General features: G+C 36.5%; 2 protein-coding genes across 2 annotated transcripts; both read right to left on the bottom strand.

Moving 5' to 3' along the window:
• Window positions 1-33,722: 33,722 nt before the first annotated feature.
• On the bottom strand, window positions 33,723-36,978 carry LOC132562207 (BTB/POZ domain-containing protein 6-like). Its single transcript, XM_060226938.1, has 4 exons — window positions 36,974-36,978; window positions 36,001-36,267; window positions 34,552-35,052; window positions 33,723-33,747 (listed from the first exon to the last, which is right to left on the bottom strand). Exons 2-4 carry the CDS (start codon window positions 36,258-36,260, stop codon window positions 33,723-33,725), a joined length of 786 nt encoding a protein of 261 aa, XP_060082921.1. The 5' UTR covers window positions 36,261-36,267; window positions 36,974-36,978.
• A 2,943-nt stretch (window positions 36,979-39,921) lies between these two features.
• Window positions 39,922-40,834, bottom strand: LOC132562206 (perlucin-like). The gene is made up of 2 exons (XM_060226936.1): window positions 40,759-40,834; window positions 39,922-40,160 (listed from the first exon to the last, which is right to left on the bottom strand). The coding sequence occupies exons 1-2, from the start codon at window positions 40,832-40,834 to the stop codon at window positions 39,922-39,924; spliced, it is 315 nt and encodes a 104-aa protein (XP_060082919.1).
• Between the last annotated feature and the right edge of the window lie 31,255 nt (window positions 40,835-72,089).

The following is a 72,089-nucleotide window of genomic DNA, read 5'->3' as shown; positions in this document are numbered from 1 at the left end:
GTATTTATCCGTATCGAAAAAACGGTATTCTGATAGCCACTCTCATACACCGGCGAGCGACCACAACGTATTTATCCGTATCGAAAAAACGGTATTCTGATAGCCACTATCATATACCGGCGAGCGACCACAACGTATTAATCCGTATCGAAAAAACGGTATTCTGATAGCCACTCTCATACACCGGCGAGCGACCACAACGTATTTATCCGTATCGAAAAAACGGTATTCTGATAGCCACTCTCATACACCGGCGAGCGACCACAACGTATTAATCCGTATCGAAAAAACGGTATTCTGATAGCCACTCTCATACACCGGCGAGCGACCACAACGTATTTATCCGTATCGAAAAAACGGTATTCTGATAGCCACTCTCATACACCGGCGAGCGACCACAACGTATTTATCCGTATCGAAAAAACGGTATTCTGATAGCCACTCTCATACACCGGCGAGCGACCACAACGTATTAATCCGTATCGAAAAAACGGTATTCTGATAGCCACTCTCATACACCGGCGAGCGACCACAACGTATTTATCCGTATCGAAAAAACGGTATTCTGATAGCCACTATCATATACCGGCGAGCGACCACAACGTATTAATCCGTATCGAAAAAACGGTATTCTGTAAGTTATAATGGCCGCCATAGAGGGTGACGCGGAACATCGCCTCCGAAAAGGAACTCGTAATGTGTGTACCAGTAGCCAGAGTTTCTATGGTGATCTGAGAACAGCTATGATGCAAGATGATGTTAGTGACTTTCAGCATGATTTTGAAGGAAATAGTGAAGAAACATTCGTAAAAGAGCCTGTAAGTGTTCAAAATGTCACGGGTGACTGTGATCCTATGTATCCCCCCACCTATGATGTCCCTGTCGATTTGGTTCATTGTGTTCCACAGGCCCATTCCCCTGTATTACCCCAGTCATCAAACCATAATCGGTCACATAATCAAGAGTTAATCGATTATATAGACAGTAAAGTTATCAATCTCGCAAGAGATGAATATGTGAAGAAAATTACCGAGATATGTGAGCAATCAGAGGGGACTGTGATCTGGTATAGAAACATTTTACTTGGCCGAGCGATGAACATTTCAGAATGTCCAAAAGGAAAGCCTGTCGTCAGGAAAACTACGTCTGCAAGCCCGAGTTATATAAAATATGGTAAAGACTGCTATGTTATTCAAGCCTTTATTTCTGGTGATAATTCCGAGATAGACTCTGTATTTAGTAAAGGTAGAGCTACTGGTGTGGGGACTCTCGATGGGACAATTCCGGGTAGTCAATTCTCTGGTTCACATCTTCGTGAAAGTACTCAGTCTGAGCTCTCACAGGGGATGTTACGTCACCATATCCAAGATGTTGGTACTGCAATTGAAAACAATAGTATAGTTCATTCCATCTGTGAACGACTGAAAGCAGTAGAAAACGCACTGAAAGACAGTCAAGTAAGAGAGTGTCGAATGCTCAAATTAATGGAGGAAATGAAAACGGACAATAAACATCTTGCTGATACTGTCATAGAATTACGAAATGCACTTTCATGTCTTACAATTAAAACTGGAACAATCCCGAAGTCATATTCGGACGTTTTGCGGGGCGACAGTGGAGGTATAACTCCTGCACGGAGCCCCACCGTACCACTGGCTCAAATTCCTAACGGGACCGTCTCACCTGGCGAAGGTGTGAGCGATACTACCTTACCTGTCACCAGTCAACAAGGACACGTGAGTGACCCTACGGAAGCCAATGAAGACCATGTCGATAAGGAAGTGTCTACGCCCTCCGAACCGACAACACCACCGTCGAGGATTAAACTTACGCCAGTTGGTAACGATGGGCCACTTATAAGCGCTAATCAACCAGGTACGACAAGGTCAACAAAAACAAATAGAAACAATGCATCGACAGTGAAATTAAATCACGACGCCAAAGAGGACAATGACGTGTTTATTGGTGTTCATCGTAAACAAACAGCGCGTTACTATTTAAGTGGAATCGGATCTGAAAGTACCAAAAACGGTATTCTCAATTCATTCGAAACAAAGGAGTAAAAGTTACTGACTTACGAATGTTCGAACAGCGTAACGGTTCCTTTACAGCAAAGGTCAATGTTTCCGCAGCCCATGCGTACTTGGTAGAGATTCCAGATTTCTGGCCCAACAGTGTAACTTGCAGACCTTGGCTCAGCAGCAAAGAATGTTCGAGGAGCGTTCTCATCAGTAAAAGGTTTGTCTACGCTATTAAAGCAATCGAACTGTGACATCGCCGTTATAACCGAACATAAACTGAGTCATAAATCACTACCTTTCTTGGACACGATAAACTCTGATTATTACGCAATTAACGCCAATACTGTCGAATGTTCTAGTAATGGTACTGGTGTTTCGCTTTTGGTGAAAAAGTCTCTACGACATTGCATTTCTTCCTTAGAAGAAGTTACTAATAATCGTATTGCTGCTATAAAAATGACAACAGTTTCCGAGCAATCCGTTTACTTTTTTGGAGTATATATGCAAAGTGATAATGACATTAAAGAGTATAGAGACACTCTGCAGTATCTATATGTCATACTTACCTTCTACTCATTAAGAGGAAAAGCTGTAATAGCTGGTGACTTTAATGCGCGTATTTTAGGTAATCCCCAGTATTACGCGGCGAAACAGAAAGTCAGTGCATTGAACGACCTTATAAACGATTTGAACTTGTGTGTCGTAAATACACTGCCGATTTGCAAAGGGCCAAAGTATACGTTTAGACCTTGCAAAACTACTTTAGATTATATTCCTGTTGATGATAGTACACTTAGCAATATATCCCATAGTAATATCACAGACAGTGCCGATATTGAGATCGCTTCGGATCACCTTCCAATCGTTTGTGTGTTTGATTTCAGCGCTCCAAATCACAAAATACAACCGAAAGATAACGTGGACCATATTGCGTGGAGCAAAGCTACCGTTGATCATCTGATTTCATATCAACTAACCTTGGCATATAAGCTACGTAATATTCATGAATATGACATGTCGACACAGTTTGGTATCGATGCATTATATGAACAGTTAGCCTTATGCATGGCAATATCAGCTGATGAAACTATCCCTAAACGACGTTTTAGGGAGTATCTTAAACCGTATTGGACAGGAGAGCTTGAAAGTGCTCACAATGCAGCACTGAGGTACCGTCAGGTATGGATTAATGAAAACAGACCTCGTGGGCTACAATATGATTCATACAGGAACTATAAAAACGCAAAGAACGTCTTTCGGAACCTACATAGAGAAACACACGATAAATATTTAGATAAAGTTAATAGCGAGCTAGACGAGACAGCGGATGTGGATGCTAGATTATTCTGGAGAATTGTGCGGAAGCGTAAAAACAAAACACTCGATGCTTGCACGGAACTAGTCTACGAGGGAACACTTGCCCGTGACCCCCAAAGCATAGTCGAAACGTTTGCGGACTTTTACGAAAAATTATATGCAGATAACACGATCATCGATGACTGTAATTTGCAATTCGCAGTAAAGGACGATCTTGATAGCAAATTCACTTTTGAAGAAATCGTATCAGCTGTCAGGCAGATGAAACTTGGAAAAGCTCCTGGAGCAGATATGATATCAAACGAACACGTTCGCTTTGGAGGAAAAGCCCTCATCGAAGTTATCCAAAAACTAATGAACTCCATCCGAACCACAGGATATATTCCAAAAACGTGGAAACGAGGAATCCTTGTTCCTATTCATAAAGGAGGCTTTAAGAAAAAGAATGACCCTAACAACTATAGACCGATTTCCTTGCTACCGGTACTCTACAAACTTAGGGAAAGAGTGATTTGCAAACGAGTATCACGCTGGCTTCATGATTCACACGTTGGATTTCCTTCTGCTCAACAACAGGGTTTTCAGAAAGGTTTAAGCTGTATAACTACAGCATTTAGTCTGCGTGAGTGTATATATGAGAATTTAGAACAGAACAGCAAAGTCTATGTAGCATTCTTAGATACATATAAAGCTTTTGACACGGTGCAACACAACAGTATATTTAGTAAACTTTACAAGATTGGAGTCACCCGATCTCGTTGGTTCAAGGTCCAAAGATCAGTCAGACAAGGTGGAATCATCTCGACATTTCTATACTTGCTGCATATTAATGATATGCTAATTGAATTGGAGACTACTAACGTTGGCACGAAAGTACAATCCATTGAATGTGGCAATCCATGTTTAGCTGATGACGTTGCCCTTGTTACTACTAGCCCTAGGGCCTTACAAACTCTGCTAGATGTCACACAAAGGTATGCTGAAAAATGGAAATTTCAGTTTAATGCATCAAAATGCAACATAGTAGCTTTTCGAAGTACATGCAGAAATCTGAATTGGATGATTAATAGCTACCCACTTCGTATAGTCGATAAGGAGGTACACATAGGAGTACTTCTGTCCTCCAACCTGAAAAACGCCGACGCCGTTGACAACGCTAGTAAGAAAGGCCGTAACATGTTACACTCAATCACACGCATGGGAACTGACTGTACTTATAGGAAACCGCTTACTCTTATTAGCATCTACGGGAAAGTTATACTTCCGTCGATGTTATATGGATGCGAATTATGGAATAATCTAACTAAATGCGATATCCGAAAGCTCGAAACTTTCCAACACTATGCAGTAAAGCATATACTTAATCTACGGACATCCACTCGATCGGATATGTGCGAAAGTATAGTCGGACTACACAGGATCCAGTGTGAAATTGAGAAAAGAAAAATGTACTTCTTACGTTGTATTGTTGATTGTTCACCAAACAGCATTCCAAAAAGTATTTTTATTCGTAGAGTTCTTAAATATATAGATGGACCGAAATCAAAGCAAATGGGGTTTATCCCTGATATCCTAGCAATCTTAACCAACTATGAATTATTAGAATGGATACAGCATTATATCCTATGCGCAGAATTCCCGTCCAAGGCTCAATGGAAACTTTTAGTTAGAGGAGCTATTCAAATACGCGAAGATCGCTTATTGATCGAGAGAATTAACAGTGATTACGAATTCGTTCGATTTCGATCTGTCCACTCTACCTATAATAAGCCGTATGTCATGCTCAAAACACCGGACATCGACAAAAGGACAGTCCTTTATATTTGTAAAATGCTAACGTGTGTTCCTGTAGAACAGTACAATACATGTAGGTTGTGTAACAATCCGTTTTACGACACAATAAAACATTTTGTCACAGAATGTACAAGTACATTTATTTTGAGAGACACATTCATGACAAAAGTCGTGGATTATTACGGTGTACAACCATATTTGATCATGTCCAGCCTTGCAGAAGAACTCCTGCTCCAGACAATATTTAGAGGGAACATTTTGGGATTTGAATTTGAAAGTAATTCTATAACAGAGGAATTTATAAAGGACTGTGCCTATCTACTGCATAAAACAGCGGAAATCTATTTCCATGCTGGTGAACTGTGAAATATAAATGTATTTTGAGCTCAGAAAATTGGTCAAAAGTGATCCTTGATCGCAATGCGCTTTTAGCACTTATTTTCTTCATGTAAATTTATCCATTTCGCTTTAAACTTTCTTTTTCTGTATTCTCAGCTTTGAGGAATAAAGAATGATGATGATGATGATACACCGGCGAGCGACCACAACGTATTAATCCGTATCAAAAAACGGTATTCTGATAGCCACTCTCATACACCGGCGAGCGACCACAACGTATTTATCCGTATCGAAAAAACGGTATTCTGATAGCCACTCTCATATACCGGCGAGCGACCACAACGTATTCATCAATCCGTAAACAAAATGGCCGTTTTTCACTAAATTCAAGTAAATACTTCAAATTAAGGTGTACTCACTATTAATGTATTAAAACTGTTACCGCAGTTTTGTCAGATAACTGTTAACACACAAAACTTCATCCTAAATGAAACGTTTACTATAAGCATCGAAGAATAAAAACTGTATATGCGGCAGTTCAAGTACACAAAATAGTTCAATTCCTGTTCTACGACACGTGTTACGAACCAATGTTTACGAAATCCAAATGAATTACTTTGATGATGAATATGCAAAATCCAATTTTTGATGTGTATTATCCAGTAGTAATGTTATGCATATTGAAGTATATCAACACATTAAAGTTATCAAAACTTTTAAGCTTTCCTTATGATCTTGTTTTGATCTATATTATTCCATACGTGAATTATTACGACTGGCTCTTCCACACACTTTTGTACTCTATTTTTAGACATAGTCTTAATCAACTAAATGTTTGTACCGGAAGATAATTTGTAGTAAGTATGGAAGAATCTTTTTCCACTGATCATCTAGTCTGTTTTTAAATAAATCAACATTCCCAACAGATACAACATTTCTGTTCATTCCAAATATTTACTGTTCTGTTTGAATAATGGTTTTATCTAAGCATAGTTGTGGATCATTTAGGACATTGTTTATGAATGACCTCTGTTACTATGGCGATCCGAGGCATCTCTCCGTAATGTAATAGCATTAAAACATTCATTATCATAAATTTGACTTGTCATTTTATACAGTTCTTCATATCTCCCCTTATTCTCTTGAATGCCAGTGTTGGAAGCTTTAGTTTCTACAACCTCTCACTGTAGGTCAGGTCCTTCATTCTCGGAAGACACTTGGTTTCTCTTCTCTGGGCTCCCTCAATCTTGTCAATTAGTTTTTGAAGATTTGGGGTCCAAACTGAAGTGGCATAGTCCAGCTGTGACCTCACTATGCATTTATATAACGGAATAAATTACGTAATGTCCTAGACCTGGAAAGTCCTGCAGAGAAGTCCACACATGGAGTTTGCTCTTTGACTTTTTCTGAGATGTGTTCATGATAGATGATAGATCAGAATCTAAAATAAATCCTTTTCTTGTTTTGATCTCTGTAGATGTTTAACACGAAGATGGTAAGTTGGGTCTATATCATTTGGACCTCTATCTCTGGCCTTGCCTATTCTGGATGCATGTTAAATAGCCATGTTTTACTCCACTCGCACATAGTGTCAAGGTCCCTTTGAAGCTTCTTACTATCCTGTTTATTTTTAATCATTTTAAATATATTTGTGTCGTCTGCGAATAGGTACATATCTGACTGGACCGTTCCTGGTAGATCATTTACCAATATTACAAACATCAATGACCCTAGCACGGAGCCTTGAGGGATTTTTTTTATGTAACTTCAGCCCAATCTGACTCCGCAGCATTTCCAGATACTGGTTGCTGTCGACCAATAAAAAAAATCCAAGAGATCATTTGATTTGAGAAATTATAAGCTCTTAACTTACTTAGGAGTCTGGTGTGAGGGACTGTATCAAAAGCTTTCTGGTAGTCCATGCAGAAACAATCTATTACCTGTCCTTTATCCAGGGCTTCTGTCCAATTATCTACGACTTCTAACTGCAAACTTGTCGATCATCCTGATGTGACACTCCTGGCATGGATTGCGACATTCTGCAGCTCTGAATTCTTTTAATCAGCTTTTATTTCACGAAGACTTAACTTTCATGTTCAAATTTAAGTCGTAGTCCAGAAACCAAGTTTAATTGGCCTCCTTAGATGTTAAAAGAGTTTTAATGTCATGTAACGGCATATTGAAGGTTACTTATCTCTGCAGCTATTTCATGTCTGTCCGTGTGATATTGTCTGCAAGTAAATTGAATTAATTATTCTACTGGCAACTTGTACAAATAGTCATTGTCTCTGTAACCTGGACGAGCGCGACTTGCAAAGAATGGCTAAAACAACCAAAATACAATATTAACAAGTTTATTACACTTTATACACATAACAAGATATATCTCCTAACACAATTAAGCACACCTTACCATGTCTCTGGTAAAGACTCTGAAAACGTCTCTGGATGACCTGCTCATACAGCGTTACAGCAGTCAGCAAATGTCCTCCCTGTTAACAGATTCAATGATGACACCAAGTACTGTCCACACAGGACATCTCAATAATTGTCCACACAGGACATCTCAGGACTGCCCACACAGGACATCTTCATAATTGTCCACACAGGACAGCATATACAGTAGATAGGTCTGTCTACCTCCAGACTGTATACAGCAACAGTCCACACCAGACATCATATGATTACAGGACTGCCCACACAGGACATGGTATCAAGCTACACTGCCTTGCCCACACAGTACGCTAACAACAGCTATCTTGGCCCACATAGGACACAAACATGTACCATCTCTGTACCAGTAGTATCATCATCGTCCTAACCAACATAATGGGGTAGAACTGCAATTACATAATATAACCATGTCTAACCAAATATCCCATTCCGATTACTAAGCTATACATAAATTCATTTAGTATCTCATAATATAAACAAATATTCTATTATTACAACCATATAATACTGTCTGTAGCTAATTAACTGATATAATTCCATTAGCAAATTCTAGTCTTAATTTCAAGTTTCTGATAAATAAACTGACTATTTCTGCTTATAATAACTAAATATATAATCCAAATCACAAATACTAGTTATTCTATACCCATAACATATGTATCTTGAAATGTACTCATCGGTCGTTATAAGCATATACATGTATCTCTTAACATTCGCCCTAAATACCGAACACAACAGATTCCGGGTAAACATTGGAATATAAGGGTGTTATAAAGGTTTACAAACTTACCACAAACTGTATTTTGTGCAGACTAACCCCATACAAGCAATTATCGACCTGCCGAAATCTACACCACTGCTCTCGCTTACATGTACATTTCCTATATCGCAAGACTAAATTCAAATATTAAGAACTCGGATCCGGAAAATCCGTAATTAAATCTTTTACATGGAATTCTTCAGAAAAATAGATAGACAGTATCTAATTTAGATTTTATCGAAATTATTTCATTAAATACATGTACGAAATGTTTAGAATAACTGGGATATCATTTCATACATATAAACAGATAAAATGTACAAAATTATGGTTGGGACTGTGACAGTCTCTCAAAGCTGGAAATAGGAAAACAACTATTGAGTTAGTGATGACATGACCAATGTTTCTAAATGTAGTTTAAATCAATTATTTTTTAGTGCATATATGGATACATCAAGTAATTTCTATACCTTTTAGTTAAAAGCTAGAAGCAGTTTTCACACATCTAAAGCATTATCTGAAAAGATGTGTCAGATGGTTAAGATAATTGAAATGAAATGTCAATAAAATAAGAAAAGTCTTCAGTTTTTGTGTAACACTCCACACCTTGTTAAAGTTTTGTCTTTTGCTCCACATCGAGGTCAATTTCTCATCAAATACAAAAAGCAATCATAACAAAACATAGGATATCTGTATATGACCGTCCAAACAGATTTTCACATACAGTTTAAAGTTAACCTGAATTTAGTGATTAATTGTAGCATGCTAAAATTCTGGTTAGCATGGAACTTTATAAGTTGTCATCATAAACCAACCTTGCAATGTTTCTATATCTCTGTAGGGCCATTCAAACAAACATTTTAAATTATTATTTTCACCTGCAATTTACTACTGTTTACTGACTTTAAATGATAATTCATGCCATGTTTACAGTTAAGTGTTTAGCTTAATTTCTAACCAAGTATATAATTTGTCTTAAGGAAACATAGAATCTACTTAACCATCACACATTTCAAGATAATGATATCATAAACAAAATCTTAATTCGCTTTCATTTCATTAAAGATTTATAGAATACATCATAAATCGTTTATTTGATCTCATCAGATATACAAAATGGCAGTCAGAGAGCTATCTTATTCTTTCTCGATTTCCTATGTTTTGATTCAGTAAGTCATTTAAAATTGGCTCTTAGGCCTGGCTCAACCCCTTGAGACAGTTTCTGGGTTATATGTTTGAAACAGTTGAGATCCTAAGATCCCGATTCCATAACTATAGATAACGTGTTGTACATGAAGAGATGAAAACAATCCTGATGTATGGATTGACCCTGGGGTCTGGTCTGTCTGGCCTCACTCCTAGGAACTTGCTTTCTTGGTAATATCTTTGAAGCAGTTGATATCCCTGCCTCTTAACCATGTGCAGGGCATTAAGAGATAAACACATTAATGATGAAGAACTGGCCCCTGTGAACTTTATCTTCAGGTTATATCTTTAAAACGGTGAAAATCCCCCATCATAACATTATATATATATATATTTGTTATGTAAGAATGGACTCTGGATTATGGCACACCATTAGGGATATTATTTCTGGGTCATATTTTTGACATAGTTGAGATACCAAACCAATAACCATATAAACTCTTACTTGGCATCAAAAGAGAAAGACAGAAATGTTATAAGAATTTACTCATTGGTCTTTCAACATGAAAGGGGTTAAGTGACTGAGTTTTGATTTAGAGATATTTGAAATACCCAACCTCTAGGCATGTGTACCATTACTGGGCTTTAAGATCCATATGAGTGATACAGGCCGTACGAGCCTCTTGTTTATTTATATATATAGGTGTGTGTGTATTCTCAAGTCAAGATCAATAAGTAATGTCCGTTTTAATCTTTAATGTTGGTGATGATCCACTTGTCTCTTTCTCAGGTAGACAATGGACAACACATGATCCTGTAATCAATTTACTCTATTTCGATCCCATAAGCATGGTCTTCAGTACACCAGTTATACAAAGGGACAGCTGTTTGGATCCAGCTTAAATAACTTCCAGTCTTCAGTATGATTTGCGTAGCACATAGTTGAAATATGAAAGTATGTTACTTGTAGGAAATATTATCAAGTCCCTGCAGACACTGTGTTGTCATATTTTATGAACTTGTCTTGATGATGTTCCGTAGGCTTCAGGTGTGGACCTTTAGATATTCCTAGTTCATCATTAGATGAGGAGCTGTTCAAATTGCCCTTCATCTCAAGTTTGTTCATCCATAAACAATCCTTGCTATAATTTTTCGAAGTAATGCAGGGATATTTCTCTTACTTATAATATCTAGTTTCCTTTTGGTCCATAGTTCGGCCGTTTGAATTTTGTAATGATCAAAAAAGCAAAATGGTTGGAAAGTGATGACCTTGAATTTGACAACTAATCAATAGGCAGCCTGAGACAAAGGCTCAAGGTGACCTATTGCTATCACCTTTGCAGAAACCTTTCCTGGCCTAAGAAAAACCAGAACTGTGAATTCTATAGTCCCCACCCTACAGGGCCCTGAGGGGTGGTGTCAAATTGACTCAGATTTCAAAAGTCTTCTTCTCAATACCCAGGTATTGTATAAACACTCTTTATAGCTGTAAGCATCCTAAGGTGCTTTACCAAAGTTGTGAATTTCATGACTCCAGAGTCATCTTCAGAATACATGAATCAAATAGAGCTTAATTTATAATCATATTTATCCAACGTCCGATTCACACTAGCATGACATGATTGATGTGCTGATGATATATTAGAATGCACAGATTGTGCATTTGAACAAATGCAGTATAACTAATGATTTCACAGATTATCAAAATAAAAGAATCCATGTTCAAACAACTAATTTATTACATCTAAATGTGTACTGTTTTCTCCAACATTTAAGGTGTCCTGTGTATTATACTGATGTCTAAACAAAACAGTGATAGATAATTATGCTTTTGGTAGACTTTCCCGATGCTTCACACTGTTTATGTATATTTCATATCAATGTATATTGTGATGGCCCTCTGGTTTTCCTTTTAACAAGTTTCGGAAAGGAAAGACAATTCTGTTTCAAAGCTTAATGTGTTGGGTTTTTAGGATGCCAATTTCGTTTCGAGTCTGATCAATGAAACATTTCATGCATGTGCACCATGTTGTTTTTATCAAGGGTGCAGTAACAGAATCATCATTTGTCTCCAAGTCTTGAAAGCCAAATTCTTTGTGGTTATGAAATTGTCTTATATCTCAGTTTTTCCCAGTGAACATTTCTTTCTTCCCAGATCAAATTTTTCAGTACCAAAAGACGAAAGGGTGCGACACAAGTAATATGAATATTATTAACGCCCTTTCCTTATAACATGCAATGTAGAATGTACACATCATAGAGTGTCTAAACTAATTTGAATATAATAAACATACCATTGTATTGAGATAGAGTTACGTCCGTATTATCATATATATGACACAGAAACATAAAACACACACTTTCAGGGTACCCATGTAGAATTTCTAATAGATTTAGCCATACGGATGGTACCAGCCAGCTCACTTGTAACAGTAATATAACACGTTTGTTTCCATTGTGAATTTTTTTTTAATTACAAAAGAATAAGAATGGTCATCCATGGCTATTCCATGCAGTATGATCACAATGGATAACGACCTGCTAAAGTAGATAAATATCAACTTATTAGAAAATTGCGGGGATATTTTTCTACATCTTGAATCCAGTGTTGTATAGTCTTACGTAGAATACCTTTCATTTTCAGTGCTGTCAAACAGCAAATCTATGGCTAGAGTTATGTCACAGAGTCCATGGCTGAGATTTTGTTTTTGTGAGATGATGTAATATTGCTGAAGCTTAGTCTGAAGGGTTTGGCTATGCTAGTCTACATTTATGCTCCCCAAAGGGAGAGTATGTAGTCGCCACTTTGTCTGTCGGTCATAATTTTGTCGGATCATAACACAAAATCTATAAGACGTATCAACATAAAGCTTCATAGGTAGATAGCCGACAGCAGGGAGAAGTGTATGGTACTAAAACCATCACTCTGTTTTGCATAGGAGTAATTGCCCATTAACAATTTGTTCATACTTAAATATTGTCCTGATCATTACACTAAACCTATAAGAGATATTAACATGAAACATGCTACGTAGATAGGATTCGGTAAGTAGCAGGGCAGTGGACAAGAATCATAACACTCCTATCGCCCTTTGCTATTTTTCATACTTCTATTTGCCCCAATCGGGGAACATAACCTGTCTCAGATGGCCCTTTTCTGTCTGAATCACTACCAAACTCAGATAGATATCGGAACACATCAGACCATGAACTGTTCAGACAATTTATTGTGCTTCCACACTTGACACGAAGACCCTACAGGACATCCCATCCAGTCACATATCATATGCTTTGCTAATTGTTGCTTGACGTCCTATTAACAGTCAGTGTCATTTAAGGACGTGCCAGGTTTGGATGGTGGAGGGAAGTCATTGTTCCCGAAGTTACCACTGACCTGCGGCCAGTACCAGGTAGCGATTTTTGCCCAATGTAAGCTCCAAACCTGTGACCCGGGGTCTTCATGGGGACATCACCAGCAAACTGACCATTATGCAGGTATTAGAAATCGCCTTTTTATGGAATCTGGTGTCTCTAGAATCAGTAACAGAACTTGCTACTAGGAATCCAAAGCATTCCTTCACAGCAGCAATTACTTTTATTAAAATTGCATATGCTGAAATTAGTCTTGTTTTGCAGGGAATGGGGACAAAAGGGGCATTCTTTGTGAAAAAAAAGAGCAAGTTATATCAGAATATTTCTGATATTTCTTGCTTGTAACAGAAAATGTATGTGTGTTTTTCATACATATGTCTCTAAATTTCATTGAGTAAAATCTAGAATTTGTTTTTTCGGAAAATATACAAAATTTACATGTACATTATGATACACTTCCTTTAGTAGCATGTGGGAAGAGAGTTGCACCTTTAGCCGCAAATTCAATATAGACCTATTTATGTTCATGTTTGATGTTTATCCCGTTGCTAATATGACTCGGATATTGGAAATTCTTGAAAACGTTCATTCGTGCCTGTAGCGAATGTGGTCCTGAAGCATATCGCTTTGACATTATTTCTGTTCGTTTTAAAATTATAATGAGCAGGCAAAACCAACAAACTCCTACTCCTGAAGGAATAAATGGATATTACCAAAAGTTGGTCTGAAGAATTCTTGGGAGAGGCACCAAGTTTGTGTAAGTATCAGTTCTCAGTCCCCTGGGGCTTGATATCGGTTTTTTTTTGTTTCCAAAATTTTACTGCTCCTGTAGGAATGATCGAATTTTGCCGAAACTTGGTCTGAAGGATTCTTCGGTGAACGAGAATCAGTTCTGTATAAATGATGGATTCCGGCCCCCAGGGACGGTAGGGGTGACGCCCAATTGAGGAAAGGTACGTTCTTAAACATCCTCCTTCTGTATATGGATATTGTCCATGTTTTTTCTAAAGCATTTTTATGAATAGTGAATTTAATTCTCTGTATGACACGATACCAGGACCCAAACGGGGATATTATTTCAGAAATTTGTTGCATGACTGAAAGCTAATATAGCCAGGAGAGCAATGAAGGCCCCTTGGGCCTCTTGTTGGTATACCTAACACTTACACTTATTTAAGTTGCTGACAAAAGACCAAAATAAATTTTGCCACATATGTGTATGAGGAAGGGGCCAACTGCTTTTAAATATGGAAGTTAGTGTACACTGTTCCAATATCGGCAATATTTCTTTTTATTACTTCTCTCCCTGTGAAATATGATATTTTACAAAGAAAATACTAATATTTTAGCGAACAAAAACAAAATATGATTTTAACTGTCATTTTTTATCTATCAGAACAATGTATTTGCAGTGAAATATCAGTTCTCCCAGAATACATTGCGGACTTTAGGAATGACAACTCTGGTAGAGATAGCCTGATGAAATGTAAGAAAAGCTGTTTTACTTAGAAAACTCTCACTTTACTAATATAATCAATGGAGTGTTTCATGCTTGTATAAACACTTTTTGAATAATTGAGGATATAAATTGTATAATATCCGTCAGAGTAATGATAGTAGAACACTTACATCAAATATATACAGAGCAGCAAATCCAAACTGGCATCAGTGAAAAGTGATACAAAAATGAAGTAAATAGAATATTAATTGTTTCTTGATGGGGAAACAATAATAAAATTCATCTTGTGGGTTGGAAATTTTGATATATAGCACTCATGCATCACACCCGTAATAAAGATTGAACTTTATACCCCCTAGAGGAAATCAAACTTATTCGTCAGGAACTGAAAACATCCTTTATGTTTTTTTGAAGTCTAATGCACCTAAAATAAAACAAGAACATTCTGCTATTTGAAACATTTCATTAACAACCAATACTTCTTTAAACAGTTTTTGTTGGTCTCGTGAAAACAGGGCTGCAGTGCTATTGTCATCTGAGGTGTAGTTCTGTCTGGAGTAGTAGGAATATGGAATGCATGCTCACACTGCCAATATCTGTGGATGTGTAGCTGTAGTACAACTGCTATTGTTCCACTTCATAAAGTAAGTATATAGTAATTAATCTGTTTAAAAGATTCAAAACTATATTTTGATCTTTAACATAATGTTTACAAATGTATATTGCTTAAGTTGATTCCTGTTGTACTACATTAACATCATTAATTTATGATACATTTATAATGAGTTAAAATGGACACCTTAAATTTAAACAAAACAAAATGATTTGTAATGAGTAGCCATAAGTTCCAATTATAACACCATAAAGGATGTTTGTGGACACAGGCAGTCTGTATTAATATCTCCATAAGATCATTTCTATCTGACTCTTGTAAACATAATCTTAATTAAGCAGTACATTTTAAGTGTACAATGGATATATTGCATACTACAGTTGAAGTCAATTTTCCCATGTGTACATAGACAAACTGCAGATAATACAACAGGATAAAATTTTGAAAGTTGAAAGCATTATGATTTCTTTTATCAGCCAATATGCAGATGCTTCCTTTAATTCAAATGATGTGAGGGCAATTTTTAATTAAGTAAGCAAACATCATTTACGAGTTCCAAATTTGCAATCATTTTTCAGTCCTACGAATCAAAGTCCTTGTCCTGATATGAATTGTTGCAGTCCATTGAAGGAGATTGTGTTAAAGAGCCAGAAAAGGAATGCTGTGGGAAAAAGGAATTAGTACTTGATGTATTTATGCTAACAATAATATATAAGTACATGTGGAATGATTCCTGAAGTAGATTTAATGGAAGCATTTTGCAGTAAAACATGCTTATAACAAATTCCACAGGACCAGAGGAAAACATTTGTTATACCTGAAATTTGTTGTAGGATTTACGTATTTTTAAAGAGTATAATAATGTATGTATTTTAACTTAATGATTTTAAACAACCCACATCTTGTGTAAAAGATGCAACTCTCGGAAAGCAGTTGGTAATCTTTGCTTACTTTTTAGATAGGATTTAATTATGCATGTATCTCAACTTTGAAGAGTAGTGGACTGTCCCAAAATAGTAATGAACAATTCTTACTATACTGAGTACATAGACTTGCCTGTTAATTCATTCAAGCTTATACTTTTAATCAGATTTCAGATTTTCAGATTTTATTAATACACTCTGACACACGAAAATGTGTAACATGAGGGCATAGAGGTATTAACAATCAAATACATTACAAGATGGATAGTAAGGTACATGTATACATAAAACTCTACGTACCAAAGATATTTTATATAGAAGAAGTGTAGGGATTACAATCAAATTAAAGGTAACATTTTCTTCAAAAGTAATGCTGAATTTTCAATTTCGACATTTCCTATAATAAAAGGTCGCTCATATTTTTACACACTCGGATTTGGGATAAAATAATTGGCCAAGTGTTTTGATTTTTTTATTACTAATTTCTTCGTTTCTGCACATTAATATGTAATGAAATTCATCCCAGATATATTGTTTACATAAACTACACAGCCTTTCGTCCCTTGGTATATTGTTCCAACGTCCAGATTCTATTGGGGATTCAATATTAGATGTGCGTAATTTAGTTATTAAAACTCCGTTTTGGTAAGATAACTTTGTTAAGTAACTTTCAAAATAAAATTATCTTTTAATGTTCAAATAGTATTAACCTTTTGAAGAAGACTCCATATCTGAGAATCATTTTTGTAAAAATAAATCCTGAAGACGTCTAATTTCAGTCTTATAAAAATTCGAACTCATTTGGAATTCATTATCAAACACATACGTGCATCCAATATCATTTAAGATCTGTTTGATGTGATCAAGCCATTTAAATGTCATTTGTCCATTACAGTGTAATTTTGACAGTAATATTGCTTAATTTATTTTCATTTATAAGCAATTGATTCCAGAAATTCAGCATTCTTAATTTAACTTTATATTTAACGGATTCCGTCCTAGCTCCCTGTAAACCATATAGTTTCGAGTTGTAGACCTAACATTAAGATTTCTTTTACAAAATTTCAGATATGTTTGTTCAAGACGTTTTAAATCTTCATATCCCCATATTTCTAAACCGTATTATAAGATAGGTTCGACCAGTGAAGCAAAGAGCTTCAGCTGTAGATCAGCAGGTATTGCTTGATGCCGTATTTTTCTAAAAAATAAGAAGTTTGAAATATTGAAATAGAGTTTCAATGGGAATTTCACCTGTTATTTTATTGCAACGAGAATCTTTATTAAGTGTGTTTGGTTATTTTTGAAAGCTCAAGGAGTTCATGTGCACACTTTTCGTTCAAATTCAACTTTATGCGCCTATATGAGTTTTTGGCTCTATTAAATTCCAGTCATGCTCTTTTACACTCATTATTAAACCATTGTTTATGCTTGTTGTTGCTTTTATATTTAAGAGCAGTTTGTCTGCTACAAAATGTATCCTTTGCTGTGTTTAATAACATTTAACAAAAGTATTAACAATGCATTTATCTTATCAGCAGTAACAGATTCAGCACTAGCTAATTAAAGTCTATTAAGATCGTTTTTGATATCTCAAATTTGATTATGATTATTTTCAATGAGGGCATTACAGCAGATATTTACCTTATCTTAATCCCATTTAATAACATCAATATCAGTGTCACTAACCTTCAGCGGAATGACATTATCCTTACATTGTGACAGCAAATTACAAGTGAAATGTATTGACATAAGAAAACATTGGATTAAACTCACAAATTTCAAAGTCCTTAACAAGTTCAAGTGATTCAGGAGACATCAATAATTTGTCTACTACGCTTACATCTTTACAAGTAGTCTTACCAACTCCTTCATACGACCGTTAGCAATAAATATTGAACACCTTTTACAATATGCTATTAAGTTTTTGCCATATTAGTTAGGACATCCTTTGTCCTCACTATATCTCAATAGACAGACATTTTGTCTTTGAAGATTTTTCATATATGTACTAATTTCCAGAAATTATCGTGACCCTAAATATTTAATATATTAAGTTAATTATCTTCGGATATTATGTAATCAGATTAATCAGCGGTACTGGCATTAAAATCATCTACCAAACTAACAATCTATACCTTTGTAATCTCTGCATTCCCCTGGACACCAGGAGGTTTCCTAATATGAAATATCATTTCACCAATAACAATTAACTGGCAGTTGTCAAATCTTGCCCCTGCCATAAAATGTATGCTGCCCATGTTCATCCTGCCCCTTCCTGACTCAATGTAAGCACCTAACAACTTAATTCATTGACATATTTTGCCTTGGTTGTGGGGGCATTTATATCTTACATTTTCCAGTTGCTTTATAACATTTAGCAGAATTACATACAACAATGAAGACTCGTAAATTTTGTTAATGAGATATGAATTATAAAGAAAATGGCGCAATTGGTTTGCTTATAATAGATTCTTAGTTTCCTCTACAGAGCCGGGAGAGTTTTTAGACAAGTGATAAATTATATTGGTCACATTATTAGTGTTGCAATTAACCCTTTTGTGGCCTGTGGCGTTCCATCCCATACTTTAGAATCAGTGGCCGTATCCTCTCAACAGATTCGAGTCAGTGTACCACATTGTAACATAACACAGTTGTTTAAGGGTCAAAAGTCATATTTCACAACTTGAAATTAATCAAATGTATGCATGAGGAACGGGTTTACCATGTGCTATAATTTTTTATGGGTTTTTTTTTCTGGATTCTGTATTGTTGTAAATAGACCTTTGAGCGTGCATTGTATTAACACAATGAGATTTAACATGCAACTGAAGGTAATTATCTGTATCACAATATTGAATGATTGCAAGAAAAAACAGGAGATTCATACATACCACTGTAACTTGAAAATCAATTTCAGATTGTTAGACATTACCTGTATTCCCGACAAAAGACAGAGCAGCATGTTAGAAAAAGACCTTTGGTTTGACAAGATGGGTTACAGCATCATTTTTAGATATATTTTGTTATTAGAACATTATCAAAATCTGCTGAAAGACTGCTTGATTTAACATCCTTCAGCAACAATGATAGTTTGTAGTTACAGACTCCATCCAAACAGACAATACATTTTACTGAACAACACATAGCAGTATTCAACCAATGAGGCAGAACAAACAATTTGGTAAGCTCGGAAAAAGTGGATTTTTGAGGACTGGTTATTTTGATGAGGCCAGGCTTTAGTATATCATGTATATACATCAATGTCTGCTGTATTCCCTGTAAATGTTTTATAATATATATGATGCTTCTCTAGCCTGTGGTGAATATTTGTGAATGTTGTGAAGATATAGGGTAATTTCTAAAACAATATATGTAATATGTGAGTGTTAGAATATTGTAAGATCTGGCTGTAAATAATTCTTTTGGAAGTTGCATGATATATACATGTATGAGAATCACAAACCTATTGGTTATGTATTCATAGCACAAAGGAAATTACAAGATATCTCATGAACTGATGAAAAAGATTTTGTCAATATTCACCTAATAGTATTCCATCAATTCATACACCTGATAAGATTTTGATGGTTATTGGTTTTAGTGTCAAAGTTCTGTCTTGACTAGTTTTGAATGAAAATGCTAATGTGGACGGTACTTCATGAACTCCTGAACAGATTTAGCTAAATGTTCATTAAACCCAGACTCCTTCTGTTAGCGTTCTGGTGGCCTTCATTCTTTGAGAGATTCTCATCAAACTTCACAACCTTATAAAGTATGAAATTATTTTGAAGTTTGAGTTTCAGTGTTGATGGGTTGCAGTCAAGGTCACCATTACAATTTTTAGAAAAGTACCATTTTAGTGGCTTTATTCCTGAGAGGATTTTGATTAAACTACTTTTAAATGACAATAACACATTATTGCACATTGGTGATATATTATGCAATTGCCATTCCATTGTTCCTTTTAAAAATCAGTAGCAAAGTAAGTGTATACTTAACACCAATTTTATTTAAATAATTATAAAGTAATAGCTTGTGGGGGACGGTAAGAGACATGTATTGCTTTAGCAATACTCTCTATCCTTGTCGCAATAGTATTCCCTCAGGTAGTTGGTAGGCTTAGTTTCAAAGTTTTAAATGCTATACTTCAGCCATATATTTTCATCTATATATGAGGTTTTTTTTATTGATTTTGTTCGTCAGTTTGCTCTAAAAATTCTTTTATATCCTAAAGTGAGGAATCATTTGAGTGCCAATTTTAAGGTAAACATGCTGGTCTTGAAGTGATTGACTTTTAAGAAGTTAATGAAAAATTAATTGAAGAACGCACTTGCTTGGGATTATTCATCTAATTTTATATCAAAGGTCAAGGTCACTGTTAAAATGAATAACAGTTTGAATATATTGTCAAAATCATTTATGAATGTATTACTGTTATACATTCTTGCATGACATCATGAAGCAAAATTGACGGAAATCAAATGAGAGGCCATCTGACCACACGTCAAGGTCGTCAGGACAGTGTTCCGTCGGAAGATTTTAACTGGTAAATATTTGTTTTAAAGTAGGCAAAGTTCACTAGGATCAAGCGGGAAAGCACCTGATCAAAGATCAAGATCAGCAGGTTTAATGTCAGGGTCACATTCCCTACCTTTTAAATGATAAATATTTTCTGATTGATAAAAGGGGTGTTACATACACTTAAAATGTTTCAGAATGTTGGAAGACTTCATCACATTTACCTGCACACCAAATATGATGGGAAAAGGTCTTTTGGAATAAGAAGGGATTCTTGAAAGTTTTTATCATACCTGACCCTATGATCATTAAATAGGTAAAAGTCATTTACATGAGGAAACAACAACAGCGTTTTTTCAAGAGTTCTTATAGAATACAATTAAGCTGGAATTCCCATAACTGACGAAAATTCTTCAAATTTGACCCTTGTAACTTAATGGGTCAAGGTCGTTTATATAGAAACATTTACACTGGAACTCGATGTCAGTTACTTTTACCTACTGCCTAAATTAAATCAAGATATTGCTAAATCCTTCACCATACAACATAATTTAATATTTCATTTTGATATATCAAACTTGGAAAGTATAGACACTTGGTCTAGTGAAAGATACCCATATCCGTGGTCAACACTAGCACCAGACAAGCGATTTTAGACGTCGCATAAACGAATGTCAACGGGTCATAGTTCATTGATACACTAATGATCACGTCTTGATGATATAAGAAACGGACACCATTATGGGATGACGTGTTGGTATTCCAGTGAATACGTATTATAATAATCAGAAACGTGAGTTATCACGAGAACATGTGTTGATATTCAAGTGAAGACATATTGTAAACAGACATTTGAAAGGCGTTATTAGGCTTTTATTCGCGTAATAACGCGATTTTTAATTTTTTTAACCTTCGAAATTTGACCTTTCTAGGTTTTCGTACCAGACATATTCAGATTAAAGTGAGAAGTAAATATAAAAGCTTATGGCGTTCAATTTAACCGCGAAAAAGGACATGCCAGTAGGGCAAATAACACAACGTACCAAGTAACAACATTGATGATATCTTTGCTGGTTTGTCAACTTAACAGCAGAAGGATGTATTACGCGTTCCCCACCTGACGTTTGCGTTTATATTTGTGATACGATGACATTGTATATGATTATTGTATAACTAAGCAATATATATATAAATTAGTCATTTGTTGCCTGTGGGACATATTGTTATTAACCTTGTTCGCATCTCTGAGTACTTGATGACAGGTGTTAATGAAGCAGAAAAATCTTATCCTTCAGGAACACCTGTTCCTGTACTTTTACTTAAATAAATACTTTTGGTTGACAATTTGCTTTCGTTTTAGTTTCTATCTTTCATTTTCTGAGTAAGAAATCCAGTAAAAATGACGCTATTTTGATGTTTTGGTCAGACGTCATCAGTAACATACACCAGGAACTTTAGATATCTTTTTCCAAAACACAAATTGGTAATTTTCTACATCACGTGTATGCTTATACTCTGCTTATCACATCACAGGACGAAGTATACAGGGAAATAGTTGAGGGTAATTACATCGTTGAAACAAATATAATTTATGTTACGATTTTTTCAAAAGAAGGAAAAAATAACTTTTCATCTACATTGCAGTCGATGTCCTAAGATAAGCAATGTTCTCAATTAACAACATATTTTAAATTTTAAATTCGACTCATATTACGATGATAACCGCTGTATAAGGACAGCATGTATATAACATAGTTCTGCCATCCAAATAAGGGAATGTCTTCTCCGAGTTCTCCGATTATCTCATCTTTATATGAATAATAAAACACTGTACATTTCATCACCTCCCGGTTTCTATGATATAAACGTACCTGTATATGTTACTGTTAGGTATTGTCTTGATGTCTTATGACAGTCTAAACAGTTCAGTGAGTAATACATTTTAAATGTATATATCCATCCGTTTTCGAAGTGAACATGTCATTATTTTTCCTTGTCTTTCGCTTTTCCTTCATTTCTTATATTGCATCTTCGGTTGACCAAAATAAGATGATCAAAAACGACATTAGAAAACATCAAGATTAGTGTTGTTCCGATTAATCGATTTAATCGAGTATCACTTGTTTGAGATGTTTGATCAATTAATCGATTGAGAAATCTGTAATCGATCATCGTGATGTATGAAAATAGATTATTTCAACATTGAAATTTTTTTCAACATTAATAAAATTATTTTAAAAAAACGACATTTATTATATTAAAAAGTATTCTGTGCAATAAACGAATAACAAGCACACAAAATGATGGTGTAGGTACAACAGTTTTAGTTATTACGTGAATTGCTGTTAAAACATAACACAAAATACGTATTTAGACTTGAATAATATCCAAAAAACAGACAATTAAGAATTAATCGATTTTAATCGATCATCGATCGGTTACACAAAGTTGATGATCGATCAGGAAATCTCAACCGATTCCCAACACTAATAAAGATATCTTTAGTAAAACAGATCATTATTAGGAAAAGAAAATTTCAAAGTATCTATCATGCACGCTTTTATTGTTATGTATGTAAAACATTTCAGTACAAATGTACATAAATACTCCTTATCAATGGTATCAGCATGCATGGAGATCGGCCGGTACAAGTAATGTATATAAACACTGTTGCTTTTTTTAACATTTGAAATTCTTTTTGAAAATCTTGAATGTTTTACAGAATTGGGCTAATGAGCCCCCTTTTCATTCTCATGTTGACGTGAAATTTAAACCCCTATCATAACAACAATGTAACAAAGACATCCAGTCACCTACTGTGTAATAAAATTCAAATGTTGCTTCAGTTAATCGTAATTACATATATGATAATGCATGTTGTGTTATTGTACACTGCAGCATTGGGTAGGAATGTCCTAGATTTGACATATTTTTCTATCTAACGTTCGTGTATATTGAATACAAGTAACTCACAATATTTTAACATCATCGTGAATATTCAGTTAATTAGATGTTATTTCGACATCGCGAAGCGAACATTAGAAACAAGAATTAATCAGGATCTATACCTCCCTGGTCTGTCCTTACTTACAGTAGGTAAAATCATCAGTTTGTATATTGTTTTCAGGAGGCTCTGTGTAAACTTTTCTTTCTTATTTTGTCCTAGTTTTATTGAATTTGAGTTTGAGATATGCTGATGGTAACATTTTGGTATCTCATTGTTTTATTCCCGACATTATTTACTGACATAAAGATAAAATCCTCATCATACATAATTTGATTGGAGATGCCAAAGCAAGTTATTATCTCCAAAGCAAGTTATTGGTAAAACCTAAAATATATATCAGAGAACAACGAATGCATCATTGAGGCATGCCATGTTTAATTGTTTGTACATCTGACACAGTAAAATAGAAACACTGGGTCCTATTGCCTAATATGATTTAAGCCATAACAGAGTAGCTTACTCCGTATGATTAAACATAATTACATTAAAACTTGATGACTCAGCAAATCTAAGGTATCTTAAAATCTAACTATACACGTCCTGTATTAACAACGACATCTATGTTCTGTGGCCAGGAGTTGCAAATATCCAAATACAGCTTCACATGATTCTGAAGAAATACAGGTGTGAAGATGATGACTTATAAGATTATTAAAGCGAGCTGAGAACATGTCACTAAGCCATCTTTGAATACATGCATTGGTATAAAATTGTTAAAACATATAAACATCAGGAGTGTTACCATTTGTTTAAAAACGTGTCATTCTTGTCATCCTCCACAACCTAGTTGTTAAGTGGATACGATACTGAGGGTTATGATATATGCAGGCGAATGTGCTACTTCGACATAGAAAATAATCAAAGATTAGCACTTACATTATCTATTCCGGTATCTTTTAAAATCTTTTTCGAAATGAAAAAAAAAGTTGGAAAACATATAATATTCTCAAGTTAAGATATTTGCTCATCAACAGACTTAAAGAAATGTCATTGTAATGGTCTGATATTTCTTGGTTTTATACACTTTTGTATATAACGCCAGTTTGATATCAGTAAAACTGGATTCGAAATTTCTCCCACCTCTGCCCATGTAGGATAGACATGTCCCATGTGGAACACCCATGGAGGATAAATCTATCCCACATGACTGCACTCGGTGACCTCGCTCGAGGGACTATTTTTCTTTTTGTACAAAGGGGGACAACTCCCGCGATCGTCTGTTCAAAAATCAAAATGGCTGAGACTGAGAGATTTCAAAACACTAACCTCTTCGCAAAAGAATAATAATTCCCAAACACTCGGGGTGATTTTCTTGTAGTCTAACCCTCGGCTGACAACAAAAAAATCACCCCTCGGGTTGGAGATTTCTCTATTACACCCTCAGGGTAGGGGAAGATTCTATTTCCGAGTAAAACGATCTGTGTACTTATCACTTTTTCTGTTCATTCAGAAGCACACTCAGACATATCAGCTGTGTTCCCTTCATGTTGACATTTCGAAGTAAAGTTTTTTCATGCAATGTGGTATCATTATATAGAGGTGAATTAGCAATTACCAATACCGATATGCGAGTTGCGTTGTATGATCCTAGTCAGGTCCCATGTTATTCACCATATTGTCAACACAGCAACATATACACAGTCAATTAAATGTCGTTTACACCTCACAAAACGTTTAATGCCTACTTAGAATGAAACCAGCAGTCCTGAAATCTGAACTTGAGATGAGTTATTTGGGGAAAAGGGACTGACCATAAACTGGATATGTCCGTTACTACATTCTACACGTGAACATCCCCGTTTCCCATGCATACTTTTCAGTTCTCTATCGTGTAAGACAATCGTGTAAGTCATCCCTACTGTTACTCGGATTATGTGGTCGAATTCTATCAAACACACTTTGGAATTTTTCACAATGTGTGTTTTCCTGTACAGAGTGTCATTGCCCAAATACACTTCTATATCAGAACAGCGGTACTTTGGGAACAAGTCGTTAAGCTTCAGTCCATGCAGAAACATGTTAGCAGACAAAACACATGGATTTGTTATCACCATGTTCAATAGAATTCAAATTACTTTTCATTGTTTTCGGAAACCTTTCAACACATTCATATTTGCCTTTTACTGGTATACTTGTTTGTCGTTGTTTATCATTAAAGTCCGTACAGACATATGTTTTGCTGTCCTGTTGATGCCTTATGATGTTCACTAACTGTTCTGGTGTTAGGACATTCCTCATTAAGACCTGTTGTGTCAAATACTTAGAATCAAGTGTTATGTTTATAGTTACTGGTCAGGTAGAGGCGGATTAAATTATAACATTCTGGATATTATAAATCCGTGTATCATTTTGTTGTATTAGTATGTACCCGTTCCGTCGTTTACGGCAGCCGGGTTGAATTTTGGTTAGCAGTAGAGATTTTCCGGAAGAGAGAAAAATAAAAAAATAAAACCCGTGTTGAAGAAATCTATCTTTGTAATCCATATGGACCACAGCCAAGCGAGCCGGTAACATGGTGGAGAATCTGAAGGACAGAAGCAGAGTTTCTGGTTTGTTTCCTCACATAATTTTGTCATAAAATATTGCATTTTTGTGTTCGAAGCGGGGAATGTGATTTTGACACTGTAAACACGTGTTCACCATGTGAGTTATTATTAACATGAACGTGCTACTTTTAGCGGACTCTCGTTTTGTCAATGTTGTCGTTCCTCGTGTCAGTGTTATCCATCGCATAGTCCCGGGTTCTCGAATTTCGGATCATACACGATATATACAACGTGATGTGCCTACTTGCTCATATTCGTTGATTGTTATTTGCGTAGGAATAAACGATATACCTGATGATATTCCTAATCATTGTGTGAGTCATTTGTATGCCGACATAACTGATCGTTTTACTAACCTTGTGCGGGAAATTGGTCGTAAATACCCAGAGGCCAGTATTGTTATTGGTAAAATTCCCCCCAAACATTTGAAAAACAGTATAAGAAAATACCCCGCACATTCGTCTCTGCTGTATACAGAGGTGACACCTGAACACCAAACTCGCCATGAACAGTTTATCATGAAACTGAACAGTAAATATATTCATGATTTCAACAATCAACATACTGGAATCCATTTAGCCCTTCATATCCAACTCCGAATTCATAGAAGTCAAGGGAGGTTATCAAGATTTAATTATTTCCCACTATACGATGGACTGCATCCATCACCATCATTAAAATCAAAGTGGGCTGACAAAATTGTGGAGGTCATAGCCAGGATTCAGTCGCACAGTACAGAGAACATTTAATGTGGTGTGTGTTGAAAGCGCCCGGCCAACACTGCCAATGTATGGTTGTTTGCATGTCGAAAGCCCCCCGGCCGACTGCTAAATACAATATTTGTTCCATTTAATAAGTTTGTCGAAAACTTCCTGGCCAAAAATGTTCACTATTTACTGCAGTGAGTGATGACATTGTATGGTGTGATGAATGCCCCCGGCCATCATACATATATATATGATTGACATTAAACTTGTACAATGCTACGATCTTATTAACTAACTAAGTAACAATTAACAGATAATATGCTTCGAAGTCAATACTTGTCTAAACACGACAATGAACATATCTCTTCGACACCTGTTAACCCATTGAAGGGACATTTTGACAATACATCACCTCCTCCTCTTACACATTTTGATCTCTCAGAACTTCCAGATATCGAGGGAAATTTGTTTTCTACAGATCCTACTTCTGACACTTCTACTTATAAGGATGTTGATCATGATCCTGTGTTTAATCACACTGATCTAGATCATTTGGAGAATTTATTTCAGCTCCCAGATTCTAAACCACATCAGAAACCTTCCTTAGTGATTGTCATTGACCAGTGTTCTCCACAGACATTAAGTATGGCAAAATCCATCACATGCCAGAAATTCTCTGGTTACCCACACGAAAATGGTCGGCAGTTCCTCAGTGAATTTGATTCATATTCAACTTTGTCCAACTTAGGTGAAAATTCTGCTAAGAAAATTGCTGCTCTGCATTTACACCTCCAAGGGCCTTCCTTAACTTGGTTCAATACTTTGGATACATCACTGAAACAGGATTGGGAATGTCTGGTTCAGGAATTTCAAAAGCGATTCATCAAACTTGATGGACCAAATATGATGATGGCAAGTGAGGCTTTTCAGTCACTCTATTTACTCCCTGGACAACCTATTGAGGATTACTATTGTCAGGTTTTAGAGAAAGGAACATTGATGGGGAAACCGGAATTTGAGGTCATCTCGAAATTCATCAGTGGGCTACCATCAGAACTCTCATTTTTTGTCCGTGCCGGAAGCCCGAAAACATTGGAAATGGCTATGAGCTCAGCAAAAATGGGTGAAACGTGTGGGTATCGCAAACATGCAAGTGGGGATTCACCCAAACTATGCAGTGTATCGCAACCTCAGACATCTTCCAAGACAAGCTCTGACCCAGAACTGAAAGATTTGAAGGACCAGGTCCATAAACTAACAAATATGATGGAAACAATGCTACATACACAGCACACTCAGAAGTCAACGCCTCAAAATAATCCTCCATCTTTCCCAGCTCCACCACCATTTCCAACTCCTACACAACAACGTCGTGATCAGATGCAACCCATCATGCCCAGATATAATACACCAGAATGTTATTCTTGCCATGCAATGAGACATATCAGCAGAAACTGTAATTGGACAGGGGTTGGCGAGTCTGCACCAGGGCGTCAGTGCCAGCTTTGCATCCAATATGGACATGCAGTTCAAGATTGTCGAATGTATAATGGACATTATCAAACACACAGACAATCAGGAAACCATCAAAATTCCAGGCAGCCAAGAAACCAACAATATCACCCACAGACAAGCAATCAGCAGGGAAACTACCGAAACCTGAGGAGCAATGTGCCCCCCTCTTCAGCGGGGCCGACATCAACGTTAGATTCGATACAATCACAACCGGATATTTTGGAAAACAGTACCATGAAACCAAAATTTATGTTTCTACCTCTTGAACTTCATGGCTTCAAAATTGCTGCTTTGATTGATACAGGAAGTTCTCTGAACATTATTAGTGAAAAACTATATTCTAGCATCAGTCATTTCTGTCATTCATCATTTCTACCTTCGGATAAGGAAGCCGTTACCCTTGCTAATGACCAAACCATTTCCATAGTTGGAACTTCCATTATCAACATTCGTATGGGAGGTGTTGTTCACAAAATGCTGGTTCATATTCTGCCACATACGTCACAACCACTCATACTTGGCACTCCGTTTCTACAAGCTAACAAAGTGGTCCTTAACTTTACAGATCATTCTTACAAATTTGGATCTGCAACTGTAACTGTGCCCGAGAAGAACTGTTATACCTCCAAACTGTGAACTTGTAATTTGGGGTACACTTCCAAAAAATGTGTTGTATGGTTCCCAGGGTGTTTGCTCAACCAGCAGATACAGTTTGAATCAACATCTTCTAGTCGCCAAAACACTTGTGACGGTTTCACGTGACAACACTGTCCCTATAAAGATCATGAATCCAACGTCCACTGCTAAAACCATTCTCTGTGGAAAACCCCTGGCGAGCTTCGATCACATTTCAGAAGATTATGAGACAACTGATGTTTCAGATAATTTTATACAGAGTGTCAAAGGAAGTTCTATTGCAGATGAAGATCATTCTACGTTTGATACACATTTCAATATTCCAGATCATTTGTCTGAACAAGAACAGTGTGCCCTCAAGTCTTTGTTACGTAAACAAAAGTCACTTTTTGTCACTCCAGGGAATCCTGATTTGGGTTACACCGATGTCGTGACTCATAAAATATTGTTAAAGCCAGATGCCAAACCGAAACATCAAAGGCCATATCGACTACCGCCAGACAAACGGGAAGTCCTTAGACACCAACTGGATGAACTTCTTCGCCAGGGTATCATTGCACCAGTGAGCGAATCAGAGGAAATCCTCATAACGAGCCCGGTTGTCCTGTTACGAAAAGGTGTAAGCCGACTGAACCTACCAAGCCGATTACCAGGGAATCCAGTCTTTCCCAATTCCGTTTTTGCGTTGACATTCGGTATCTTAATTCGCAAACTCAAACATTCCAGTATGAAATCCCGAATCTGCAAGAACTTACGGAATCATTTTCTGACCGGACACCTCAGTATTTCACATCCATCGACCTTTCCTCTGGGTTTTTTCAAATGCCGATAGATTCCAATGGTGCTCGGCTTACAGCTTCCAACACCTGCTATGGTACATTTAAGTTCCAGCGATTACCAATGGGGTTAAGCTCGGCACCCAGTACTTTCCAACTCCTTATGGAGTTCTGAGAGGCCTCACGTTCAAGTCATGTCTGTGCTATTTGGATGATGTCCTCATAACGTCATCTACATTTCAAGAACACTTGAAGGACATTGAGGAAATCTTTGATAGGTTGACATTATCCGGATTGAAGCTTGGTCCGAAGAATTGTGCGTTTGCCCAAAAATCCTGCATTTTCCTGGGTCACCACATCTCAAAGGATGGAATCTCGCCCCCACCAGACAGGATTGAAGCAGTTAAATCAATTAGTCCTCCACGTGACATTAAAGAACTGCGTCGTTTCTTAGGGCCTTTTAATTGGTTTCGGAAATTCATTCCAAATTACAGTGCCGAAGCCCAGCCACTCGTCCATCTCACTCAGAAAAGTGTTCGTTTCAAATGGACAGAGATACAGCAGGCTGCTTTAGACAAACTGAAACATCTTCTGGAAAATTGTGGTGTCCTCGCCTTTCCTAATTTTGACAAAATGTTCTACTTGGGCGTTGATACCTCCTGCAAAGGCATTGGATATATACTGTACCAAAAGAGTGATGGTTCTGCAACAGAGGATTTCCGTGTTATCCGCTTTGGATCCAAAGTTCTCAGTCGATGGCAGAAATCGTATAGACCAACTAAATTGGAGCTGTTGGGAGTCGTCACTGCAATGCTCGACTGTGCTACATATCTCCGTGGAAAAAAATTCATTGTCGAATGTGATCATCAGGCGTTGCGACCTGTCTTCCAGAACCAAATGAAAGGTGCCATCTACGAACGATGGGTAGCAATTATGCAACAATTCAATTTTGAAGTAAAATACAAACCAGCTGTACAAATGCAGGTAGCAGATACCCTGTCTCGATCCCCTCAACAGACTAAAGAATGTCATAGTCCAGACGAGGACGATCCATATTTCCCATATGTACCAGAAACCGGGGGAGATATTGTCGTGCCAGAGGACCATTTCTTGAGGCATCTGTTAAATGGTGAATCGGAGCATCACTCTACCAGTGCTGAAATTTGTTCCCAAGCCAATGGCGCCACAGAGTCAACTAAAGAAGTCAATAACATTGATGTTTTTGTCCCTTCAACGATTCTGCCATTTGCATTACCAAACAAGGCAATCGACTCTCAGGACAAACAAGATGAAATGTATGATGCTGATTCTGAAGAAGCAGAGCATGAGACCTGCCTCAAAATTAAACGTCACAAAATCAGACGAGCAAACTTAAGATCTCCAGTGCCACCTCCATACTTAAAGAACCGTTGTTCTGCTGTTGGTAAAGATTCAGATGGTAATTGTGCTTCAGATGTTGTGATTGTGCGGACACAATCAAACCCAGTCGCGGTCACTGACAAATCTACAGACACACATAAGGCACTAGATTCCTCTGGAGCGATGGATGTTTCTGATGGATTTTCCACTGAAAATGATAGTTTCGCCATCCCAGCCGCGGAAAAAACTTGTTTTGGATCAGTCCAACGACTGGGGCACTATGCAACCATCCGCCACTGACTCACTAGCAGACGATATTAATGGATTTCAAGTTGAGAACGAACAAATTTCTTGTTCTAAGGAGACTAGCAATGATGATGACATACTGACTCGGGTCAAATCAATGGACATCTTCTCTAAAGGAACATTTGACCTAGAAACTGTCAGAACGTTGCAACGACAGGATCCAAAATTGCACGCGTTTATTGATAACCTCTTAGATGAAAAATTACCGTCCTCACAAAAAGAGTCTCGGCGTGTTTTGCTGGAAAGTGGGGGTTACCTTCTACTCGATGGGGTCCTTTTTCACTCAGGTGTCGCAAAATCCAGCAGGAACAGGACACTGCAACACTATCAACTGGTACTTCCTGCAGTCATGATAAGAACAATCATAGAACTGTATCATGTTTCCCCTCTTGGCGGACATGGTGGTATACAACACATGGTGGATAGTGTTAAGGACTCCTACTACTTCCCTCGTCTCGCGACCATTATTGCGGATTATGTTCGGTCCTGTCCTAGATGTCAGGTCAGGAAAACTACCAGAGCGCATACCAAATCCACAATCGTAGCGTTTCCAACACCCGTGCGACCCTTTGATGTTTGGGAAATGGACTTGTATGGCCCTTTGCCTGTTTCTCCCAGTGGAAATTTGTATGTCTTCACAGCAGTTGACCAATTTAGCAAATATATATATGCTGTTCCCATACGTAACAAAGACGCAATTACTATGTCAGGTGCTTTGTACACACGTATTACTACTTTTGGTGTATGTAGTACACTGATATCAGACCAGGGTAGCGAGTTCCTTTCAAAGTGTACACAAGAGGTTTGCCGACTTCTGGATGTAAAGCAACAATTTACACCAAGTTTTACCCACCATTGTCTGGGGTCGGTCGAAAGAACTCATCGCACTCTTGCTGAGCGCCTCACACCATTCCTCCAAAGTGGCAGGACATGGGACAATGTTTTACCGTCGATCATTTTTTCCATGAATAATACGGTCAATGCTACTTTAGGATATAGTCCATTCGAGATCGTCTTTGGATACCGTCCTCGTTTTCCTTTGTCGACTCACATTCTTCCCACAGTCTTCGAAACTATTCCCAAGAACTATCATGTTTATGTCCAGATGATTGCAGACCGCTTGGCCGTCATACGCGACGACGTAGAGAAACATGCTGGTATTGCCAGGGATGCTTTTCTCAAAAGAGAAAATTCGAGGACAAACACATTGCGCATAGATGTTGGTGATTATGTATACCTATTAAAGGATCCATCTGGGAAAGGTCAGAAGCTTTACAATAAGTATGCGGGTCCCTATGTCATACATGAAGTAAATTCCCCTCATTTAGTAACGCTGCGGGATAGAAAATCGGACAAACTCCTTCCGCGACCAATCCATATGAACCGCCTCAAATTGGCATATGTACGTGTCCCGGAACCTACAGGATATTTCATGCCTGCAGTTGCCCGAACAGATGTAGATCACGTTCTTTCTGATGGAATGTTTGGCCACCACAGAGGTTGACACGCAAACAACTTCGGATCATGCATCCTACGAGATTGACTTCCAATCGCATGAATCGCAACAGAGTGCAAGTGTTGAGTCTGATGTTGAGCCCCCCGGCCACATCTCTGACAATGTTGACAAAATGTCTGTTACACAACCTCTTCCTGCTGATCATGTGAGTGGTGACGTCCATCATCGTGTAGCAGAGATTCCAGCAATCCTATCTAATCTGTTCCCACCTGTGTCGCAACATCGTCGAACAGCGGCAAAATCTATCACATGTGCATCGGAGGAGGAACCACTAGTTCCGGTTGATGGTGCTGTTTATGATGCAGTTCCCATACCAAATTCTAATGACACTCGCCCAAAGCGAGTACGATGCAAACCTGTTCGTTTCCGGGATACGAACCATGTTGATCCGGCTGTTTTAACCTCATCGAGCAGTGGATCAGGTCCATGTCATACGAAGCGTGTACTTGCTCGTAAGAAGACAAAGAGCAATGATGAATATTTGGTACACCGACGAGGAGAACCAGCTAAATATACGACATGGGTGCCCATAGAACAATTAGATGATCATACGAAAGCCAGCATCCGAAAACGCCCACCTCCTCTAGTGTGATGTTTCAGAACTGCGATTAATAGTTGTTTTATTTTCTTTGTCTATTCTATGTTGCATTGATCACTATGGTACTGAAATGTAGTTCATTGTTTGCTACTCAAGTTAAATTTGTGATTTTCATTCATTACCTTAACAAGTTTATGCAGATAGCATATCTACTTGAATATTTTGTTTGCACAGAGTTTCTGTTTGATGATTTTGTCCAGGACGATTGAGTTAAATACCGGTATATTCATTGCTAAGGAATAATGTTATTCCTAGCTGATTATTGACATGACAAATATTATCTGATAGTACCCCAACGAATAATCGCTGAGAGTGCACAATATTAGATTTACTACCATGTCGTATGTCCAATTCAGCTTAAGGTTTATATATATATAATTCTAATGTGGATTTCTATTTTTGTAGTGTATGGAATTGAGGATTATGATGTTTTGTGCGAGGCTTGTTTATATTATATGCAATTAGTTGACTGGTTTGTTCACTAAATATATTCGGGCATGCCTTTACATCATTCAGCCAAAATTCATGGAAACTACGCATTTGGAATTGGTTTATCATTTCTGATAATATTGTCAATGTATGAGTTTTCTGCTAGTTAGATACCTTTGTTTAGGTGTAAAATGTTATCTGCATCTTCCTGACCAGTTTTTTTAAAATTGATTCTCAATTTTTCTGTTGGGGGCGGGGATGTTATGTTTATAGTTACTGGTCAGGTAGAGGCGGATTAAATTATAACATTCTGGATATTATAAATCCGTGTATCATTTTGTTGTATTAGTATGTACCCGTTCCGTCGTTTACGGCGGCCGGGTTGAATTTTGGTTAGCAGTAGAGATTTTCCGGAAGAGAGAAAAATAAAAAAATAAAACCCGTGTTGAAGAAATCTATCTTTGTAATTCATATGGACCACAGCCAAGCGAGCCGGTAACACAAGAACCGGAAACCTGATGGTGTAGAAGACGTCCCCGAGTACCTTCCGGACGTTGCTGTCTGTCAACTCCAGTCCCTGACGTTCACACTCTGCCTCCCCCCACCGAATCACCGCCTCGTACACCATCCTTTCATCCACATTCAGGTTGTCCGACTCTGTAATACGTTTCACGCAGGCACCGCACAAGTCAAGGAAACTTTTGGATTTCAGCACTACTTCCGGTGTTTTGTTGATCATACGCAGACATTCTTCCATCATACTTTCCTCTGTATGTAGGTGGGATTGTTCCAACCAGAAGCATACATTTTCCGGAGTTATGGATTTCTTAATGAAGGTTTGACACTTCGTAACAAGATGATCCACCATGTATTTCCTCGCAACAGATAAGACAGGCATTGCTACAGTGTCGCTGAATTCTATTGTGTCCGTATAAAGGTACCTACAATTTGAACAAACAACTGGATTCAAATAAACTAATTTTAGTGTCGATGTTCTACTACATACCTATTCATTCAATCGTCCATTCATATTTAGTTGGCATTATTCAAATAGATTACGAACCAGATTTTACAACTAACGACATACTGTATAACCAATAACTCGTGGTGACAAAACTTTACCTCGTCAAAAATATCAAAATGGAAGACAACACACCGTCAGAAGAAACTACAAACAGCAAGAGGAAATCAAAGACAAAGTAGTGAAACACGTGAGGATTTTAGTCCCCAAAGTTCCAGTAATTGTTTAAAATCATTTCTAACATTTCGGGAAGTACTTTATATATATAGCATAACCAAGACGAGAGTTAGAAGCTAGAAATCTGCAATTGATTTAGGGACAAGATCAATACCAAATTTTACAACAGCAACTAAACAGATTCAGCTTTTAAAAAAATTATCAGAGGGCCAAAATAGTTATGGAATATATAATTATCACCACACAACAAGAAGTATCGGAATGACATATCACTCTTTGGAAACAACAGTTGTGTTATTCGAATTAGACCGACAGAATTAAATAGCTTTCAAAATACTAAGTGAAACAAATTAATCTAGAACTGACATTTCTTGAGGAAAATAGCCTTAGAGCATGAACACTTTTTGTATGTAATTTCTAAATGCATGACTAGTTTCAAGGTATAGCAGAATAAACAAACAGTCAGATAAAGTCTACGATATAAACACAGAACCCATGTATCTTATATAAAACATACATCTCTTATGTACTACCATTGTTTATAACTGACAGTGACACCAGCGCTCTGTTAAATCGGTTACATCTATGTAAAATAACATCAATGTATGATCAACGAATAGGATGTTTTTATAACCAGAGAGGTTTTCGGAAATAAAAAAAACCTGGTATATGACATTAAAATCAATATCACCTTAGAAACAATGTAAATATCTCCCGCGTCACATCCGGAATGACAATTTCTCCTTTTTCGGCGAGATCTCCCTCGAACATAGCATAAAATACGGGGCTCCTGTTGATGAGAATAGTTTTGTGGGCGGAAATCTTAGATTTTCCTTCTTCAACCAGGAAAGTGACGTCACAAGCTATACCGGAAGTGAAGAGATGGCCCAAACATTCAGCCAATGATTTATCACTCTGCCAAATCTGTTCTTGAGTCTGTGCAGTTGCCATGTTTAATCTGAAAGTGTACAGGAAGTTTCATCAGAATAATGTTTGTAATAAAATCGTAATTTAAAACCGTTCTTTGAAGAAAACACAAAAATAAAAAAGCACGCATCAACAACAGAACGCAAAACGGTCCGATAAAAGAAAGCTTGAAAACGGAATACAAATTAATATCACATCGCTGATTTTATTTCGTGTCTCGTTATATGACGGACCTGTACCGTGATGTGAAATGAACGATCTAATTAGATTTCTAAATCTTAGACTAATCTTTACTTCCTCTTTTATCATCATCTGTGTTAAACTTTGCTAATTTTCATAGCTGACTTTCGAGGTAGCCATTTCCGAAGTCGGTAATTAGTTTCAACGTTCGTAAATTTTGTCAGCCCTACCTACTTCCGGTCTATGATAACGCGTGTTTGATCCATGAAAAGTGCTTGATTCAAGGTTATCAAAGTATTTTCACATCTCAAATATGGTTTTAGCTTATCCTGTCTAGTGATTTGAGATCAACTCCTTTCAATTCAATGAAACGTTAAATAATAACAATGTCGAGATAAAGCAATATAACGCCATTCCTTAACACTTATCCACGACTAACCTGTTTCCGGTTTGATGCACATATCCAGTTTCACAAAACGTACAACCTTAAGTGTACGCCTTAATGTCATAAGTATAACACGAATCTGGTTTATAGCCAAAAATATAATACAACTTACCTTACCAACGACCAGATGTTATAATAGAAGGCTATCTATCTGTTAACCACCAGACTGGAAATCCCAATCGGTCTAGAATAACGAGAAACTAAAACGGAAGTAGACACTTAATGGGGTACCCGAGAGGGTAACCTTTGTATTAACCCGAGGAAGTCTTAGCAACGAAAGTAAAAATAATATGGGTTATCTGGGCGGTACAAATAGTATTAATCAGAACACGTGATAGAAACGAAGGTAAACATATCATTCGGTTCCGGGGGGGATTACATTCGTATTGATTTGAGAAATACTTAGAAACGAAAGGAGATGACCTATGAAGTACCTAATAGTAACACAAATCTGGTTTATAGCCAAAAATATAATACAACTTACCTTACCAACGACCAGATGTTATAGTAGAAGGCTATTTATCTGTTATCCAGACTGGAAATCCCAATCGGTCTAGAATAACGAGAAACTAAAACGGAAGTAGACACTTAATGGGGTACCCGAGAGGGAAACCTTTGTATTAACCCGAGAAACGAAAGTGGAAATAATATTGGTTACCAGGAAGTGTAAAACACGTGATAGAAACGACGGTACACATATCATTCGGTACCGGGAGGGTTACATTCGTATCGATTCGAGAAATACTTGGAAACGAAAGGTGATGACCTATGGAGTATCTGAGAGAAATTCTAAATGTAACAAGATATATCCAAAACGAAAATTGACAAATTATGCGAATACCGGAGAATAAGAATAATCATTTATGTAGCGAATAAAGACACTTTTAACCGAAAAAAAATGTTATATGAAAGGATGTTGTACATGTTCCAAGTAATAATTCGTCCTGGATTAGTAAAAGTACACTTATTATGGGGTACTCAGGAAGGTGTCCTAACGTTTATGTTAAGCCGGTTTTGGTAGTGTAACATATATATTCATCGAATCTTTCACCTGGTTTTATTCTACTTGCACTTTCTCAAGAGTTTCTGTGTTAAACTATCTTTTGTTCATATTTTGTTCTAGTTTTATTGAATCTGAGTTTGGATTACGTGGACATATTGGTATTTTCTTGTAGTTGTCATATATTTTTGCTGTGCGTTATTCGAAGGAACTATTTTCTGCATTTACTTAAAATTATGTTTAACAATATAAAGAAATGTGCGAATAAGTGATTTTATATGTAACAATGAACAAGTTAATGTACGAAACTTAAAAAATAATCACTCTCGTACCGTTAGATTTTAAAACTTAGATTCTGCACGGAGCAATTATTTTGGCGTACGTCGTCTGTCAGAATTTCACGTAACGTCATCGTCAGGTAAACAAAATTTGATCAACAAAACCATTGAAACTTGGAAGGTCTTATTATTCATCAATTGCTTTTCTTAACAGTTGAAATGAAATATTAAGTAACTGATCAATTTATTTTATCAAACTTGAATGTTTTACAGCATTAGGTGGGAATGTCTATCCTTGAAGTATTTTTCTATCTAACGTTCGTGTATATTTAAAGGATGTTTTTGTAACCAGAGATGTTTTCGGAAATACAAAAATAAAATAAAATAAAATAAAAACAAAAGATAAAACAAAATGGAATATGACATTAAAATCAATATCACCTTAGAAACAATGTAAATATCTCCCGTGCCATATCCGGGGTGATAATTTCTCCTTTGGCGAGATCTCCCTTGAACATAGTGTAAAATACGGGGCTCCTGCTGATGAGAATAGATTTGTGGGCTGAAATCTTTTTTTTTTTTTTTTTAGTTACCAGCTTTACATGTCATTAGCGTGTTTATCTAAATTATGTCGATATAAACGACAGTCTTCACACCGTCAGTGCTTATCTGGCCTCGGAAAGTAAAATAGGACGCACCAATCTCCTGTAAAATACACACCCAACCACATGGTTTGTTTACCTTACCACTTGACTAGCCACTGCGCACCGGCTATATATGGCTTAGCTACTGCACCGTAGTTATTGCCAAGCCTATGCGCTCAGTCGCCACTGCACTGCAGTCAGAGAAACCCTGGTGTTCTAAGTGGTCTGCCTTCTACGACCACTGGTCACTTCTTCAGAGACCTTATCACTAATGGAATATTGAAAAGACTTCTTCAGTCATTTCCCTGAAAGTCTTTTTCAGCCTTTGGTTCCTTAATTAGATAATTATTTAAAATTACCTAGCTTCTACAGTTTCTTCCAATTACTTCTCTGGCCGTTTTCCGTCCGAATTCTCCCCCTAAATGAGACGAACCCTCTCTTATATAAGTTCATTCATGGCCAGTATAGGTTATTGCAGTTTTCAGGAAATCCTAGCCAACTTAATGCTTACCTCAGATGGCTTTTAACATATAGAAAACAGAAACGCAATATGACGGTGATTTTACGATGTTTATATAAACAATTTACGGTAAGCTAACAATACTGACAATGCACATACAGAAATTACAGTTATCAATATAACGCTACTGGTAAGTTGACAATGCACATTTAGAAATTACAGTTATCAATGTAACGCTACTGGTAAGTTGACAATGCACATACAGAAATTACAGTTATCAATATAACGCTACTGGTAAGTTGACAATGCACACACAGTAATTAATGTTATCAATATAACGCTACTGGTAAGTTGACAATACTGACAAAGCGCACAATCTACTTTCTTTGCAATACCGTTGCTGTGTTGTTGTTACCGCTGTTGTTATTGTTGTGGTTGTTGTTGTTGTTGTTGTTGTTGTTGTTGTTGTTGTTGTTGTTGTTGTTGCTACTGTCGAAGATCGTTTACATCATAAATATGGTGGAAGAAGTTTATTGATAATTATACTGGCATTACCGAAAATTAATAGTTGTTTATCGCTGGCAAGCCATGTCACTATTCATTATGTAAAATAATACCGATCAAGTGCCTTTTCACGCAGTGAAAGCGTCTTGGTTAATCAAATGGAGACTTAGGAATTCATACATCCGGTTTCTCGCAGAGAACGAGACCGGCTTCAGAACATGGATTATCATCCCACTGAAACTCCATCCATCTTCCAAGACAAAGGCAGTTAGAAGGAAGAACAGCTCCGGAGCCGTTATCTGGCTGTGAAGATCCCCAGTTCGTGTAATTCTCAACCGGCATACCGGAAGTCATCCATACCCATTTGCCCTCCTCCGTGATATCCGATCCATCTGTCCAAAATCTCTGTTTGTCTACAACAAATAAATATTGAGTTTCAAACTAACGGTGATATCAGATATCATTAGGAGTTTCATGATTGATGTCCCATGAAACACCATTCAACATGAGTGCCATGTCAATCTTCTGAAATGTTGCATCATGGGAGAGAAAATAAGCTATAGGCTGGCAATGTGTATTTTTGGACTTGCGAGTTTGTTTTCGCGAGGCCATCGATATTCGGCATGTCTGTACCGTGTGTATTTGGGACGGTCGGATTTAATTTAGGATAGAATCATGATACTTGGTGACAGTATAAAATATGTACAGCATACAGTAGAACGTCTCAATATGATTTAAGCAAAAGTATGAATTTAATTACATCATACAGCTGGTTAGTCCTAGTCAGTTGTGTTTGGGGCTTTATTATGACTATCATTGACTGTACGTAGATCAACCCTATAACCAGCAATGTGATGTTCAAAGCAAGTCAGTTTAATTTAATCATGTCTGATTCTAAGCAATGTCGCTACGTATTTTTGAGTAGAGTAAGTTTATGTGAGACCTTAGATATGTGAGAATGATTTTCCTGACACCGATTTGTTTACACATCTTCGATGGAAATAAATGTACCATTTATCGTAGTTTCCGTCCTGGGTCCGTCTGAGTTAGACTCATGTACTAGGTGTAAATCACTGCCATCCGCCATTCCATAGGACACTTATTATCAGTGTCGCAAATGTTACATGTGAATATCACAGTCTAAACCGTTAGGGCAGGTCTATATCATATTAAGCTTAGTCATATAAGACCATTTACAAACCTCCAGTAGATGGGTAATTTCTCAAATTTTCAATTTATAATACGAGGATAAAATGTAAACAAAATGAATGTGTAATGGGAAACGAATTAAACACAGTTACTGTAAATCACTAATTATTAGCGAAGGATTATTTTTCGTGTTTATTCGCGAGAAGCATAATTCGCGAAAACTCCCTCACGAATAAACTTTTGCTGATGCTGTCCTTTAATATATTAATTTTGAATTGAGGTTCCCGCGAAATCATTTATTCGCGATGAAGAGTCACTAACTTTTCGCGGAATTAAATACTCGCTAAAAATTTACCAAGAGTATTCCGGAATGGTGAGCTTTGCTTGATCGACGACACTCGAAACAAAAATTTTATTTAGGATTATTGATCAGAATACACTAGTAGTATTTATTTTCCAGTAGCAATAAGAGATGGAATTGTTTATAATAACCAGCCATTGTATTAATTCCTGTAAATTGTAACTGTGTTTAGATAAAATGATATTCCAGGTATATATATAACTGTTTTTATTGACTGGCCTGTATTTAATAAACTGTAGCGGAGTATCGTTTAATGCACTCACATGCATGTGATGTTTATTTCTCGCTTTAAAATAATGTTTCACACGTGAAACGCAAGCACACCTCAATTTTTGTGTAGCTTATCTTTGACTTTTATGTTACTACGAATCAGGACAGCTGTCATTCAAATATTAAAACTATTATCTGAAAATCTAAAGTTGATGGTTAGAACAGACGTTTGGTATACCTATGGAAACTTACTGTACCCATCTGTTGTCTGTTTTTGTTTTTATACGAATGTATGCGTTTATCGAATACCGTAACTAAACAGGTCACAAAGGTCTAAAAAAATCGTTTCATTTTCAGATGTATTGATGACGTCCTAGCTATCAACGAGAAATTCATTGAACAGGTTTCCACCAAGCTGATAAACGTGAGGATGTCAATTTCCCTTTCGTAAATTTTCCATTTCTGGATAGCAACATCCCTGCATCCCCAACCTATGGTGGTTACTTATCGCAGTTGATTCGATATTTAAGGGGCTTATTATTACGATTTTCATAGGATTTCAAAAGATAAAGGCTGATGAAATTACGGGAAAGATTATCTGCTGTCATAGTGACCTTACTGAGAAATATCATTTTTTTTGTGCAAAATGAAGCTGGAATTGTGTGTTACCCGTTAGCTTGCCTGGTGCTTCCTTTGTTGATTACCTTGTTGTCTGACTCTCCTTGTACTTTTGAATGAGTCATTTGTAAATCTTTCCGCTGTATATATTTTGCTCCAGCTTGATTGAATTTGAGTTTGACTTGTAATGATGTTAACATTTTGGTATTTTCGTATGGTTTTCCATAACACTTTCTGAACACTTTCTAAGGATCGATTCAGTTTTTTACATATATGGTTTAAAAACCATCAATGATATTGTGTATTGAATATTATCTGTATGATATGATACGGTGATATTTCTACTACGTACATTGTATAGTATAGCCGTGAGCACGAAGCATCTTGTCCTCACGTTCGCTTTCCACTGAGACCAGTCGGGCACCAAACAACTTACAGAAATTCTACAACAATAAAGTATCGAAACAATTAAAATCAGAGACAAAGCTGTAACAGTCACAATCAGAGACAAAGCTGTAACAGTCACAATCAGAGACAAAGCTGTAACAGTCACAATCAGAAACAAAGCTGTAACAGTCACAATCAGAGACAACGCTGTAACAGTCATAATCAGAGACAACGCTGTAACAGTCACAATCAGAGACAACGCTGTAACAGTCATAATCAGAGACAACGCTGTAACAGTCACAATCAGAGACAAAGCTGTAACAGTCACAATCAGAGACAAAGCTGTAACAGTCACAATCAGAGACAACGCTGTAACAGTCACAATCAGAGACAAATCTGTAACAGTCACAATCAGAGACAAAGCTGTAACAGTCACAATCAGAGACAAAGCTGTAACAGTCACAATCAGAGACAACGCTGTAACAGTCACAATCAGAGACAAAGCTGTAACAGTCACAATCAGAGACAAATCTGTAACAGTCACAATCAGAGACAAAGCTGTAACAGTCACAATCAGAGACAACGCTGTAACAGTCACAATCAGAGACAACGCTGTAACAGTCACAATCAGAGACAACGCTGTAACAGTCACAATCAGAGACAAAGCTGTAACAGTCACAATCAGAGACAAAGCTGTAACAGTCACAATCAGAGACAACGCTGTAACAGTCACAATCAGAGACAACGCTGTAACAGTCACAATCAGAGACAACGCTGTAACAGTCACAATCAGAGACAACGCTGTAACAGTCACAATCAGAGACAAAGCTGTAACAGTCACAATCAGAGACAAAGCTGTAACAGTCACAATCAGAGACAACGCTGTAACAGTCACAATCAGAGACAACGCTGTAACAGTCACAATCAGAGACAAAGCTGTAACAGTCAGAATTAGAGACAAATCTGTAACAGTCACAATCAGAGACAAAGCTGTAACAGTCATAATCAGAGTAAAAAGCTGTAACAGTCACAATCAGAGACAACGCTGTAACAGTCACAATCAGAGACAAAGCTGTAACAGTCACAATCAGAGACAACGCTGTAACAGTCACAATCAGAGACAAAGCTGTAACAGTCACAATCAGAGACAACAGTCACAATGTAACAGTCACAATCAGAATCACAATCAGAGACAACGCTAGAGACAAATCTGTAACAGTCACAATCAGAGACAAAGCTGTAACAGTCACAATCAGAGACAACGCTGTAACAGTCACAATCAGAGACAACGCTGTAACAGTCACAATCAGAGACAAAGCTGTAACAGTCACAATCAGAGACAAATCTGTAACAGTCACAATCAGAGACAAAGCTGTAACAGTCACAATCAGAGACAAAGCTGTAACAGTCACAATCAGAGACAAATCTGTAACAGTCACAATCAGAGACAAAGCTGTAACAGTCACAATCAGAGACAACGCTGTAACAGTCACAATCAGAGACAACGCTGTAACAGTCACAATCAGAGACAACGCTGTAACAGTCACAATCAGAGACAACGCTGTAACAGTCACAATCAGAGACAACGCTGTAACAGTCATAATCAGAGTAAAAAGCTGTAACAGTCACAATCAGAGACAAAGCTGTAACAGTCACAATCAGAGACAACGCTGTAACAGTCACAATCAGAGACAAAGCTGTAACAGTCACAATCAGAGACAAATCTGTAACAGTCACAATCAGAGACAACGCTGTAACAGTCACAATCGGAGACAAAGCTGTCACGATCACAATCAGAGACAAAGCTGTCACGGTCGATATCACAATTCTCCGAAGGGCTATACTCCATTATCAGATTACCCTTTTGTGATAAAACTGTAACCATTCCATTAGATATTGCACGTCAGTCTTTAATTGAAAACATTTCTCATTTCACATTATTAGTGTTACATGTGTCAATCAACACTTTCACATCTGTAGTACCTTAATTAGTGCAAGAATAACGAGTTTATATTCTCTTAAACTTTTGTCCATTGCAATATAAACTTCTATATGTCGTAATATGATTATTTTGATGATTTCAATTGTCACACTATATTAGTGTCTAATGTGTCAGTGTTTATATATCTACACTATATTAGTGCCTAATATGTCAGCGTTATTTATCAACAGTATATTAGTGTCTAATGTGTCAGTATTATTTATCCACACTATATTAGTGTCTAATGTGTCAGCGTTATTTATCCACACTATATTAGTGTCTAATGTGTCTATTTATCCACACTATATTAGTGTCTAATGTGTCAGTATTATTTATCCACACTATATTAGTGTCTAATGTGTCAGTGTTATTTATCCACACTATATTAGTGTCTAATGTGTCAGTATTATTTATCCACACTATATTAGTGTCTAATGTGTCAGTGTTATTTATCCACACTATATTAGTGTCTAATGTGTCAGCGTTATTTATCCACACTATATTAGTGGCGAATGTGTCATTGTAATTTATCCACACTATATTAGTGTTTAATGTGTCAGCGTTATTCATCCATTCTATATTAAAGTGTTATTAGTGTCTAATGTGTCAGTGTTTATATATCTACACTATATTAGTGCCTAATATGTCAGCGTTATTTATCAACAGTATATTAGTGTCTCAGTGTAATGTGTCAATGTGTCATTATTTATCCACACTATATTAGTGTCTAATGTGTCAGTGTTATTTATCCACACTATATTAGTGTCTAATGTGTCAGTGTTATTTATCCACTATATTAGTGTCTATGTGTAGTGTCTAATGTGTCTGTGTTATTTATCCACACTATATTAGTGTCTAATGTGTCAGTGTTATTTATCCACAATATATCAGTGTCTAATCTCTCGGCGTTATTTATCCACACTATATTAGTGTCTAATGTGTCAGTGTTATTTATCCACACTATGTTAGTGTCTAATGTGTCAGCGTTATTTATCCACACTATATTAGTGTCTAATGTGTCAGTGTTATTTATCCACACTATATTAATGTGTTATTAGTGTCTAATGTGTCAGTGTTTATTTATCTACACTATATTAGTGTCTAATGTGTCGATGTTATTTATCCACACTATATTAGTGTCTAATGTGTCACAATATATTAGTGTCTAATGTGTCAGTGTTATTTATCCACACTATATTAGTGTCTAATGTGTCAGTGTTATTTATCCACACTATATTAGTGTCTAATGTGTCAGTGTTATTTATCCACACCATGTTAGTGTCTAATGTGTCATTGTTATTTATCCACACCATGTTAGTGTCTAATGTGTCACACACTATATTAGTGTCTAATGTGTCAGTGTTATTTATCCACACTATATTAGTGTCTAATGTGTCAGTGTTATTTATCCACACTATTTAGTGTCTATGTCATTATATTAGTGTCTAATGTGTCATCCACACTATATTAGTGTCTAATGTTAGTGTCCACACTATATTAGTGTCTAATGTGTCAGTGTTATTTATCCACACTATATTAGTGTCTAATGTGTCAGTGTTATTTATCCACACTATATTAGTGTCTAATGTGTCAGCGTTATTTATCTACACTATATTAGTGTCTAATGTGTCAGTGTTATTTATCCACACTATATTAGTGTCTAATGTGTCAGTGTTATTTATCCACACTATATTAGTGTCTAATGTGTCAGTGTTATTTATCCACACTATATTAGTGTCTAATGTGTCAGTGTTATTTATCCACACTATATTAGTGTCTAATGTGTCAGTGTTATTTATCCACACTATATTAGTGTCTAATGTGTCAGTGTTATTTATCCACACTATATTAGTGTCTAATGTGTCAGTATTATTTATCCACACTATATTAGTGTCTAATGTGTCAGCGTTATTTATCCACACTATATTAGTGTCTAATGTGTCAGTGTTTATTTATCCACACTATATTAGTGTCTAATGTGTCAGCGTTATTTATCTACACTATATTAGTGTCTGATGTGTCATTGTTATTTATCCACACTATGTTAGTGTCTAATGTGTCAGCGTTATTTATCCACACTATATTAGTGTCTAATGTGTCAGTGTTTATTTATCTACACTATATTAGTGTCTAATGTGTCAGTGTTTTATTATATTAGTGTCTAAGTGTCTAATGTGTCTAATGTGTCAGTGTTATTTATCCACACTATATTAGTGTCTAATGTGTCAGTATTATTTATCCACACTATATTAGTGTCTAATGTGTCAGTGTTATTTATCCACACTATTAAGCATCTAATGTGTCAGCGTTATTTATCCACACTATTTTAATGTGTTATTAATGTCTAATGTGTCAGTGTTTATTTATCTACACTATATTAGTGTCTAATGTGTCAGTATTATTTATCCACACTATATTAGTGTCTAATGTGTCGGTGTTATTTATCTACACTATGTTCAGTGTTATTTATCCACACTATGTCTAGTGTCTATTGTCAGTATTATGTGTCAGTCCACACTATATTAGTGTCTAATGTGTCAGTGTTATTTATCCACACTATATTATGTGTGTCAGTGTTATTTATCCACACTATATTAGTGTCAAACGTGTCAGTGTTATTGATCCACACTATATTAGTGTCTAATGTGTCAGTGTTATTTATCCACACTATATTAGTGTCTAATGTGTCAGTGTTATTTATCCACACTATATTAGTGTCTAATGTGTCAGTGTTATTTATCCACACTATATTAGTGTCTAATGTGTCAGTGTTATTTATCCACACTATATTAGTGTCTAATGTGTCAGTGTTATTTATCCACACTATATCAGTGTCTAATATGTCGTCGTTATTTATACACACTATATTAGTGTCTAATGTGTCAGTGTTATTTATCCACACTATATTAGTGTCTAATGTGTCAGTATTTATCCACACTATATTAGTGTCATGTGTCACTATATTATATTCTAATGTGTCAGTGTTATTTATCCACACTATATTAGTGTCTAATGTGTCAGTGTTATTTATCCACACTATATTAGTGTCTAATGTGTCAGTGTTATTTATCCACACTATATTAGTGTCTAATGTGTCTGTGTTATTTATCCACACTATATTAGTGTCTAATGTGTCAGTGTTATTTATCCACAATATATCAGTTTCTAATGTGTCAGTGTGTCTAATGTGTCAGTGTTATTCATCCGAACTATTAAGTGTCTAATGTGTCAGTGTTTATTTATCTACACTATATTAGTGTCTAATGTGTCAGTATTATTTATCCACACTATATTAGTGTCTAATGTGTCGGTGTTATTTATCTACACTATATTAGTGTCTAATGTGTCAGTATTATTTATCCACACTATATTAGTGTCTAATGTGTCAGTATTATTTATCCACACTATATTAGTGTCTAATGTGTCAGTGTTATTCCTCAACACTATATTAGTGTAAAATGTGTCAGCGTTATTTATCCATACTATATCAATGTGTTATTAGTGTCTAATGTGTCAGTGTTATTCATACGCACTATTAAGTGTCTAATGTGTCAGCGTTATTTATCCACACTATATTAGTGTCTAATGTGTCACCACACTATATTAGTGTTTAATGTGTCAGTTTATTCATCCATTTATTTATCCACACTATATTAGTGTCTAATGTGTCAGTGTTTATTTATCTACACTATATTAGTGTCTAATGTGTCGATGTTATTTATCCACACTATATTAGTGTCTAATGTGTCAGTATTATTTATCCACACTATATTAGTGTCTAATGTGTCAGTGTTATTTATCCACACTATTAAGCATCTAATGTGTCAGTATTATTTATCCATACTATGTTAGTGTCTAATGTGTCAGTATTATTTATCCACACTATATTGTGTCAGCGTTTATTTAGTGTCTAATGTGTCAGTGTTTATTTATCCACACTATTAAGTGTCTAATGTGTCAGCGTTATTTATCCACACTATATTAATGTGTTATTAGTGTCTAATGTGTCAGTGTTTATTTATCCACACTATTAAGTGTCTAATTTGTCAGCGTTATTTATCCACACTATATTAGTGTCTAATGTGTCAGTGTTATTTATCCACACTATATTAGTGTCTAATGTGTCAGTGTTATTTATCCACACTATATTAGTGTCTAATGTGTCAGTGTTATTTATCCACACTATATTAGTTTCTAATGTGTCAGTGTTATTCATACGCACTATTAAGTGTCTAATGTGTCAGCGTTATTTATCCACACTATATTAGTGTCTAATGTGTCAGTATTATTTATCCACACTATGTTAGTGTCCAATGTGTCAGTATTATTTATCCACACTATATTAGTGTCTAATGTGTCAGTGTTATTTATCCACACTATATTAGTGTCTAATGTGTCAGCGTTATTTATCCACACTATATTAGTGTCTAATGTGTCAGTGTTATTCCTCAACACTATATTAGTGTAAAATGTGTCAGCGTTATTTATCCATACTATATCAATGTGTTGTTAGTGTCTAATGTGTCAGTGTTATTTATCCACACTATATTAGTGTCTAATGTGTCTGTGTTATTTATCCACACTATATTAGTGTCTAATGTGTCAGTGTTATTTATCCACAATATATCAGTGTCTAATATGTCGTCGTTATTTATCCACACTATATTAGTGTCTAATGTGTCAGTGTTATTTATCCACACTATATTAGTGTCTAATGTGTCTAATGTGTCAGTATTATTTATCCACACTATATTAGTGTCTAATGTGTCGGTGTTATTTATCTACACTATATTATTGTCTAATGTGTCAGTATTATTTATCCACACTATGTTAGTGTCTAATGTGTCAGCGTTATTTATCCACACTATATTAGTGTCTAATGTGTCAGTGTTATTTATCCACACTATATTAGTGTCTAATGTGTCAGTGTTATTTATCCACACTATATTAGTGTCTAATGTGTCAGCGTTATTTATCCACACTATATTAGTGTCTAATGTGTCAGTGTTTATTTATCCACACTATTAAGTGTCTAATGTGTCAGCGTTATTTATCCACACTATATTAGTGTCTAATGTGTCAGTGTTATTTATCCACACTATATTAGTGTCTAATGTGTCAGCGTTATTTATCCACACTATATTAGTGTCTAATGTGTCAGTATTATTTATCCACACTATGTTAGTGTCTAATGTGTCAGTATTATTTATCCACACTATATTAGTGTCTAATGTGTCAGTATTATTTATCCACACTATATTAGTGTCTAATGTGTCAGTATTTATCCACATATATGTGTCATGTGTATTTATCCACACTATGTCTATTGTCAGTGTGTCTAATGTGTCAGTGTTATTTATCCACACTATATTAGTGTCTAATGTGTCAGTATTATTTATCCACACTATATTAGTGTCTAATTTGTCAGTGTTATTTATCCACACTATTAAGCATCTAATGTGTCAGCGTTATTTATCCACACTATTTTAATGTGTTATTAATGTCTAATGTGTCGATGTTATTTATCCACACTATATTAGTGTCTAATGTGTCAGTATTATTTATCCACACTATGTTAGTGTCTAATGTGTCAGTATTATTTATCCACACTATATTAGTGTCTAACGTGTCAGTGTTATTGATCCACACTTTATTAGTGTCTAATGCGTCGGTGTTATTTATCCACACTATATTAGTGTCTAATGTGTCAGTATTATTTATCCACACTATATTAGTGTCTAATGTGTCAGTGTTATTTATCAACAATATATCAGTGTTTAATGTGTCAGCGTTATTTATCCACACTATATTAATGTGTTATTAGTGTCTAATGTGGCGGTGTTATTTATCTACACTATATCAGTGTCTAATGTGTCAGCGTTATTTATCCACACTATATTAGTGTCTAATGTGTCAGTCTTATTTATCCACACTATATTAGTGTCTAATGTGTCAGTGTTATTTATCCACACTATATTAGTGTCTAATGTGTCAGTGTTATTTATCCACACTATATTAGTGTCTAATGTGTCAGTGTGTATTGATCAATACTGTATAGATATTTTTGTGCTTTTTATTTTTTACATAATTAAGATTTTAAGAGATAAAGTATAGATCCGATATCTTGAGTTCATTTTTATGTCTTCATTAATTTTAAACAACATTAAACTTAATTATTCAATATTATAGTGTTATATTTGTATTTTATAAAGAAAACAATTTTAAAACATGTATTGATCGATAACCAAAAGTATTGTACCGAACGTAGGATGCTTACACCTACACGCTCCACGTATTCGTCCTTGAAAAGTATTGTTTTGTATACACCTGTATATTTCTTATATATTTTAGGAATATTTTGATAAAAAAATCTATATGTTGTACAATCTAACGACAGAAACACTGATGTCACGTTACGACATGTCCTTTGAAATGTTGATAGCGCCATTTCTATAATACAATAACTACAGGAACTGTGTATCGACTGTATATGGGGGCTATTTGCTGATTTTGGAGTTACCCTGTAAGGAGATAAGGAACAATCTCAGTGGAGTGATTATTCAGGAGGACACAAGAAATAACCGTCTGCCTCAAACTTCATTTTCCCTTACACTTTCCTGTTATATAATGAAATTGTTTCAATCATTTGTCTTTTTAATTTGAATTAATTAATTTTACATTCAACCAACATTCAACTACAATAAAATCCGTTATTTGTGTTTATGTTTTTTTCTTTCTTGTTTGTTTGTATTTTTTGCTTTGTTTCGTAGACTATAGTAGATCTAGTGTGACGAGATGGTATGGAATCGATACGACCTTTTCGACTTAATATAATTCTGTGAACAGTTACATAAAACTTGTGTGACGAGATGGTATGGAATCGATACGACCTTTTCGACTTAATATAATTCTGTGAACAGTTACATAAAACTTGTGTGACGAGATGGTATGGAATCGATACGACCTTTTCGACTTAATATAATTCTGTGAACAGTTACATAAAACTTGTGTGACGAGATGGCAAGAAGACAAAAAAAGTGCACGAGATGGTGACACTAATATACTTGCGCGGTATGTTGTGCTGATAGGTCTCACACATTAAGACACTGAATACTCACACTTGATTCAGTCCACGTCAGGGAGACGTTTGCAAATAAATAACAGGAGGATTCAAACCGGTGCCACCCTAGTGGACATTTATGTTCTCCCACTGGAAATAAGTAACACATGTATTACTACAGCATTCAAAGTAACACCAGCGTGTATCACCGACAGTATCTGTATCAATTAGATAGGTAACCAGTGCCTCTCACAATAAAATATATATATCAGTGTACAGTACTACAGTCAACATAGCGGGTAACACACACACAGCTAAAACAGCCAAGTACAGTATATCTAAAATCATTTTTCTATTAAAGTGATAAGTGACTATTATTATCCCGGAAATACACCGTTACACCAACAGTAGTGACGTCATGAAATCACGTGGAAGAATTTATCATTACACACAAGGATTATTTATATTCTTATGTCAGTCATGACAAAGACCAATTTGTATATAAATATTTAACTTACAAAGGTCTTTCTGTTCTGCTTAATTTTGTTAGCACTTAATCAATTAATGAAATTGTTCCTGAATATCTATGGAAACGATGATTATATTTAATTCCGTTTGGTGGATAGATTAGATAAAGTTATTTTAATTAATTTAATGTTCGCGGTATCGTTCTAAATTGTTTTATTCTTTCTTTTGACTACATTGTCATGGTTTCATATTTCAGTTGATTTTGAGATATGCTTGAATCACTAAGTGTCGGCAGTGTTCTAGACAACTTTCGGTGTTTTGTATCTAATGTTCTAAATCTTATTTTCTATCACAACAAATTGAATACTATGTACCAATGAACCAGACAGCCGCCGAACTCTGGGCTTGCTGACCATACCAATAACGATGACGTATACACATGGAGGTGACATTGACGTAGGAGATGAAATAACAGTCTTGCGTCATGGCACAGGAAATGATACAATCCTGAAGGGTCGGTGTCATCGAAGTGAGAGAGTCAGAGCCAGGTACAGCATGGTAGTTCCGGAGTAATGGGTACTCCTGAAAGTATACCTGAGTGCAGCTGGTGCATCGAAATACGCCACACAGCAGAACACCTATAGAAACACAGAACAAACAACACAAAAAATTGAAAAAGAAATTTTAACTGCTGATCTCATGAGAAATTACGCTCGCAAAACATTGAGTACTTCCTGAAATTCATGTATAGTTGATATCACAATGTATAAAGTTCCCTTCATATCCATATGTGCCACCTTAAACATACCGGAAGAAGATCTCATAAGGATACCGGAAGTATATCCCTATAGCCGGAGTAAAGCCTCGATTTGATACTTATTTTTTTTCCAGCGGGCGTTTGGTTTACCTAAAAACTGAATTCGTTGGGTGAGACACGCCTTAATTATAAATATATAAGAACTAAAAAAAACAAGATTGTAGAGGGAGAAAAATTATCTTGTGTAATATAAAAATAAGCAAAACAAAACGTTCGTGTCACCCACCATCATTTAGGTATTGGAAGAGATTTGGCAAAGAAATATATCAAGTGTTGATGCCGTTTCTCTAGCTACCTGTAAGTAAATAGTGAATATATTTAAGGAATAATGGGATATGACTTCTATAAGCCAATAAAACTGGCCAAATCGTTGATATGTTCGTGGTTAGGTTTGTCATTGCCGACAATTTTGTTGATGCGCAGGATTTCTTAATAAACACAAAAGCTCCTGAATGAATTACGTAAGAAATACACAAAGAATAGCACTATATAAGTCAACAAAATCAGTCACATCATACGACGCTTTCGTCCTTCAAGGATTTATATGTGATGCTAAAGGCCTTATTAAGTAAATCACAAAATTTCAAATATCAGATGAGCAGATTCGGCAAAAATATGAACTTTATTTATTTTTCAACAATTCCGAAACCAGCTATCAGCTTGTATTCATCATTCTTGTGGTCCGAGTTAGAAGCGCGCTAAGGTCTAACTGTGGGAGGAAACCGGAGTTCCCGGAGAAAACCCACGTGGTCGGGCAGGTGACGCCATACCTTTTGACGTCCGTTCCGGGAATCGAACCGCGGACGGCTAGTTGAGAGGCGAGTGCGGTATACATATTTAATACCTCATGATGAATTGGATGTCAGGTTTTTAACATTCAACGACAAATTGCATGTTACACAATGTATATATGTTACAATTCTGACTACACGTACGTACAGTTATGTTGTACACCTATTGTTAAAAGAACTGTGTTGGAACAAAACCGGGTGGTGCCAGGGTCAATCGCACTTAGCATTTATTTCACGGTTCACTGACGAAAACATTTCTAAAAGATACATTAATGTACCATAAAACGTCATCAATTAGTTTATGCCACAATAATTATACAATCTTCAGACTAGAATTGGACCCTTGGCCGTATAGAGTTATACCATAACTGTGATATGTACCTTTTGTTAATTACTACGCTAGCCACAACACTAATGTAGTTTAGAGGGAAGTGTCATACCTTGAGATTAAATATTCCTTATGTTGGTGGGCAAACCAAAACTAAAAGGCAGCAATTTGAAAATAAATATGTTAAAATATTGCAAGTGTGTTACGAGGAACCACAGAGACAAAGATCCTGTAGCAGATGTACCACATGTAACCTAGCAGAGTGTACCACATGTAACCTAGCAGAGTGTACCACGTATAACACCTAGCAGAGTGTACCACATGTAACCTAGCAGAGTGTACCACATGTAACCTAGCAGAGTGTACCACGTATAACACCTAGCAGAGTGTACCACATGTAACCTAGCAGAGTGTACCACATGTAACCTAGCAGAGTGTACCACGTATAACACCTAGCAGAGTGTACCACGTATAACACCTAGCAGAGTGTACCACATGTAACCTAGCAGAGTGTACCACATGTAACCTAGCAGAGTGTACCACATGTAACCTAGCAGAGTGTACCACATGTAACCTAGCAGAGTGTACCACGTATAACACCTAGCAGAGTGTACCACGTATAACACCTAGCAGAGTGTACCACATGTAACCTAGCAGAGTGTACCACGTATAACACCTAGCAGAGTGTACCACATGTAACCTAGCAGAGTGTACCACGTATAACACCTAGCAGAGTGTACCACATGTAACCTAGCAGAGTGTACCACATGTAACCTAGCAGAGTGTACCACATGTAACCTAGCAGAGTGTACCACGTATAACACCTAGCAGAGTGTACCACATGTAACCTAGCAGAGTGTACCACATGTAACCTAGCAGAGTGTACCACATGTAACCTAGCAGAGTGTACCACGTATAACACCTAGCAGAGTGTACCACATGTAACCTAGCAGAGTGTACCACGTATAACACCTAGCAGAGTGTACCACATGTAACCTAGCAGAGTGTACCACATGTAACCTAGCAGAGTGTACCACGTATAACACCTAGCAGAGTGTACCACATGTAACCTAGCTGAGTGTACCACGTATAACACCTAGCAGAGTGTACCACATGTAACCTAGCAGAGTGTACCACATGTAACCTAGCAGAGTGTACCACGTATAACACCTAGCAGAGTGTACCACATGTAACCTAGCAGAGTGTACCACATGTAACCTAGCAGTGTGTACAAAACCAATCAGATGATGCACGGAGCCTAATGTAAACATTGTTATAATTACGATGTATTTTCAATTATTTGTCCGTGTTTATTTTATGATGTTAAATATTGTGAGAAAATGGATTCACTAGCTATAAGAAAAAAACATTGTGACGTATGTTTTGCAGAAAGACACGTTTTGATTTTCTTGTTATCGGATAAAAGCATCATGAGATTTGTACGGATAATATAGTTTTAATAGCCATAATGTATAAACAGTGATTATTTTCAGAGCCAACATTAGCATGTCGATTCGCGACAGAAATAAAGGTCGCTTGTATGTTTGTTAATATCACTCCGTTCTACTCCAGAATATCATAAATTAGATTAAAGCTCTCGTTTTTTTCCGTAAGACGTCAATAAACCGGAATAATAGTATCACATACATTCATATAAGATATCTTGATCAATATGAATGTATGATATATAATAATAAATATCTTATGTTAATTATAATAATGATTATATAATGATAAAACCACATATGAAATATCCTGGTTTATTTTTCCTATTTATCATCTGGATATCTTACCTGTAAGTCTCATCCAAATATCCATCGTTTTTGTGATCGTAGTCTTAGTATGTAGCACAGGTAAGTAGCAGGCTTACTGGGGTATTGATAGTATACTGACGCATGCTACAGTGTCATTTGTCATATTTAGTGTAGGTATAATGATGTCTATTTCATTTTTCATGTTGGGATACAGTAAAGATCTTATCTATTGTCAGGTCATGGCTTGTGAGTTTTATGGGTAAACAATTAGTCTTTTTTTTTATCTACGGTAAGTATTGATTTAAGTTTCAAATTAAAATAGATACGTTGAATACTGAAACATATATAAATATATAAACATGTCACTGATCTCCCATATCTTAGATTAGGCTTAATTTTTGTTCGCTGAATTTTCAGAAAAATATTCATTGACAACACAACAGGATCTATTTTAATTAGGATTTTTAGCTACTTAGTATGTTATAGGCCTGGTTAGAACACGAGAACTGATACAATCTGTTATAGGCCTGGTTAGAACACGAGAACTGATACAATCTGTTATAGGCCTGGTTAGAACACGAGAACTGATACAATCTGTTATAGGCCTGATTAGAACACGAGAACTGATACAATCTGTTATAGGCCTGGTTAGAACACGAGAACTGATACAATCTGTTATAGGCCTGATTAGAACACGAGAACTGATACAATCTGTTATAGGCCTGGTTAGAACACGAGAACTGATACAATCTGTTATAGGCCTGGTTAGAACACGAGAACTGATACAATCTGTTATAGGCCTGGTTAGAACACGAGAACTGATACAATCTGTTATAGGCCTGGTTAGAACACGAGAACTGATACAATCTGTTATAGCCTGGTTAGAACACGAGAACTGATACAATCTGTTATAGGCCTGGTTAGAACACGAGAACTGATACAATCTGTTATAGGCATGGTTAGAACACGAGAACTAAAACAAGCTTTCTTTTTTTATTACAGATCATAGTATTATGATATAAAGGATGCAGATGGCATACGTTGTTGATAGGAACATTAGATCACGGAACCAGAATCGCGTATCACGTTAAAAAGTCTTTCTCAGAAAGGCATTCCCAAAGTCTTCGGAAAATTTGACATTAACTGTCTCTTATTAAATGATACGTCATTAGATCAAATGTTCAAACGTCTGTTGTCGGTACGCTGGTTAAAGCGAACATTGTCCCCTGAGTCAGTTAGCAGCAGTAAATGGGACTCCCATTGTCTGTATACACGGAAGTCTACCATTTTTATCTGTGATCCTTCGTGCTATTCCATACCTGGGTCGATCGTCAACATGTCCGCTTTGATAACAGAATGACTGAAATTAAAACATGTTGTTACTGGCCTGAACATAATACCACCTTGTTACACCGGCTTTCAAATTTCTTGCAACAAGAATTTCGCCAAATTTGGTATGTTTTTCTCCATATGATAAAATGTAAAAGCCAAATATAGTGGGGTCAAAACCATGATTAAATATTTATATGATCTGTAATAGAGAGCAACGCCAGGACAAGATGTGATACATCGAAACATCATTAAAATGCTGTTTCCTTTATACAATATGTACCAGGATTTTTTATGTTATACATTTTAACATGCCACTTTTACTAGATATTCCATTTCATTTTACCTAAAGATATCGGTGATACATACATCGCTTTTACTCACTAAACAAGAGCCTCCCTGCATGTGTTCTCAGTTATCTTTGACCTCGCGCAGTCTGTAACTTCGCATAAAAGCAACGATGATCGGTTGACTAACAGAAAATACCAACATGAACATATTTATTGAGGCGACTGAGTGAAATTAAAATTGATCGGAAATAAACTAGTCTCCCCATACAGACTGACATTATTTTTCGATCAATCTTAATTTCACTCAGTTGCCTCCCAAGTATTCCTTCCTTTAAATGATTTATAAAAGTCAGGGTGAATGGATCAGAAACTCTGTTGATAAATTAGTTATATATGTCATTAGTAAAGAAACCGTTCTATTTCTAAGATATTCAGTTACAAATTTTATATATTTCACCGTAACGATAATATCATAGAATGAAAAGACACGTGTCTGCGTGTTAAATGCTAATTTCTACCTCATAAAATAGCATTATAGATACCTTGGGATTACATGATCTTTGTTATTGTGCGGGTAAAGGTACCACTGGGCCACACACTGACGACAAACATCTTACTTATCAATTGAAAATGATTAGAAATGAAACAAACATTTTTACATATGTATATATGATACACAAACTTTTACATATGTTATATGATACATAAACTTTTACATATGTTATATGATACATAAACTTTTACATATATATATGTTACACAAGGTGTACACAAACTTTTACATATGTATAAATGTTACACAAGGTGTACACAAACTTTTACATATGTATATATGTTACACAAGGTGTACACAAACTTTTACATATGTATAAATGTTACACAAGGTGTACACAAACTTTTACATATGTATAAATGTTACACAAGGTGTACACAAACTTTTACATATGTATATATGTTACACAAGGTGTACACAAACTTTTACATATGTTATATGATACAAACAATATGCACAGATAAGTCATTATGTTTGATAACATAAAATATTACAGAAAAGGTAACAGGTCCCTTGTGGTACTTGTCGTCACCGATCTCCGCATCCTGGCAATCCCATCAACTGTGTAGTTGTAGCCTGTCCTTCTTATTCTGCCTCCGGTTATATGTATAACCACGTATCTGCCCTCGGTCAATTGTAGAATCGCCAGCTTTATCTGACTAAGGTTAAATATATAAGAGTATTTACAGCCTGCATTACATTAGAGTAAAATACATCGTCTATGATATAAGTTATGATTACATTTATTTTAGTAGGAGAAGGTGTCTGTTCCTGCGGATGTCACAGGTTCAACACGTCTTGCCTATTTTCTAATGACGTGAGCATGATGACGTCATGGAAGGATTCCATGGTAATTTAAACTACAAGTTTATAAAGCAGTCATAATTTTAAATTGTTATTTTTGTAAAGTTCTTCCAACCATACATATAAATCTATACAACAACACCGGTACAGACATTGATTCTACAACGTCTAATTCTGAACATGTGTTGCAGAGAGCTTATCAGAACAGAAAGCATCATCTACATAATTTAGCTATGCTAGTTTGGTTATTACGTCATTTATATTCAATCCTTCCGGTTAAATCTTAAATAGAAGCATTGACTAAATACAAGTATAGAGGTCGCATGTTTAAGAAACATCGATCTTCCTCTGCTTTTGACTTGTTTATAAGACGATTGTTTGAAGTAGAACAGGTAGTCTTACTGATCTGGAACATTGCGTTTACTGATGCTGATTTAGAATTGAGAGGCTTTAACATGTCATGGGGTATACATTTTTTATGAACTAACGTGATCAACTATTTCATAAACATATACCCCAGTGATGATTAACGAAAACAAGGACCGGAATGCTACAACTTCTCCTGTTTATTCCATAGATTAAAAAATAGATACGGACTGGCGGATCTGACATCGATAAAGAGGAACAGCGGGTTTGAAAAAAAATCCTAATCGATGGGACCCTACACTAACTGGAGCCCAAGATAGCCGGGCAATTTAGTCTCTCCCCGCTCGCCCACCACTGTCTAGCTCTTGTGCGCAGGTATAATGTCCAATGGGCTGAGAAGGTCCGTTATAGTGTAGCATTGACCGTCTATGAGAAATCTTACTTAGTATAAATTATATTTTGAAAACACATTGATCGTGAATTTTCACAAAATTATTTTACTAATATGGCGGCGAAGATGAATGATGTATTATCTAATCAGAAAAGAGAACTTCCACCTTGAAGACCTTTTACCACTGTTAATGATTGCTGTCCATGTCTCTAGTTTACTTGTTAAAAAAAGGATTTCAGCCTATAATAAGTCGTTTAACATCCAGTTTATTACAAAAAAAAAAATAGATTTATGTTCCGGATCTAATGTTTACATACAGCATCTTGACGGTTATAATGATGTGTTTGTTTCAATTTAACTCTCTTACATGGTATTTATTTATCATCATTTCTCTCTTTATATTGTTTGTCTTCCGTTTGTTAAATATCATTTTCTCTATATCTCATTGGTTTTTAGGGTTTGATATAAAATTGATGTGATTTAATATTCTGTAGAATCCTCATGTGTTTATGTCATATTTATATACATATTTTTACATTCATGATCGCGTTAGTGATAGCATTCAGAAATATTCTCTTTCTTTGTGTGACATGAAGCTTGGCGTGTTTGATACTCGTTAGTCTGCTAGTTGGTTCCGTTGTTGTATATCTTGTTCTCATTTGAGCACGTGACATTACTTACTTGGATTGACCAAGGTTTACATGACGGGTGGCGTCGATGAAGCAGAAGACGCTTACTCTTCCGGATACTTGGTATTATTCTCCATGTACTTTTTCAAGAGTCTCCGTATCAATGTTTATTCATAGAGTTTGAGTTTGAATTATGATTATGTGTTTTTTATTTAACTAAGGACAAAACTGCGAGCTGTATCGAAAACGACACAACTCGGAAAAAAGTGTAAATGGGTACATTTGAAAGAGAGTCGGTATTCGCTGGGTGTTATTGTTAAATGAGCTTATGTCAGACTTTATTTCCAACATATTATGGTACAGTCTACTTCCAGACTCCTCATTATCGATCAGCGGTAGATTTCCAGAGTCTTGGCGTTCCAGTTCAGGCTTTATAACTTAACCATACATTTTTTCAATACCAACTGGGAAATATCAATTTGTGACAGAAATATATTTTTATAACATGGTGACAATGTAAGATACAAATGTTCATATAGCTTGGTAATTATATTTTACAAAAGAAATTAGATTCACATTTATATAATTAAAAACAGTTCTAAAAGCATGCCCACGTGACTACAATCGGTTGTTTAACTTGCCGCTAGAAGTATAAGCAATCAGCTCTTACCGAGTCTATGAGGTTGATGGAGTGCATTAATAATTGACTATGCGCGACAGAACCCCTACAGCAGAACAAAGAATTGTGTAAATATTAGGCGACTAAGCTTGGAATATTTATTCTTTCCCTTATTTCTGAACACTGTTCGTCCTCCTAATATATCTCTTGATCTCAATTTTTGGCGACGAAGTTTAGCGTCTGATACCGATACGAAAGCCAGTACATACCAAAGTCATGAGTCTGATGGCAATATAATAACAACTATCGATGTACATATCATCCGTCGACGCCATCTAAAAATGCCTTGACTGATTTCCAAAACCACCCATGATGAAATATTGATGTACCTATCAAATGGCTTGACTGAATCCTAAAACCACCCATGATGAAACATTGAAATATTGATGTACCTATCAAATGGCTTGACTGAATCCTAAAACCACCCATGATGAAACATTGAAATATTGATGTACCTATCAAATGGCTTGACTGAATCCTAAAACCACCCATGATGAAACATTGAAATATTGATGTACCTATCAAATGGCTTGACTGAATCCTAAAACCACCCATGATGAAACATTGAAATATTGATGTACCTATCAAATGGCTTGACTGATTCCTAAAACCACCCATGATGAAACATTGAAATATTGATGTACCTATCAAATGGCTTGACTGAATCCTAAAACCACCCATGATGAAACATTGAAATATTGATGTACCTATCAAATGGCTTGACTGATTCCTAAAACCACCCATGATGAAACATTGAAATATTGATGTACCTATCAAATGGCTTGACTGAATCCTAAAACCACCCATGATGAAACATTGAAATATTGATGTACCTATCAAATGGCTTGACTGAATCCTAAAACCACCCATGATGAAACATTGAAATATTGATGTACCTATCAAATGGCTTGACTGAATTAAAACCTAAAACCACCCATGATGAAACATTGAAATATTGATGTACCTATCAAATGGCTTGACTGAATCCTAAAACCACCCATGATGAAACATTGAAATATTGATGTACCTATCAAATGGCTTGACTGAATCCTAAAACCACCCATGATGAAACATTGAAATATTGATGTACCTATCAAATGGCTTGACTGAATCCTAAAACCACCCATGATGAAACATTGAAATATTGATGTACCTATCAAATGGCTTGACTGAATCCTAAAACCACCCATGATGAAACATTGAAATATTGATGTACCTATCAAATGGCTTGACTGAATCCTAAAACCACCCATGATGAAACATTGAAATATTGATGTACCTATCAAATGGCTTGACTGAATCCTAAAACCACCCATGATGAAACATTGAAATATTGATGTACCTATCAAATGGCTTGACTGAATCCTAAAACCACCCATGATGAAACATTGAAATATTGATGTACCTATCAAATGGCTTGACTGAATCCTAAAACCACCCATGATGAAACATTGAAATATTGATGTACCTATCAAATGGCTTGACTGATTCCTAAAACCACCCATGATGAAACATTGAAATATTGATGTACCTATCAAATGGCTTGACTGAATTCTAAAACCACCCATGATGAAACATTGAAATATTGATGTACCTATCAAATGGCTTGACTGATTCCTAAAACCACCCATGATGAAACATTGAAATATTGATGTACCTATCAATGGCTTGACTGAATCCTAAAACCACCCATGATGAAACATTGAAATATTGATGTACCTATCAAATGGCTTGACTGATTCCTAAAACCACCCATGATGAAACATTGAAATATTGATGTACCTATCAAATGGCTTGACTGAATCCTAAAACCACCCATGATGAAACATTGAAATATTGATGTACCTATCAAATGGCTTGACTGAATCCTAAAACCACCCATGATGAAACATTGAAATATTGATGTACCTATCAAATGGCTTGACTGAATCCTAAAACCACCCATGATGAAACATTGAAATATTGATGTACCTATCAAATGGCTTGACTGAATCCTAAAACCACCCATGATGAAACATTGAAATATTGATGTACCTATCAAATGGCTTGACTGAATCCTAAAACCACCCATGATGAAACATTGAAATATTGATGTACCTATCAAATGGCTTGACTGATTCCAAAGGATTGAAACTGTAAGCAACTTAATTTGATCGCCCCTATATCCACCTGTACAGAAGAATTCTATGTAGACTTAGACGCCAGGTCATTAATTACCAACATCGATTGAGGATATGGGAAAACAGGAAAGCCAAGGACAAGAATACTGTAGGAGAGCTTTATATGAGAGTATAATTCTACAAAACTTCTTTATAGTTTCTAAATCCTGAATTTACAATGTAATTGCCGGGAAAAGGAAAAAATAACAAAAGCAAAAAAAAAAAAAAAAAAAATCGACAATAACTCCACAAATAAAGGCATATAGATATGATTCAGTACATTTTGTACATTGGCCAAAACATGTAACTGGAGCCCCTGAATGTTGTATCTTTGCCAAAGGAAATCTTTTATCCTAAGGAGTCAATCCGTATTTTCTTATATGCACCTTGCGTATGATAGTGCCACCGTACGCAGAGCAGTGTTAACAAGATGGCGGAGACGACAACAGATTTATTGCTTGTTGACAAAATATTGAACTTCTGGCAATATACCTAAATACACTTAACTGGTTGTTTTAGAATTTTGTGTATTATTAATATTGATGTCGATTAAGATTGATTAATACAGCGTCAGTTCCTGCCACGATCATACAAACAAACCACAATGTTGTTAATACTACCAATATGTAGACGAAAAGAGAAAAATACACAACTACGCAAGCTTTGTATAATTTATCCTTTATCGATTTTATATATACACATATTCAGTAAAATTACACAAATATTGTGTGATATGGGTCATGGAAAAGTTCTGGTATATGGACAATATAAAGGTTCGGTGACATGGGTGACATATGACTGTACATCTTTACCCGGTAACAACAACACAATATCACACAATTTACAGTGTATATATGTGTATATCTTCATACTACAATGTACAGCTTACTTGATAATAAATGCACATTCACAAAACACTTCTATATGATGTATACAGTATTCTCCTCATGATCAACTCCTCTTGGGTAGATATGTAGATGTAGGGATATCAAGATATGGACAATGTATATCAAACAGTTTCCAGTAACCCCACCATCTATAAAGATGGCACAAATATTCCAATCAGTGGAATGGTCTTTTATTGAGGACCAGCCATCCGTGTCCTTACTTTCATAATTAAGTTAAATTGAGATTTGGTATCGCAAATAAAAACGACTAATATATTATCATAAGGGTTTTATATAGAACACCAAATAATGGCTCAATATAGAATAAAGAGTAAATTAAACACTAATTTACCACGGTAAACAAATCAGTCGGTCATCTTTCAGCTGCCATGCCTTCCATACACGGTCACGTGATTGTAATAAAATATAGAATAGTTCATACCAACAGACGACTTTTACGTTACAAAATGAATTTTGATTTCATTCATATTACAAATGTCTGAAGAGAATACATTATTACCTGTCCATAGATGAAATAACAACAAGTCATGCTAGATCATGTTTGGGATGAAGTTAAGCGAATCTGTGTCAGGAGCCAAATTCTCTTACGACGTTGAACACATTTCGTCATACTGTAAACGTGGATATTTACGCGAGAGGGAAATTTACTCTAATTACGCAAAGGTCGTTAGATCGTGAAAATTTTACCCGCGCTTTACATTTTGTGATAGACGAAATGATATGAAAACTGATCGGGAAATAACCCCACACGTATATTTAACGGATAGAAATCGCGAAATTAACCCCGCAAAAATGTCCACGTTTGTTCTTTGTCCACTAAGGTAAAGCAAGACTTCAGAAAAAGTACCCAAAACGGTAACTATTGTAGAAGTTTATTCAATGTTTTGTTAAAAGCTTAGTAATTTATGCGACACTGACGAATATCAGCCGTAGCTATGCTCGAAAACAAAACATAACAATTTCAAGAACAGTAATACCCTAAAAAAGCGTTCACTAGCTGTATCATCTGAACAAAGGAAAGTGTTACCACTGTATAACGATAAAGACATCTGTAACCGGGTAGTGCACCCGAGAACCACAAAAAGGGAACTAATTCTGATACACAGTAGACTATACTGTTTCTAATGTCTCCAGGTCACTTGCAAACATTCTGGAAACACAGGAAGGGATTTTATTTGTGCTCTAACACTTTAAGTAAAACCGATCATAGCGACGGAAAGCTAAAACCTACATCCAAGACATCACTGACTTACTAGAATCTGTTCTTCCAAAATCGTATTTTACGTAGCGGATGCTAAATTTCAGCAACGATATGGCACAGCCCCGAGCATCCTAGTGTCTCTGATTGTTGCCAACTAATGCATGTGGCATTTGAAAAAACGAAGCTATAGCCACGGCCCCGTTGAATGCCTAGTTTGTGGAAATTACATGTTGATGACATATTTGAAAAAACTATATAAAAACCGTAAACAGCAGATTTGACAGCCCATATCAATACCGTAGACACCAACAACAACATCAAAGTCACCTTTGAAGAAGACAACGGTGACACTATGTCCTTCTTTGACACCCTTCTCGTACATAACAAAAGAAAGTTTTATCAAAGAATTTGGTCTTCAGTAAAGAATGCACACAGACCAATACTACAACTTCCACAACTTCCAATCACATCACTGCTTACACTAGAAGTTGGACGTTGTATAAACTTTGCTCAATAATTGTGTCCCACAATCACATCCATATGACCATAAAAAAGGAGACAGGAAAAACATTCTTTTCATGGGATTTAGTACGTCTTTGTCCCAATCGACAACAGTTCATTTTTTCAATCGTGTGTACCTTTCTCTATAATTTGATACCATCTCGTCACACTGTTCTCTACCCTAGTGCACAAAGTATTATAGCACAGCAGAAAAATTCCGTTGAGTCCTTACTGCCTGATAAATGGACATTTGTCTTATTGATTGATAGGGTTACTCATCGAAACGTCACACTTCAATCCTCTATCTGTTGTGTATTATGAGAACCTCTATTCCATAAACATTTTATGTATGAAAATTTGCATACACTTTCTTGATCAATAAAAGATAATTATGTCAGTAAATATGACAAGTACGGTTTCGTGTAAATCTTTCTTCTGTTTGTGTTTTGTGTCAGTGTTATCGCGTTTGAGTTATAATTATGTTGACATGTTGGTATTTACTCGTGTTTATAACATTTTAAAAACGTTTCTGATGATTTCCCGGGACTTTACTCCTAATTCGTCCTGCTTATAAATTAATACTTACCATAGGCTGGTTATCGTACCATGTTTCAGTAAACCGTTTTTTTTTCTTTAATGCTTTCTTTTATCGCCCCATGAACAGTCAATGTTATTTTGAGGCGGAGCCGCCTTTAAGGAAGTGGCAGTTTCTTCACTGAACCACACGGGATGCCCTTTGTATGCAATCCAGAGCAATTTAGGTAAAATTGTCTTGCCCAGGTACGTTACCATGGCAGCATATTCTGGTCTGTTAGCTTCCTGGTAAACACAAACCGCTGTGGGTTCGGATCACCACACAACAAGGGTATTCTCCTGACAACCGTCTCTATAAAGTTATATTACTGGTATAATTCATTAAACATAATGACAAAATGTTTTAAAAAGGTAGACAACTTAGGTGAAAGCTTGTGGGGATACACTTCACTAATTATAGACATAAATATCAGTTTGGTTTAGGAATTATTATTAGGTATTTTATCAAGTGTTCTTAGACAGTGTAATTGGTAAATAACACTTTAAATGTAACACATTGATATGGGAGAACGACAATGAACCTGTCACGTGATACTGACATTGAACCAATGAGTGAATATATCTACAATACATATATACGGGAATGCCATGCTGGTTTGATGTTTTGGCACTTTGATAAGCGATCTGGTGTGGAAGATTGAGAGCAGGAGACCAAGATATGTCAGGGGTGAAAACATGCCTTCCTTAGGGAGTTGTGTCACAATGTCCAAATACAACGTATTAACCTATTCAAATGTATTTGTGTTATTACAGGTAAAGATATATTGAGGTAGTGGTGATTCTAGGGTTGGTTTTGTTAATAGAGTATTGACAGGTAATTGTGTATAGTATTGTGATGCAGAGGACCATGACTATTGTGGAAGAGTTTAGGGGGAATATGTTCTTTTCAACTTTTCATTTTCGATATCAAACTTTTGAAAATGGCAGTATTTGCTTGTTATGGTTTGCTTTCTATCATCTTTGACTTTATTGCTTATTGTGATGATTTTATTCAGTTAGAGTTATCTCCCTTCATGAAACGTTTTGTATGCGTCTACTTTTGTAACATCACCACCTACCTAGTTAATGTAATTAACAATGATTGACTGATGTGTAAATGAAACTAGTATTTTCTATATATGTAATCACACCTTTATAAGTGAATAAATTTGTCTTATGTATTTTGGGTTATGAAATTTTGGTGCTTTATTAACCTGCAAAATAATGAGACACCAAATTCTATATAAAGACTAATTGAAACCAGTACTGGGGACTGGAAGTTCTGACACACAAAAGACCACAGAATTAACGGCATATACGTGAATATAATAAGGTAAGTATTCGTTACATACTGCTACCAGAAGCTCCTGCATAAGGGGTCGCCTGAATAAGGCTACTCGGGTAACAGTTATTGTACATGTGGTTGGTGCCGGAAAGTTGACGGGTCAGGTACGCCAGAAGCTCCTGGAAAAGGGGTCGCCTGCAAAGGCTGCTCTAGTACGCCTGACTGCTGATACAAAAACTGACACCTTACTTAGTACTTGGTAACAGCAGGACACTGGTAGGCGACGTCGGGGCAGTACGGTGGTCAGCTCAGGACGTGCCTGTAGCGACCGTGTCGTGGTGCTGGCATGCTGTTGAGGGTTGCGGTGTGTTGTAGCCTTGTGATGTAATCTACGTCCAAGCGACGGTGTAGGTAGGACAGGGGTACTGTCCATCCTATTGTAGTGTAGATTGATATATCGTTCGTTAGTTTGTGTTATTTTGTTCAACTCTTCGGTCAGGTAGCCGAGGGATCCCGATCGCCTCTGGAGCAGGTAGCTCCGTATAAATTGAGAGCCCGGCGTGCACGCAGGCTACCATAAAGGAACACGTTACACTTATCAGTGGAGTGCTACAAGCCTTACTGCAGTGATCTCGGAACAACTTTAGTCCCCTTATGTGAGTAGTTATTGATCTTAACAGTTTGTAAACATTTATATAAGGATATATACTGTCTACTGTAATAAATTATTCTTTACAACAGTTCATGGCACAACTAGTTCCGTCACTTGGGTATTAATGATAGTATGAACAGGTAAATAAGTGTGTGTAGTGGACTGTACTAACACATCTGTAAGAACAGAATACTTCGTCATAATTTAGTCATTAATACAGACAAAGAACAAAGCGTTCCATGGTACCGAAAAATACTGATACAGTTAACATGTACAGAAAACAATAGAGAAATAGGTTATATGGCTGACATGGTGATTGTCCCGTCTATTATAGTTTAAGATGTATGCAGATAGTCAGTTAGTGCATGATTTCTCGTCACTCGGGATTTTAAAAAAAATCCTCGGTATCATCCGAAAACCAGACAATAACCTACACTTAATTATATATAACAGGGCATGAAAATGATCAATAAATTAAAGTATTACTAGAGACTCAGGATGAAAGTGTTTTTCAGTAGATAATTAGCCTTAGATACAATAGAGTTACAACCAGTCATACGGTATAGAGTAGACTGATAGTATCACTTAGTACATTAGCAGTACATACGATTATGTAAAGGGCACTACGAGATAACCAAATAGGGTATAACGAGTTAACCAAATAGGGTATAACGAGTTAACCAAATAGGGTATGACGAGTTAACCAAATAGGGTATAACGAGTTAACCAAATAGGGTACTACTCACATTAAAGATGGCCGCCAAGGTCAGATGTGTTGTTACATCTCTCCTGATTTTTGTTACCTATTTTAATGGGTGTTTTAACCAACTAAACTCAGCAGCCAAGTTTGACAGAATACCAGGAAGCCATTGGATGATTTCAGTGCCTAAACTAAACTGGCAAGGAAAATATATTTTGATAAAAACTTTTAATGGCTGGAAATGGGCAAACAAATAGCAAGGTGAAAACAAACCAGTATGCACTTGTCCTACTGTTGCTAGTGTTCAGTGATATCGAACTCAACCCTGGACCTACAGGTGACAATACTCCCTCTAATGAAGGGATTAGCCCTACACACCTGGCATGTAACTATTGTGACTTACCTTTACAGTTTCACAGTGTGAAAGTCTATTGTGTTGGGTGTCTACAGTCTTGGCATAAACAATGCCTTGACATTGAAGGTCACAATCTACTGAATGAAGACTCTGCAGATCTCCTTACCTGGATATGTGATCAGCGTATTCAAGATATTGACACAGAAAAGAAAAATCTACATTTCAAACTACTACCAGATGAATACCACAATAAGGGAATATCATTTGTTTCATGGAATGTGAAGTATTTACCTAAACACATTGAGGAAATTAAATACGATATTCTTAAATATAAGCCAAATATTGTGAGCCTTTGTGACACATAGCTTAATGATTCTCATCCTTCCGAATCTTTTTTAATTCCAGGATATCACTTTATTCGGCAGGATAAACTTCATAAGAGAGGAGGTGGTGTTGCTCTCTATATTAGCTAGAGTATCAAATTTAAAAAACGGAATGACCTCATCAATGAAACTATTGAATCATCTTGGATTGACATACGCCAAAATAACTCTAAGCCCTTTCTTGTGTGCTCTATCTATAGACCACCCGATGCAAATTAGATTTGGCTGGAACATCTGGAAGCTACGTTTGACGCTTTATCATCAGATGATGTTTCCATGGTGGTGATGGGAGACTTCAATTTAATCTCTCTCAACATGTGTACTTCTTATAAGTCTCTTTGTTCTGACATGGAGAGTTATGGACTCTATAATATTGTTAATGTCCTAACAAGAACTACAGAAACCACTTTCAGTAGCATCGACCATATTTGGACAAACATACCTGACTTATTCTCCGTGTGTAACACTAGCCGAGTTAGTGTTAGTGAACACTACCCAGTGTATGCAATAAAGAATTCTGATGGCAATAAATTGTAGCGACGCGTGGGTCGCTTCGTGTCGTTTTCCGGAATTTGGTACAACCCTGTCCGAGGAAGCGAGGAACTCTGGGAGAAAAAGTGACGTCACAGCCTCTTCCTTTGGAGGCCAAGATACGATAGGTCGGTATTGAAATTCAGGCAGGGTAATCTGTTAGATTTTTGTGTTGTCAGCGCCCATCTCTTCCCTAAAATGTTATAAAATGGTTTACTAAACATCAGTTGCCACCTACAACCCGATAGGTTTGATTTCCGACCGTGTAATTTGGTATATTTTTCGATTTATGCAGACTTAAGTTTTGGCGGGAACCTCGTGTCGTGATTGAGGGGAACGTTCGCTAGCTGTTGAAATTTTGTTAAATAGTGGATAATTCGAGAATTGGTATTCTCGGGGAGTAGTTTTCTCTCGTTCGGTGAGGCTAATTTTGTGTGCCCCCCTCGCCAAGACGAACGTAGGAGAAGGCGGTAGTGTTGAGTTGGACTTTGTAAATTTGGAGTCGGTCACGTGGCGGAGATTTGTCCGTTCGGCGAGGTTTGAGACTCGCTCCGAGGAACGGTGTCAGATTCCGTGGGCCGAGAGTTAATTTAGCTAGAGAATTTCGACAACCACGACATTGGTTCCTGCCTGGTAGTTAGTTTAGGTAAACGTTTGTTTATTTCAGGTGGCTTCTGTACATTGTTATGGTTAATTTAAAACACTCACTGAGCCGGTTAAATGTCTTTCATGCTAAACTTTACTCTTGTAAAATATATAATAAATTGTTGAATCTGTTTAATTCTTCTCGTCATTATTGCCAGTACTTGGTCGAAATTTGTTAGTGAAAACTGCAAGCGAAAGCGGCAGTCGAACCCATTGGGCACTATTATTATTGTAACTACAGAGGTGACCTCCGCGGTGCGGCCACTAGAGGGTCGCGAGACGTCGTTCGTTACAATTGGAACCTCCGGCGGGACCGGTGCTAAAAAGATATTATTAGGAGTATAGGGAAAATTAAGGTTTAAAGGTCAAGATAAGTTATAAATAATTCTATCTGAAATTGGTTCGACTGTTTGATAACTACTTCTATTAAAAACTTAGTCATTAAGTACTGGCAACGATGGCGGAGGGCGGTGAGTTTAATTTTGATATTCCGGACTACGGACTACAGATATATTCAATGCGACAAAGATTAGATGAGCTGTTGTGTAGGAGCGAAACGCGTGGAAGGCGGCCGGCTCGTGATAGGGAAGAGGTGGGCGGTGGCAAAATTGGGGAGGCCGCCCAAGATACGGGGTCCCCTCGCGGCCTAGGCCAAGGTACGAATAGGGAGCCCTCTAGCTGGGAGTTGTGGCGTGCTCCTGTAATCCAGCTACCTGGAGGCTTGGTGTGGTGGACTGTTTGAGGGCGGGGGTCCTGCTTTCAGGTGCTCTATGTCGATCGGGCGTCGGCGCTAAGTTCGGCATCAATATGGCGACGTCGGGGGAGCCTGTGGGCAACTCCGGACCGTCGAGTGGGGAGGCGTCGTAGACGGCCTTCCGACTGGATGCGGTCCGGGGCCTATGACCTCACCTGATTGGCCCTTCAGTACATTTATTTGTGTAGGTTAGGGAAGATGTCTGTATAGTAATTTAGATTATGTAGATCCTGTTTGAACTATATTTGTTTTATCTTTCATGTAAAATGGTGCTCTTGACACCCCCTGACCTGGGGGAGGGATCAAGACAGAAGAGGATGACCCGGGCCCCTGAAACTGCCGGCTGGAGACGTCCTGGGAGACTCTCGCCCTCCAGGAACCTTTGGTATTTGCAATGATACAGTTTTCTCTTATGTGAGCGGGTGATTGAACATTGGGATAGCCACCATGGACCCCTGGGGTAGTGGCCACACCCCAGACGTGGCAGTGACCCCCAAATACCTACTCGGAGACCTGGAGACAGGGAGACGTCCCTGGCGGTGAGAGACCTCCACACCCAATCAGGAGAACTTTCGTTTCTGGTGGTAAATAACTGTATGCGCGCAACTCGAGGACAGATAACCAGGGGCCCGTGGGACACCAGAGTCGACGTCCACAACAAATTTCCCTCCCCCAGGGAAGCGTGTCGGACACATCTTTAAACATTACGACATTAGTGACTTAATAGAAC

This window comes from Ylistrum balloti, unplaced genomic scaffold (genome assembly GCF_031769215.1).
Source record: "Ylistrum balloti isolate Yb309-2 unplaced genomic scaffold, AGI_CSIRO_Ybal_v1 Utg371362, whole genome shotgun sequence".
Classification (NCBI taxonomy): Eukaryota; Metazoa; Mollusca; class Bivalvia; order Pectinida; family Pectinidae; genus Ylistrum; species Ylistrum balloti.
This window is presented reverse-complemented; position numbering and strand designations above follow the sequence as displayed.

Coding starts and splice junctions, on each gene's coding strand:
- LOC132562207 (XM_060226938.1), bottom strand. CDS start 36,260: ATGGCAACTGCACAGACTCAAGAACAGATTTGGCAGAGTGATAAATCA. Junction 35,053..36,000: donor ATATTTACATTGTTTCTAAG/GTGATATTGATT, acceptor TTCAAATTGTAG/GTACCTTTATACGGACACAA. Junction 33,748..34,551: donor GATAGATTTCTTCAACACGG/GTTTTATTTTTT, acceptor ACTACATTTCAG/TACCATAGTGATCAATGCAA.
- LOC132562206 (XM_060226936.1), bottom strand. CDS start 40,834: ATGGCGGATGGCAGTGATTTACACCTAGTACATGAGTCTAACTCAGAC. Junction 40,161..40,758: donor GACGGAAACTACGATAAATG/GTACATTTATTT, acceptor TATTTGTTGTAG/ACAAACAGAGATTTTGGACA.